The sequence below is a fragment of the Bidens hawaiensis genome, unplaced genomic scaffold, assembly GCF_021521415.1.
Source record: "Bidens hawaiensis isolate Kalapana, Puna unplaced genomic scaffold, B.hawaiensis_p1.1 tig00039543_1, whole genome shotgun sequence".
Taxonomy (NCBI): domain Eukaryota; kingdom Viridiplantae; phylum Streptophyta; class Magnoliopsida; order Asterales; family Asteraceae; genus Bidens; species Bidens hawaiensis.
In genome coordinates, this window is record NW_027505613.1 from 65,314 (window position 1) to 137,402 (window position 72,089).

Here is a 72,089-nt window from a genome sequence, read left to right on the forward strand (position 1 = left end):
TAAACGGTTCGGTGGTCTAGGTGTTGGTTCTCTCAAATCGATGAATTTGGATCTTCTCGCCAAATGGTGGTGGCGATGGAGAACCGAAAAAGATCAATTGTGGACGAGGTGCGTGAAATCAATTCATAATACTTGGTATCATGTTGATGGTCATTTGGCTAAACAGTCCATACGTGGACCTTGGCATAATATTTCTAAGATTGGAAAAAACTTTTTTACTCTGGGGATTGACTTGACGTTGAAGGGAGCTTTTGTTAGACATGTTGGAAAGGGCAATTCGACTCGTTTCTAAAGGTTTTATTTTCGGCTCTATATAAGCTAGAAGTAAACAAAAGTTGCTTGGTCATTGACAAGGTATCCTCAAATGAAAACGGGCCTGTGAATGTGGTTCTAGAGTGGTCTAAATCTAACCTTTCTCTGGAGGTGCGGTCGGATGTTGTTGATCTTAAGCAAATGATTGAATTGCTCTCTTTCAATGGATGTAAAGAGGATGGGTGGTTCTAGACGAGAGACTCTTTCGGGAAAGTTCAAAGTTAAAGGCACGAGACGAGTTATGGCGAATGGTATTTACGGCGACGGTGCTCCTTTGTGCGAGTGGGAAAATTGGGTTCCCATTAAGATTGATTGTTTCATATGGAGGCTGCTGCAAAATAGGATCCTGGTCGCACCTAATCTCATTGCTAGGGAAATGTCTTCTCTATCAAGTGATTGTCGGGCGTACGTTTCAGTTGCAGAATCAATGGAACATGTTTTCTTGGATTGTGACCGAGCGAAAGATATTTGGAGAGTTCTTTCTGTTTGGTGTGGTTGGGATTTGACTGGCTTAAGCACCTTCGATCACCTATTGGCTGTGGCGGAGGAATCGCATCTTCGTACAGATAGGCATTTATTAAAGGAGATTATCTATTCTTCTTTATGGTTTATTTGGAAGCCAAAGAACGAGTTGATTTTTAAAACTCGATCTCTCTCCACGGATTTCCTGGTTGAAGAAATTCAAAGGAATTTTTCGGTTGGTTAAAACTTAGGTCCATGCACAAGGAAATCAATTGGTTGGTTGGGTTCCCATTTTCGTGTATTGTGGCTTGAGAGACCGTGTTCTTTTCGTTGTCCTTTTACTTTTCATTTTCTGTTGTTGTTTGTAATTGTTTTCCAACTTTTCGCTGGTGGCATTCTCGCTGTTTTATTATGTTTATCCTGTTCTTGTTGTGCCAAAAAAAAAGGTAATTTTTATATAATTTAAATATTATTTTGATTATATGAAACTAGCTTTAGAGCCCGTGTAACACACGAGATAATCCAAATAATAAAGTTATAAATAAAACAAATAAGTGCACACTTTATAGAAAAATTATTACATCTATGCTTATATCTATACTATGTGTACATAAATTGATTTTATTTATATCAGAAAATGATTTTTTTAAATAAGCTTAATAAATAATAATAATAATAATAGTAGCAAAAATATACCTGAGAACGATCCATCTATTGGAATTTTATTCTCGGTATATATATATAAAAGGGTTCAAATAAGAATAAGAAGTTTGCTAGGAATGGTAAGAACCAATAGTTTTTTGACATGTGGCATTATAACCTATGGTGAAAAAATAATTCTAGAAAATTATGTCGATTATAATGGTGAAGGTGAAAGAGTAACTTTAGGAAACTATGTCAGTTTTTGGTAATTTTGAATCTTAATTAACATGATTCAATAGCTATGATTTATTTCTAGTCTTCCTAGAAAACTACTTCTTTTTAGTATAACCCTCCTCTATATATATATAATTGAAAGAATATTGGTTATGAACCAATTTCGAAAAAGACTTTTCATACAATAATAATTCTGAGCTATACCATAAAATGATTTTTATAATTTTGTGGGGGCTTCTCGACGTTGCCATAACGATAACACATAAATAACACGTTAGCCTGCTCAATTTTGTGAATGTTTTGCTTCACTTGAGCATAATTTTGTATGACATGTTTCGGACATCACATTTTAATCACCATTAAAGGAAAAATCAAGACATAAGTGTTTCAAATTTGATAAAAGTTAGAAGCATTGATAAGCCTGGAGGTAGGATGTCGAAAGTGTTTGCCGTCTTTTCTTAAATTTTAATAGTTGTGGGAACAACAGTCAATTAGCCAAATCCCGAATCTTTTCATTATTTCCAAAAATGTTGTTGAAAATAAATTCGAAACATAAATCACGTTTAAAATTCTAACTTTCATTTGTTTGACATTTTCAAGTCAAAACTTTGAACCCATAACAAATGTAATGATAAATTTATTTGCATTCTTAAACTTTTCAAAATACTCATATTACCATTTTTTGACATGTAACAAATTTTGAGCCAAATGTAGTTAACTTGTACCACACAATCTGTTTATCAACTTTTGACCCGTAACAATCAGCTTTAAGTTTCACAAAAAACCTGAAATAATCATTGATAAAAAAAAATCGAGAAATTGACTATGATAAACTTTATTATATATGAAAGTGAATGGTATATATTATTACATTTTAACATACATACATACATACATATATATATATATATATAGTTTAGTAAATTAACTAAAAAAATAAATAGATAGATTTAAAGCATATATTTATAATTTATAAAAATATTTATTTTTATATAGTATATATAATTAAATAGAGTTAAAAGGAAAGTGATTAATTTAATCATGTTGTAGATATAATATAAATGAAATGTAAAAGGAAAGTGAATAATTATTGATCTATGACATAGTTATTAGTTTAGAGGGAAAAAAGTTATAAGGTTTAACCACAAACTAACACGTGTCAACAATTATTTTATTTTATTATAATATGTAGAGGTAGATGAGTGGAATAATTACATACTTTTTTTAGTGGAATGTTTTTCACCCACTTAAACCCATTTGTGAAAGCTTAACGAAGAATGGGTATTGTTTGTTTTTTCAAAAGTAAAATGTTTGTAGTCTACGAATCACATCTGCAAACATTTGTTGAAAAAGAGACGGACCAAATCTCTACAGTCTGCAAGTAGGGGTGCAAATGAGCCAAGCTCGAGCTCGACTCGTTTAGCTTACACAGAGCTCGAGCTCGAGCTCGGCTTGTGTAACACCCCGACTAAAGCGAAAACGCCTGAATGTGACGTACAGATTGCTCAAACACATGTAACACTATTAGGTGACCATAATAACACTATTGGTAATGAATCTTGGTTTGTCATGGTCGGGATTGCGATGGTCGATCGCTTGATGATTTTGGTTGTCTTTTTGTGGGTTGAGTTTCAAGGGCAACATCGAGGAAAACGAGAAGACATGCTGCGAAGCGTGAAGAATTTACGTGACACGGAACGTAAATATGAAATTCGTATCAAAAGTCAAAAGAAACTTTGCATAAAAGATTCCTAAAATCGGAATCAATCTTTATAAATCATAAAAATGAAATCGCATGAGGCAAAATTTGAAATCAAAATTGAAATGCTCATGAGTTTTCGCATCTTGGAATAAACATATGAAAAATATATCAAATTTTGAAATAAAAACATGGAATTAGTACAAACCTATTATAAGTATGAAATTGAATTGAAAATCGAGTGTTTATGTACCACCATAACTTTTTGAATTTTCAATCAAAACCATAATAATAAACGAATTATATAAAGAAAACAAATTGAAAAAATTGACAATTCATGCATCACCATGACATTTTGAATTCTCAATTTTAAAACACACGAGAAAATGAGTATTGAAAATTGACTATTTATGTATCGCCATGACTTTTCAATTTTTCAATTTTAAACCGAAAACAGTAAATGAATATATAAATAAAGGAAATGAATTGAAATTCGACGATTCACGTATCACCATTACCTTTCGAATTATAATAAATAAAGGAAATGGGTTGAAACTCGAGAATTTGTGTAGTAACACAACTCTTAGAAATTTCTATGAATATATAAACTTAGAAAACGAATTAAAACTCGACTATTCGCATAACCCAATGACTTTTCAAAACCGCAATATAAACAATTGAGTATTCGGAATCACACGTTGTATGAATTATCATAACTTGTATGTTCCAATAAAATAAAAAAAATACGTAATCAAATTGAACCGAAAGTTGGGTATTCGTGTATCACCACGACTTGACAGACTTTCAGTTAAAACACGTAAGTCAAAATGCGTAATCAAATCAAACGACTTGTCAAACTTTTAGTTAAAATACATTGTAAAACATTGAGGGTCGGAGTCACACGTCGCATGAACCACCATGACTTGTGTGACATCCTAAGGAGTGCAATCATATCCTTATTACAAATGGGACATGGTCTTTAAGAAGATGAAATATCGGAACACCGAATTTGAAAATTGCTTGAAATTGCTTTTGAGAAAGCTTGTTTAGGCCTAAGCCTTGGACTTGTGTGTGTGTACTTGTGTTCATGAGGCGTAAACGAAATTAATAGTACAGTAATAGTAAGTGCATTCAAACAATCAAATATAGACCCACATAATTTTTTTCTAATCATGCAACCTTAACAATTAAACAATTAAGCTATAGCTACCTAGAACACTACGTCTAATGTCCTATCTTATAGCCACGGCTCTGATACCAATCTGTAACACCCCGGCTAAAGCGGAAACGCCTGAGTGTGACGTACAGATTGCTCAAACACACGTGACACTATTAGGTGATCATAATAACATTATTTCATTAATAATTTCATATAACACAAATTTATCAAATAATACAGGTTGTAAACAAATACATAAACAAAATGATAAGTTGTTCTTTGAATATCCTATAAGCTTACTATGTGTCATCTAACCTTCATCCTCGTATCTCTACAACTGTAGCATATGCATAAAATAAAGTCAGCTATGAACATAGCTGGTGAGAATTCCCACAGTTTGTATAAATACGTAAAAAACATACAATTCCATGAAACTTGTGAAATGAGCATATAAGGGTTCTTTACACTCGATGCAATGGACCTGAGTGTAAAGAATAAACGAAGGTCCTTTCCAGTTGGGGCTACCAATGTACTCGGATATGAGGTCCCTTTTCCACTCGATACAAATGGACCTGAGTGCAAAGGGGGGCGTATGATCATACTTATTGAGGCAACCACTTGAAATCCACGTATAAAACAAATAAGCAAGTAAGCACACAAGTCCATAATATGAACTGTAGTTTGAAAGCAAAATTTGTAATTCTTGAGGTTTGATATGATACATATACTACCCCCAAAATATGAAAACGTTTAAAAAAAAGGGTGTGAGAAACTCACCTTGAAATTGACGATAAACATTGCAATGAAACCGAAGGCATGATAACGAAACCGAAGCGGTCAAACGCCACGAACTATAAATAAAAATGCAAAGAAAATCAAGACTAACTACCGGGATTTAATTAACTTTGGTTTTGGATATGTTGTACTATTTTAATATCATAAGGCATTAATATTATTTTAAGTTTTTAACGGACTTTAACGGTTTATATTATTTTAATATATTTTATGGGGCTTTAAGACACTTTGATATGATATTGTTTTAACGGAATTTTAACGAGTTATATTGTTTTAATATTATTTAATTAATAACCTAATATTAGTACGAAGCATGGATTTTAATTAATAATGTTTATCTCGAACTAATAATTGTGTTAATGGATTAAAGCTAACGAATTTTACATCTAACGTATTATAAGCTATCTTTAATGGTTTAAATTATTTTAATATTATTTTTTTAACATTCATGTGAAATTTACGATAATTTCAAGGTATGGATTTTAAATTGAAAATTTATCTTGCAAAGTAATTTTATTAACGAAATTAAAGTTAACGATTTATAAAGCTAACTGGTTCAAAGTCAACGAATTAGAAGCTAACGTATTTAAGTTAAATGAATTAAAGAAAATAAATTAAAGTTTAACGATGAATTAATATTAACAGATTAAAACTTTATGAACTAATCTTATTTTAACGATGTAATGAATTATAAAGTTAATATAGTAACGGAAATATGTAAATTAATTTTTAATGGTTTAACGAGTTTGATAGTTTGGTTTTAGTTGGAAATAATAATCTATATTTTATAAAAAATTTATTTGAGTTAAAAATGATTTTAGTTGATTTATTATAATTTTTATTAATTAAGTTGATATGTAAATAATAAGTAAAGGCTAAAAAAATAAACAAAAATTGGGTCATGACCCGTCTCCACACCCTCACTGATGAGTTTGAACCAACTGATCTACTATGTGTGTTGTTTATAGGGTAAAAATAAGATTATATATACAATATTAAAGTTCTTCTTCAACCTTAGAAACTCTAGAATTTGAATCAAGAAATCTATTCCGTGTTTGACGAAATAAGTTTAGGGATTTTGTTAATCATAGGAAAAAGATTCAAAAACATGTAACTATTACCTGTTAGTGTTAAGGAATGACGGTGAACCATGGTCGCCGGAAAAACGAATCTTTAAATGATCAAATCGAATTGTTTAAAGATTGGTAGTGTAAACGGGTGTTGTGGTTATGTTTAGTTGTTGTTTAGGAACCTATTTATAGGTTTAATCGGAGTGTGTTGTGATTAATGCTCGAATTGACGTTTTGATTATAATCCGGCCGGTTCATCGGGATTAATATGCTTGAATTGGTACGTTATAAATCGTTATAATTGATGATTAATGCGCGATATTGGACTCTAAAGTAGTTACCATGTTTAGTTTGGTCAAAAACGCGAGATTGATGGCTGTTTAATGTTTTGCCGGAAAATCTAGCGTCGCCGGCGGTGATCAGTAGCCGGAAAAACGTGGCCAGGGGGGAGGATGGCCGGATATATTAAGTTTATTATTATTTAAATTACTTTTACACAGTGGCCCTTGGAGTTTCAATGTTTCTTTAAATCAATATTATAATAAAGTTACCAATTAGTCCTTTGAAATTTGAAATATATATAGAACTAGTAATAAGTTATAAACTTGGATACTTTTCGATTTATACCCAACTAGTTTGCAACGCATTTTAACATTAGTAAAAACTTAAATACTGGAGTTCCGTGAAACAATCAAAATGAATAAAAAAAATGGACAACCGATAGTTGTAAATTATTGAGAATATAATATTAACGATATATAATGAACAAGAATACATTGAATAACAAAATGGTCGGTTTAACGAGTCCAAATACAATTGCAAATAATAAACCTTGACGAATGTCAAATAAAACGAAACTTAAGATATATATAAACAAAACTGAAAATTTAAGACGGGTCGGATTTTCGGGTTTGAAAAGTAACAAATGTTACAGCTCGTTTCGAGCTCTATTTTCAAAGTCGAGCTTGGCTCGTAAGTAGATTTTCAAACTCGAGCTCGGCTCGGGCTCGGCTCGTTTATTATATATCAACTATTTTTTTATATAATTATGATTATATATATATATATATATATATATTTCATTATAACTTCATGTATAAAATAATACATATTATTTAGTTATTTTATTTATTTTTTCATAACATTATATATATCAATTAATAATTATTAAATATATATTTTTTAAAAAATTATATAAATGACAGGCTCGTTTAGGCTCGCGAGCAGGCTTGAGCTTGATAAGAGAAGCTCGGGCTAGGGCTCGTTTATTAAACGAGCTTATTTTTAGGCTCGAGCTCAATAAAAGCTCGGCTCGATCGAGCTTTTTAACGAGCCGATCTTGAATAGCTCCGCTCATTTGCACCCCTATCTGCAAGTAGAAAACTATTTTTTTCTTAACGTTTATAGACTGCTAAAATAAACCGGTGGTGTAAGAACGGTGGTAGTGGGTGGTGGTGCTGGACGGTGGTGGTAGTGGTGGACAACGGTGGTAGGTAGGCAGTGGACGGTGGTGGTGGCGAGCAGTGGTGTTTAACTCTATGCTGACTTTAGAAAATCTTAAAAGTGGATATGACAAGTCTACACCAAAAAGAGTTTACGCAAACATTTTTTAATTAAATGTGAAAAACAAACAGTCATGTCTGCGCTATAGACAAAGGACTTTTTTCTAGAAAAACAAACACCTGCCTAAAAATCAATATGTGAGGACAAAAACATTAGTAGAATGTGTCGGGGCGACCCGATATGAGATCCATACTTGGCCGGTTCGAATATTAATTTCAAAGCCTTTTGTATAAACCCTAGTTTCTATTCTAAAACCCCTATTGAACTACAGCTCAGTCGCACTAAACAGTGAGTGTAGTTAATATCATCGTCATCGTCATCGTCTAGCAGCCATGTACCGAGTCGCTGCAGCAGCACTGTCTTCCTCGATCAGGTCATCCACTCACTTCATCTTCGATTCCATATATTTACTTTACACTTTCATAATTACTATCTTATCTTTCATTCATTTCTTGTAGATCTTCGACTTCAAGGAAGCTGGTAACTAGATTAAACCTAAGGCTGCCTGCCAATAGATCAATAATTGATAACTTTTCTTAATCATTTCTATACTTTTTACTAGGCTGCTGTAGTCGAACAAGGCCTTATGTGTAATCTAACCAACACAAGCAATTTTGTAGTTGATTTCGCTAAACGAGAATGTTGTAATATTCGAATTCATATGCTAATTAAATTAATCACATAATACTCATATTTATGTAAACGTAAACAAATAAACGCACATAAACAGACACATTATCAAACGTTTATGAACACAATTGAACAAACATGGCTTCTGTTCGTGTTTGTTCATTTAGTTAATCGCAAGAAATTTCCTGTTCATGTTCATTCAGTTATTAAATGAACTATCCACGAAGTCCAAACTGTTCGTTGAGCATTCCGTTTGTTTACAGCCCTAGCGTTTACTGTCAATTTGTTATCGTTTCTTTCAAATAACAAGATATTCATTGGTTTCTTATTTAAAATCTTCCTTATCTGTAAATACTGGAAGGCATCTGGTACAGTTATTTGGAGCAGAAACTATGTTGCGAAAGATATCCAGTTTGGGACTAGGGCTCGGGCCGCCATGCTGCTTGGTGTCAACCAGCTTGCTGAAGCTGTAAAGGTCACAATGGGACCCAAGGTAATTAATTATCTTCATGATTATTAATTAAGAGTTATTTTATTCATTTTGTTGTTATTTTGTATGTTGCAATCAGGGGCGTAATGTTATTATCGAGCAAAGTTTTGGGAGTCCAAAAGTCACAAAAGATGGTGTGACTGTAGCCAAAAGCATCAACTTTGAGGAGAAGTTGAAAAATGTTGGTGCTAATTTGGTGAAGCAGGTTGCTAGTGCAACTAATTCTACTGCTGGAGATGGTATATACTTTACACGTCGTTGTATTTTTTATAATGTTGTATTGACATTTGGTTATGTGCTAAGATCTCTTTTAATGATATATATGATGTTATCACAGGTACAACGTGTGCTACTGTTCTGACTCAAGCAATATTCAATGAAGGTTGCAAATCTGTAGCTGCAGGTGTAAATGTCATGGATTTACGAAGCGGTATCAATATGGCAGTTAATGCTGTTATAAATGAATTGAAAAGTCAGGCGTTGATGATAAGTACACCAGAAGAAATTACACAGGTTTTGTATTTTTCTACTACTGTTTTGTGTTTTAGGTGGTGCTGGATTTGCGTTTTGGGACTTATTTACTGAATGCTATGACTTGAAGTTACAGTAATTGGTTTTTAGTGTTTGAATAAACATATTTGCTTCTGATTATCTGAACATCTATGATAATCATTTATGCTGAAATAAAGTTGATTTATCTTATAATAAGAAGATTACATATTTACCTCTTCTTATAGCTACATTATTAACTATTTACTAATTTCACATGATTTGTCTCTCCTATTTCATAAGAATGTATTTTTTTGGTCATTTAATCTATTGATTCTTCAATAATCAATGTTTCCCAGATGCCCAAACAACTTATTATCTGATTATTTATGGGTCAATTAATCAATTTTATACCAACCACAACAAAACTACTTATCAAATTTAATGTGTTCCTTAAATAATTAAACTTTTCCAAAGACTCAAAACAATAGATGAGATATTTAGTTTTATACGAGCTGCAAGAAAACTGATTATCTATTTAATAAAAGAATTACATGTTTCTTTTAAATTTAATTCGATGTTCATTTTACTCGCGTCTCACAAGATCCACCTCCCATTTCACAAGCATTTCGTTTTTTGTCGTCTTATACTCTTATATATGTTTAGGCTTTTAAGTAATGAGTTTTCGAAAAACTAAAAAATAATTGACCAGATGCTCAGTTTTGGATATTCAGTTTTATTGGCTAAAACCGAAGTGATTGTCTAATAATAATATAATTTTACATATTTAACTCTTTTCACCTAATTTGGTGGACATTTTACTTTAGTTTCACAACTCTTCTCGTATTTCATAAGAATACCTTTTTTGCCATTTTATTTGTTAGTTTATTAACTAATCTTAATTTGTTTAACATTTAAGCAACTGATCAGATAATCAGTTTTGCATAATAAGTTTTATACCGGCTGCAACAAAACTAATAGTGTAAAAATAAAATAATATTAAATATTTAACCTTTGAACCTAATTTAACCTTTGAACCTAATTTGATGGAAACTTACTCACAAAAATGTCGTCTTTAGTCATTTTATTTGTTAATTAATCTACCAATTTGTGTCGTATTTAAGTTATCTGGATATGTATTTGAATCAGGTGGCCACTATCTCTGCCAATGGAGAACGAGAAATTGGTGAACTGCTGGCAAGAGCTATGGAGAAAGTTGGTAAAGAAGGCGTTATTACCGTTGCTGTAAGAATTTATTTATCCTTTTACCATTCACCAGTTAATTATTTAAGAAAAAAAACTAATTAATCTAATAATCCTGCAGGATGGTAATACTTTGGATAATGAGCTAGAAGTTGTTGAGGGGATGAAGCTAGGCCGGGGTTACATCTCTCCTTATTTTGTTACTGACACAAAGACACAAAAATGTGTACGTGTTTTAAGTTATACGTTATAACTACTTTATTTTAAAATTTTGTTATATTATATAACAAGTTGAAACACCAAAAATATCATGTTTACTCATTTCAAAGTAAAGAACATACAATCCGTTTCTTATATTAGTGGTATGCGTTGAGATGATTCACAGTAATAATGCTTTGTTTTATTTACAACGGTGTATGGAATATGTGAGTAGGATATTTTGTATTTTGAAAGGATAAATAGTATATTCTGAAATTTAGAAGGATATATATGAAGTTTTGATCTTCTAGAAGGATACATGTATAGAATTTAACTCCATTGTAAAACATTTTGTTATAGTTTCTTATATAATGTGACCTTGTGTTTTGCATTTAGGCAGGAATTGGAGCATCCATTGATCTTTATTCATGACAAAAAAATTTCAGACATTAATGCACTTGTCAAAATATTGGAGATTGCTGTTGAGGTAACTTAGATAGAAATACTTTTTTCTCTTGGATTATTGTTATACCCTTTTTATTTTACTTTTTTTATTATTAATTGAATTATTGAAACAGAAATGTAGACCCTTGCTGATTGTGGCTGAAGATATTGAAAGTGAACCGCTGGCAATGCTGATCATTAACAAGCGTCAAGCTGGACTTAAGGTTTCAAAGCCATTTTTTGATTGTTTATTTAATGCCACTTCTACCCTTATCGTGTTTTTTTTTAAAATATAAATTCAAGAGAAAATATATATGATATCAACTTGTAGGTATGTGCAATTAAAGCTCCTGGTTTTGGAGATAACAGGAGAGCCAATTTAGAGGATCTGGCAGTGCTTACAGGAGGGGAGGTGAGATAAGCACCATTTTTTTTATCACAGTTAGGGGTGGGAAATTGGGCGGGTCGGGCAGCAGGTCAAAGCTGGTTGGGCCAACTTAAGTTTCTTTATGTCTGTTTTTAACTTTAAAAGCAATAATTTTTTTTAAAATGATCACAAAAACTGTATTATTACAATATTACTATACTGTTCCAAAATTTTTAATAAAATGATTTATAATGTTTTATGAGATTGGACACATTCTCGATACTTTCAAGCCACTGGATCTTTTTCTATGTTAACTTAACCTATCTGATATGTTTAAAATAAAGCATAGCCTGATTTGGCCCCTTTGCATGTATAAACGGTTTGAAATTGCTTAGAACTGGTTAATTTTTGTTGATGTGTCAATTTTGACCACAAGACTATATAGGGCTAGCTGCTTAGAATGGCACGATACTGATTGTTTTTTCTAACATGTTACTATAATTGGTAAAACACGTATAATATCTTTTTATTTTAAGCACTTGGGCCTATTATATTAATAATCTAAATGTTTTTCATTTGATAAAGTGATTTAAGAGGTTTTAGTTTGGATGTCTTTTAAACCGCTTGACCTGTTTCTTTTCTAGTTAATTTTTAGCTTAACCTATTTAATTTGTTAATATCAAAAGATAATCCAAATTAATCCATTTGTATGTAATCGTGTCGAAATTGCTACCTCTAATATTCTAATGTAACTGCATAACTTTGTATGTTCATGCACTTATGAGGCTTTCATGCAGGTTATAAGTGAGGAATGTGGATTAACGCTAAATGATGTTCGGCTTGAAAAACTTGGTACTGCAAAAAAGGTTTGCTCTTTTTTTCTTCTATGATTGTTATAAGTAAAAATTTTATGTTTTGCTGATTAGTGGTTGAAACATGTAATTACATATTAAACTAATAATTTAATTATAAAAATTAAAACTAATAATTATCTTGAAACAAATTACTTATTTAGAGTTTATGCGTACCAGGTTACTGTATCTCTTGATGATACTATAATTCTACATGGTGGTGGTGATAAGAAGCAAATTGAAGAAAGATGTGAAGAATTGCGGTCAACCATTGAGAATAGTACAGCCATGTTTGACAAAGAGAAAGCTCAAGAGAGGTTGTCAAAGTTGTCAGGTGGCGTTGCAGTCTTCAAGGTATATTTCTTGAATATAGTATTTTCTTTTATTTAACCTGCCTACTCTTACAACTGTTTTTTTTATCAATTTAATTATTGCAGGTTGGAGGAGCTAGTGAGGCTGAAGTTGGAGAAAGAAAGGATAGGGTAACAGATGCATTAAATGCCACAAGAGCAGCAGTGGAAGAGGGTATAGTTCCAGGTATGCAATTTCGTGTTTATTTTTTAATCTCATTATTTTCCTTTTCTTGAAATGTTTAGAAGACCTTTTAAATTATATATCTTTATTTGTAGGTGGTGGGGTTGCTCTTCTATATGCTACTAAGGTTCTTAAAAGTCTTCAAACTGCAAACGAGGATCAGAAGAGAGGAGTTGAAATAGTCGAAAACGCTCTTAAGGTTATCTCTCTGGATTTTATTTGGTCCAATAATCATCATTAAAAAAGTAAAACCTTTTTTTTCTTTTTATAATCATCTATCTTTCTTCTTTATAGGCGCCTACGTTTACAATAGTTTCAAATGCCGGTGGTGATGGTGCCACGGTTATTGGCAAACTATTGGAACAGGATGATCTTCATTATGGATTTGATGCAGCCCAAGGTTAGTAAAAACTAAACTACTAAAGTATTACTCGTTTGCACAAATTGGGTTCATTAATAAGGGGGTGTTTGTGTTAGCATTATGCAACGAATAATATAAGTCATAATATTGTCTGATTTTAACAGCATCAAAAGGTAGAAGCTTATCCAAAAACTATCTTCTACCTCATGTATAATATGACACCTGGTTTTCTGATTCTATTATTAAATATGACACATCACTTATAGAATGTGTATTCGAAACCCCAAAAGTCTTTCTTTCAGTCTTTTGTACCTGCAGAAACTGAATTATTTGATGGAGAATACTTCTAACTGGTAAAGTTGGTTTTTGTGTTATTAGGCAAATATGTTAACATGGTGAAGGCTGGGATTATAGATCCACTAAAAGTTGTGAGAACGGCCTTAGTAGATGCTGCCAGGTAATTGATTACAAATATGCGTTTTGGCCCATGAAAATCAAATTACAATAGTTTTATTTATATCAAGTTATAAAGCTTAAACTGCTTTGTTTGTCCATCTTCACTGATATAACGGGAAAACGGGTATCACTTGTTGGTGATGGGTCAAAATGGGTTTGGGTAAATTTTAAGACGGGCCAAGAGTCAAGACTAGCTGAGTTGACCCACCATCGCTTGCCCCTTGTGCGGTTATGCTCAACCTTCGTGTTGAGACGGTCTAATATTGGATAGAATAGTATTCCTCTTTCTTTTTTTTATTTTGAATGATTCTTTTCGGAAGATTTTTAAATATCTATATAATTAGATATTTTTTAAATGCAGTAGAGTAGACTCTTAGTGGGCTAATTAATAAGAGCTTGAATACCACTTGTAAATAATCCATGATATATCTGATCCATGCATAATATCATGAAAAATGGATACAAATTTTTGGCTGCTATTTAGTATCGGCCTTTGGCGGCTAATCCTCTTGATAGTACGGTAGTAGCATCTAAATGTGGATTAAATGAAATCCATGATTCAGTATATTAATTATTAAAGTTAATTCAACATTACCCTGATGATATAAGATAATAAAAGGTTTCTCTCTTTTTCATGATGAGGGGAAGACTGCATCTTTGATGCACTGCTAGTACTAGTACATCTGAGAATTCTTAATTGGATAGTTGTAAATAGCCATGTAAAACATCGAATAAAACAAATAGCGAAAAGCCGACTATCGGAATCGAACCGCTAGCCGTTCAATCCAATCTTCCCTTCGCATGACCTAGAAAGAAAAAGAACCGCGCTAGTCGGAAACAGGTTCATCTTCGAAGTATTTTGAAATTTAGATTTAGATATGTCAAAGATCGGTGAAAATTTTATAAAAAATGACTCAAAATAACAAAATTTCATGGGCCTGATTTCCAACATGCATCTTAAATAGTAAATATAGGAGGTATTAGATGGTTTACTATGATTTTGGTGGCTACTGTGGCTTTTAAAACATTTGGCTGGTTTTCGATGTAGCTATCTCTTATAATCAACACTTGTTTAATGGTCAAATGTTGCAATTATGTCACTAGCGCAATTTATCCTTCATGTGTTGACAAATGCTGTGCATACTTGCAGCGTCTCGCTATTGTTGACTACCACAGAGTCAACCATTGTGGATCGCCAAGGAGAGAAAAACCCACTTGCGAATAGGATGCCAAACATGGATGATATGGGAATGGGATATTGATTTTAACTCACGAAAATCAACTGCCAGTTTTTTATGTGTTAAAAGACACCTTTCATCCTTAATATACATTTTATTAAGTTTCTTTTAGAAGATGTAAAAGATGAAAGTTTATTAAGGCCAAGTGAAGCTCAACCATTAATGATGCAAGGTTGAGCTCAGCTCGAGGAAGGATCTTAATTTAAAGACTCGAAAGAGTATGCATAACCATGTTTTTGAAGCATGCTTGATTTGAAAGCTTGATATAGTCAACATATGAGTTTGGGTTGAGTTTTAGTTTAAATGGCTTGAAAAAAGTTCAATTGGTGGCATTTTTAATGCTTGCATTTATGTGTGGTTGAAAGAAATTTCCATTCTGATTTTGTAATGACGATTCATGTTTATACTTCATGCATACAGTTGCGCTTTTCCAAAAGTGAATAAAACATGTAAATAATAAAAATTGGATGGCCGGTTTAGTTTACACAACTAGTTTCAAGTTTCAAATAAAGTCATAACATTAAACAAGCCAACTGTAAAAACCAAACAGTGATTGATTGGATCTCAAGCTGGTTGATTTGCTTTGGTTTAGACGGTTTGGATATTTTACAAAGTGTATATATAGAACCCTACATGGCTTATATAGATAGAATGATGAAATTATCCCTAAAATAAATGTGTTTAATTTAATTGAACCAAGTCAAAGTCAATGGGCCAAGCCTGACCCGTGCCATTTGATCAAAGAGTTGTCAAAAATGAGTAAAATACCCCCAAATTATACATGTTTAGTTTGTTTGACCAAATTCAAAGTTACTTGCATAATCAAGACCGCCTAAAGTTGAATGAAAATGATCATATAATCATCGCCAAGTCTAAAAAGAAGTAGCCGATACAAACATAACAAAAAGATACATCTAACACTTTTTAGACTTATTTAAAAAAAATAAAAAATTAAAGCATTGCATATGATTATAAGAAAAAAGAAAACATTACAACAATAACATAAATCTTTGAAAAGAACAGTTTAGGAAGTTGTATGCATTAAAAATACACTTCAAGCAAGTTTCACCCCGTTCAATTTATATGTCCTATTTGGCATCTATTTTTTTTTTATTTAATCCAAATTGCATTTAAAAGTACATAAATACGTAATTGATTGTTAACAACACTGATGCTGAAGGAAGACTTACACATGGTGATGCGATGGTGTAGACAAGGAAGACTTAACATGGACACAAGCAAGAGAAAATGCGAGTCTCATTTTAGCAAGTGACGGTTTGAGGGATAATTTTTCAAATAAACAAGTACAAAGGTTGCACTTTCAGGCAATTTATTTGTTAAATCATCCCACGAACCATTCACATACTCTTTTACTTTACTAGGCTGCTTTTGTTACTTTCACTTTATGTAAAGACATCCCACGTACCTTCACATGCTCTTTTCCATAAAGGATATACAAAAAACATAAGATGTGAATTATTTATTAGAGCTAAATAGATTGGTCTAACGCAGTTCAAAAAAAAAAAAGAAAAAAAGGTTGTTTAATCTTCTATCAAATAGAATGGAGGGTTAGCAATCAGTGGAATGAAATTGAAAAGGAATGGAGGGTAATATGATATAATAGATTACCATGTCAGTGGCGGGTAGGGAACGAGAACGACCGTGAGAAGAGCACGCTAATAATGATTTTGAGAATTGGAGAAGAATAGATGATAAAGAAGCAACAGATGGGTTTTTGATATTTATTTATAGATAAAAATAAAAATTCGGAATTATTAGCAGGGTTTAATTTGATTTTCAAATCCCAAATTATTTGGTTAAGATTTTGAAAAGTAAAAAACAATTTATTTAAAAAATTCTCTAAAAAAAATATAATATGTTTGCTGATCTTTCAAAAATAAGAATGATTTTGATTTGAGTTATTTTGATTGGATTTTCTTTTTATATCTAGTAATAATAATCGATCATTATTTTGTGAATAAGTAACTAGTTTGTTTTATACCCTCTAGTGAATGGCCGTTTATAATGACAGAACTAACTGGGAAACAATATTTGTTGAAAATAAAAGTACAATGTTTATTAGAAGATACACAAAGCAATGAAAATCAGAACAGCCATAAATTTCAAATTGAATATAAAAGTCAAAGATATTGATCAAAAACTCAGAAACAATTTCGGAATCGACAAAAAGAAAAACCCATCAACAATTTTGAACCTCGAATTGAGTAATTATAAGTTAAAAGTAGCATAGAATGATCGAACGTGTAATGGGTTACCTTTAAGAAGAGAAGAAGAAGAAGAAATTGAAGTTAAAGGCTGAGGAATTAATTGGGTGAACCTGCAACGAGTATTGATGAATCGGATATATGGGAGAAGATGAGACTATTCTATTTCTATTATTCCTTTTGTAAAATGTTTTTTTTCACCTAATTTCTAAGATTTTTGATTTTTATTAAATTTGGGTTGTATAATCCAAAATTTAAATATTTATAATCATCTAAAGTCTATCTGTAGTTTGAATTTTAAACATGGAAATTTTAAGGAAGTTAATATCCATCTTACAATACTAATAAAAGAAAATGTTAAAGCTTAGGTGTCAAGTCCACATTTCACTTAATTCCTAATCTCTTATATCATTTATTCTAGCTATTTATGGGTCAAAACCATTTTGTCAAATGGGTTATAACATAGTGTTGATTATATTTATCATTGAATCAGGTGTCATTTTCATACCTAAGGTTTGACCAACTACATAACTTTAGTACTTTTTAAATTTCTTGCAAATCAACACCTGGTGTTTCAAAATCATGCTATTTTAGTACATTTCATTAACACTGTTTGTTTTTTCCATTAAATCTACATTAAATTAATTCACAAGTATTTTGAGAATAACAAATGAAATAACAAACCTTATTTATCTTTATCATTTGACAAACCCGTGTAATACACGGGTTCAAAAGCTAGTAATCTATATATCTTAAACATATATAAACGAAACTTTCCTACATTTTCTTAAGTCACAAGATTGTTTTATTTATAAATGGAGGCTTTTCATTCGTTTGACCCGAATTCACGGCTCACCAATATATTATTAACTTTCTTATAATAAATAAAACTAAAATCCAAAAAATAAATAAATATTATAAATGAATAATATAAAACAACCCCGTAATAAAATTCCACGTGTCGCGATGTCCCCCCCCCCCATGGAAGCTACCGGATTGCTTTATTTTTAAATGGTGTCTCTCATTGATTTAGCCCGGTTTGACCCAAATAGCTCTCAGACGGGCTATAATTTCTCAAAAACTTAATTCCTAACGGATTTTCTCCGCCTCTCTCGTTTATAAAAACCCCACGGGTCGTAACAACTTGCCTTCCGTCGTTTCAAACCATAACCTTCAATCTTCAATCATCCCATCTCCGCCTCTCCCTTCCTCTTCTCCCATCACCACTTCACCTTCTACCCAACGATAATCATTTGGTGTGGCTTCTGATCTACACAATTGCCTCATCACACTCAGCCGCATACTAATGGCCAGATCGAATAATGGGTTTTGTTTCTAATTGTACTGAATTAGAGTTTGTTATCTTAATTGATAATCAAATACTTTAAAATTTTGGTTGAAAATACTGGAATCTAATACATTGTTTTTTCAAGGTTTAACATTTAATCAAAACTGTTGAAATAGAATGACATTCCAGCTACAGGAAAGTTTTATTTATTTATGTGTTATGGTATAATATTTACACGCGATATATGTTTGATATTGAAGGGTGCTTTTAGATCCAACAATTGTGATGGTTTGGTTGGATATTGTGCAGGATGTTTGAGCATTATGCAGAGTGTTTTTGGCTATTGAAAATAGACCAAACGATAGGCACTTTAGTGCTGATATTGCTATTGATGTTAAAATATCTGTTAGTTTTGGGCCAAAAACAATTTCAACCCAAGAACTTGTAGTGAGTCGGGTTATGCTTTCTCGTAGGGTAACGGTGTGATAGATATAGATAGAACACGATTGAAATCAATGGTTTTTAAGGGTGTGGGTGGGTTGGTTTATGATTTTGAAACCAGCTCGATTGTGTTTTTTTCCATTTTTTGGTACGTATAAAAATGAAATCAAGCCAGGAGTTTGGTTTTAACAATACATAAAACCAAACCGTTGGTTATGGGTTGGGTTTGGTTATATTGGTTACGGGTCGGTTATTTTGGTTTTATAGAACCAACCGTCGTTTTTGGTTGAGCTCAAACCAATAACCAAAAATTTGGTTAGGTTTCGGTTTGGGTTTTTCGGTTTTGCCATTTGAGTTAGAAATATGCATAAAATTTCAGGCTATACTATGTATTAATACTTTATAAATTACTTGTCATTTAGAAATTATTTTTTTGTTTTTGTTTTTAATTTATTTTTTATATTAAATAAAATGGAATGGCGATGAATGATGGAGAATGAGGGGAATAAACAATAACATATGTTGAAGGGCGAGGCTGAATGACGGAGGAAAAGCGTGTTGACACTTAGGTGGCGCAGACGTGACGAATGAGAAGAAATGAGGGAAATGAGGTATACCCTTTAGCCTAATTACCAACTTCATATATTATATTAATAAATTTGTGTTAATTGATTTTGTTGTTGATTTTGGGCGAAGAACAAGAAAAGCTTATTAAGTTGCTTCAGTCGCTGTGTGAAGGCATGATGGTTGAAAGAGCTAAGTTTTTTTAACTGTTTCTCTTTGTCGGTTTCCACTTGTTTACGACACGTGATGCGTTGTTTGCATTGCATTGGTTTGTTAATACAGTAATTTTAGAGTGTATCACCATTTTCTCTTTATTATTATTGCATTCATGTTTGGAACCTTTGTAGATAAATATGATTATTTATAAAAGATGATTAGCAACATGCTACTAATTTCCATTTTGTGAGAGATGATTGTTGCTATTTAAAATATTCAATTATTAAAAAGAAGAAATCAAATAATATGGGGGCATTTACATATATCCCTTCCGTAATTTCCTTTATTACATATTTTCTCAATGCTAAACCTTAAATTACATATTTCCCCTCCCTAAACCACATATATAACATATCTTTCCATTTCATTTAAATTAACTAACTAAATGACCATTTTATCTTTAATGAACTAATATACATATATCCCCTTCTTAATATTAACAATTACAATATTTAAACTCAAATCAAGTTGGTTTTAAGACGAACATATCGAGGCTACTAAATTCAATTGGGGTTGATTTTTTTAATCGCTAGCGAACATAAAAATAAAAAAGAAACAAAAAGTTTACATGGTTTATAGGTTCAACATTTTTAACATGAGAAATCGACAAACTATATCACATAATATTGTATAAATGGATTTTTACATATATCCCTTCTCTAAATTATATCAAATAATTACGTAGTGGTTATTTATAAAATGCTCTAATATGGTTATATAATATATTAAATTTCAACTGCTTTTATATATGTAGGTTACGAAATAAATTTATTTAAATTTATTTTGTTAATTACAATAACAAAACATTATAAAAAAAGTATCAAAGTCAAAATTTCAAATTACGCAAAATTCACTTGAGCTCAAATAAATATAGGGGCATTTTCATATAGTTGTAAAAGGGTAAACTGGTAAATAAAGACTATAAAGGGAAATATGTAATTTAAGTTTTAGCATTTGAGAAATATATAATAAAGAAAGTTAGGGAGGGAATATAGCTAAAAATCTCAAATAATTTTAATATGCTTTACACCTTCCACTTTCTTCTTTTTATTCCTCTTTTTTTTCAATCTTCTTTATGATGATTCCATTTTGGAATTCTTAAATATGAATTATTATCTACTAATTAATAAGATAGTAATATTTATATGATTTAAAAGTAAAGGTATATTCATCTTTTATTCTAAAACAAATTCAAAATCTTTTTAATGAGTTGTAATACCATATTCTTTAGACCTGCATGTTTTCATTTTGATACAGAAGACGGAGATATGTCATTCCATTACGTTGACTGTAAAGAGCTCTTATATAGAGAAAATATATTCACAATAATAAAACATATTCACAATAATAAAACGACAAATGTACAATAAACCCCTGTAATACGGGGGCTAAAAGCTAGTTAGAAAGTATATTAGTAAAGAAACTTGTGTAATTAGGGATGAGCATAAACCGGATAAGACCCATGCATCCCGCGGACCAGAAACTTTCATACCTGATTATTTATAATAAGGCCGGTTTTTGAATCCCAAGGATACTACTAAACGGGTCCGGATCAAGCGTCACATGTCTGACTACTTACCCTACATGTAATACTGGGTATATATGTAGAAAACTTTATTTGAATAAGGAAAATTGGATTTTAATAATCCAAAATATTAACCATTACGCTAATATTAATCCAAACTATCATTTTGACGGTGGCAATCCTAACTATAATAACAATACTCGTCTAAAACATTGTTAAATCCGTTAGTTTTGTTCTTTTAAGTTAATATGAAATAACCAAACTACCCTCACTAACAAATATATACCAATACAACAAAAAGAACAAACCAACCTCATAAGTAGACCTAACTTCTTCAGAAAATTGGGAACTCCGGTAACCACCACTGACCTAATAAAAAAGCGTTAGATAAAAAGAAAAGAAAAAAAAAATTGATTAGTGGACGGGGCAACACCTCTTCAAACATCCATACACAGTGAAACTTGATTTTCTAAACAAATAAAGTCATGTAGAAATAGGTAGGAGTTATCAAACAGGTCGTATCCATGGCCCACGAGACCTGACCCAAATCCTATATTGACCCGTTTCGTGTATTATCTAGATATGCGAACCAACCCTATTGTAAATAACCTCTTATAGGTTCAGGTCTTGCCATGTTCATGTAAGGAGCAAATGGATCACACCCAGGAGACATGATCCAAAAAGAAGTAGACGATTGACATCTACAAACATAACAAAAAGATACATCAACACTTTTCAGACTATTTAAAAAAAAAAAATCAAAGAATTGCGTATGATTATAAGAAAAGAGAAAACATTACAATAATAACATAAATCTATGAAAATAACAATTTAGGAAATTGTATGCATTAAAAATACATTTCAAGTAACTTTCAAGCCGTTCAACTTATATGTCCTATCGGCATTCCCATTTTCAATATTTTTATTTAACCCAAATTAACCCATTTAAAAGTACATAAATACGTATTTGAGTACAAATAAAAAAAAAAAAGACATACGGCAACTAAGGTGTTGGATGCTGCAGATAATTGGTTAATAATTTGCTCCTGTTTTGCATCCTCATGAAAAAGATTTGTACAGACCAAAAGTGCATAGAACCAATGGCTGCAAAAAGTTAGTGGAAGGTAGAAATGCCCCTACAATAAAAATTAACTAGCTTTAACTTGAATTCTATAATGCCAGGTAAAATTTGTTATTTTTTTTTAAATATTTTTGTACCGTAATTTGATAGTAGTTTAAACAATTCTTTTTGATTTTTAATTTTTATTTAAGCTCCTTCCATGGTGTGATGTCGAGTTTATGAGGGCAGCTAATGTCGACGGCTTGACACATCATCTTCGATTGACGAGTAAGCAAAAACAAACCAATCTGTTGGTCATACAAGGGAGCATTTTCTATCAACCAGTTCTTAAATCTTGAAGGTACTTTCTGTCGTTAAATCATTAGTTATTTGCTTAATTGCGTATTAGTATTTGTTAATATCAAGTTATATCCAATGCAATACATTTAAACTCTAAAATATAACAGTATTTGTTAATATCAAGTTATATCCAATGCAATACATTTAAACTCTAAAAAAATATAACAAAAAGAAAATGCGATGGTGTATGCATGTAATGAAATCAAGGTGTAGACAAGGAAGACTTACCATGGACACAAGCAAGAGAAAATGCGAGTCTCATTTTAGCAAGTGACGGTTTAAGGGATGCCTTTACAAATAAACAAGTACAAAAGTTGCATTTTCAGGCAATTTATTTATTTGTTAAAGCATCCCACGAACCCTTCACCTGCTCTTTTACTTTACTAGGCTGCTTTTGTTACTTTCACTATGTAAAGACATCCCTTGTACCCTTCACATGCACAAACTGGGGCAATTCAAGAGCCGACCTATGTTTATGATGACAAGCTATAGTTTCTTATATGACGACACCGTCAGCAGACTCTAAGGAATGAAATTGAAAAGGAATGGAGGCCGATGGGGTAGGGAATGAGAACGAACTGCTAATAATGATTTGATTTGAGAATTGGAGAAGATAAAATAAACAAGCATAGATTGTTTTTGATATTTATAGATAAAAATAAAAATTGGGAATTAGTTGGCATGGTATAATTTGATTTTCAAATCCCAAATTATTTGGTTAAGATTCTCTGAAAAAACTCAAAAAAGGTTAACATAATTCCTATATGTTTGCGATCTTTAAATTATTTCAAAAAATAATAATGATTTTGATTTGATTTATTTGTTTGGCACATCTTGCTCAGCTGAGCTGATGATTTAGAGCAACTTCATTTACGTCACCCTTTCTGTCCAAAACTTTTATTTAATGTAACAAACTATAGCATGACAAATAGAGGTGTTATTAGGGTTGTACATTTGAGTTTCAGGTTTCTCGGGTTTGAGAAATTTATTTCGAGAACTCATACCCGACCCTAATCTCCCTCGGGTTGTTCGGTTTCGGGTTTTATGAGCACAGGTTGATCAGGTTTCGAGCATTTGAATTACAAAACTAAAAAATTATATATATGCTAAAATTCAAGCAAACATATCATCTTCAAATTTTAACTGACATAGGCAAATAACAAACCACATAATCCAATTGAAAGAGTCTGAAGAACAGTTCGATTGACAGATGAACAACTAGTCAACTGATGACTTAAAGAAAGAATTTTATACGTAGCGATATTCATTGAATAGACTAAGGCAGGAGATACGGTAATTGAATAGAATATTTAGTCAAACGAGTTATTCGAGTTTTTTCGGGTTTACTCGAAACTCATTAAAAAGTACTCGGTACCAGACTCGTATTAGTTCCGATTGTACTCGGGTTCGTTAGATTCGGGTTCGGGTTTCATGAGTAAGAGTAATTTCGAGTTCGGTCAATAGTTATTCGGGTCGGGTTTCAGGTTGTGGTTAAAAATGACAGTCCTGGTGACAAATATAATTAGAAAGATGTATTACTTGCCAACAAAATACAAACAAAGCATAATATTAAACAGAATTACAAAGATTGTCATTTATGTATGTATTAAATTTAAGTGATTGTCCTTTATCTTTAGAATTGACATGATTTGTACTCTACGTTTCCAAACATTACACAGTTTGTCCTTTAGCCCTAACCAGTTAAATTTTTTTATTAGGTTAGGCCATTTGCATTGCACACGAGGGCAGATTGATCAATTTACCATCTTAATTAAAAAAATCTAATATTAAAAAGAAGAAATAATTAAAATTGAAAGACACTCTTTTTATCTTCCCTTTTCTCTGTCTTTCTTTCGTCCACTACCATCCAACCTTATCTCCTAATAAAACCCAAAATTTTAATCGACGGATAAAAAATATCATCAAAACCCAAATTATATATCATTTATCTTACAAATCTGGTTCGGACTATCTACTTAAAGAAGCAAGAGTATTAAGTATAGCATAACAATAAGTATCAAGAGGAAAAGGGAGGGGGGGGGGGGTGGTTTGATGGTGGTGGTTACAGGGTGTTAGCTTTATTTGTTTTTTTTATTTATTTGAATATTTTTAATTAAAAAGATAAATTGACCAATGTGCCCTTGTGTACAATGCGTGTGACCTAACTTAACAAAAAAAACTAACTAGCTTAGGGCTAAAGTACAAACGATGCAGCGTTTGAAAACGTAAAGTATAAATCATGTCATCAATTGTAAAGATAAAGGACACTCACTGAAATTTAATACATAAATAAAGGACAATCATTGTAATTCTTTATATATATAATGATTTCAGGTTTTAAGTTATTTTAGGGTGGTCTTGAGATGTTGAAAAGGTGGTATGTTGGAGCTTTTAGGGTTCTTCAATGCATTCTCTTAAACCACACCATTGTCTTATGCAAGAACATACCCATAATTTCTCTATATAAACATGCCAATTTCAACATAACCTGTTAAGCTAACTTCAAGTGGCTAAAAATTGTACTGGAAACAAAATTTAAACCCAAAACACTAAGGCCAAAAACACTCGTCTTGCAACAAACTCGGAAGAAAACCAAAACATAAAGAGTGTTCGTTGGCTATTTAAAAAAATAAAAATAAATAGAAAGTGTTACCAAAATGTCTACCCGAGCGCATCTTCATCTTAACTTCCTAACCAATATCTCTGGTCAGATCTGTTTATTTTTCGTACCATGAAACATCATACATACCTGGATCTTCCAATTTCCATGGCTTATTTTCTGTAAAAATTCATCTTTTTCATCATTTCATTTCATCACTTTTGCGTGCCTCCATACCCTTTTACTGTTGTTCATTTTCGTCGCGATCACGAAATCTGCTTCTTTTATCTTCAAGATTTCCAAACATAAGAAAAGGAGCCAGACCCACTTCCCATTCTTACATGTATCTCTTTTTTTTTATTTTGTGCATATATATATATATATGTGTGTGTGTGTTTTTGTATCTATATATGCTAATGACATGAAGCAAGAACATAGTCAAGAAAACTATGAATTCTTGTTGGTTACTAAAACTACTATATATATTAGTAGCTGCTACAATTTGTGAGGGTGAATAAAGTAGCAGCACTCTTGAGATCATTGTCTTCATTTTGTTGTTGGTAAGGTCCATTATCTTCTTTTGTGAAGAATGTAGCATTCTCTTCTTTTGTCAAGGCTTTGTGATTTCCATCATTAAATAGTGTTTCTTCACTGCATGCAAAAAATCAAATGAGATCAAAAGTTTGAAAAATGATCATTTGAAATAATAATAATAATAATAATAATAATAATAATAATAATAAGTAGGTGTTTCCCCAAGCTCTACTCTACGCGTGGGATATTATTGTGTACGTTTGTTTGTTATATATATATGGACTTCCTATCCAGAACCAAGTTAAAAGTGAGATGACACTTGTATAATCATATATTTAACGCTGAAATAATTATGTGCATAGCAATATTGCATGATCTGTTCTTTTGTCATTCATGCAACGGTATCTACTAAAAGATAAGAGATCAAATAACTAGACTAAGGGGTTGTTTGGTAGCCTCTTAAAGTTTTTAATGATTAGTCTACCTCTGAATGTCGGAGTGTGTTTGGTTGCACTTTATAATGGCACATGGAGCCTCTTCATGATTAATCAAACCTCTATACTGAATCAACACTTAATTGCCAAACAACCTAAGACCCTTCGCTACGGGCGTGTTGGGTGGGCGGCCAAGGGGCGCCTTCGGGCATCCACACAGCCAAGGGGCGCTCAAAAAGGGGAGGGGGGCGCCCTCACCAAGACCGGCCCATAGTGTGGGGGGGGGGGGATTGTGGGCCCTCTCTCTCCCACTCATACACACACACACACACATATATATAATGGGATGTTAAAAGAGGCTTTAAACCACATGGGACGTTATGAAGAAGAGATTCAAAACCTGGTTTCCTATGTGGTGATGACGTGAAGGGGCTTCAAAACCTCCATAGTGAACAACCTAAGTGGTAAAAAATGTATTTTAACCATTTATTATTAGCCACCTTTAGGTGGTTCTATATTCATGCAAGCATATACATGTAAGGGGAGAATAAATAAACCAAAATTTTGATCGATAACTATTTATTGAGGGCAACGAAGGCAAAAACACACCTGGCTTCATTTATTTCATCGAATTCAAACTTAAACTCATGTCTTTCTCCAGCAGGAATCTCATTAATCAAAAGCCCTTTAAACTGCTCACATTCATCCACTGGCGGCTTCACCTCCAAGCAAACGGCAGAAGATGCGGGCGAATTACTCATATTAGCCCATGAATTCATCTCCTGAACCCGCACCTCATCCTGCTCGTTCAAATTCTGTTCCACCAAAATATACTCTCCATCATGATATTCATGATCTTTTTGTTGTCCCATTTGACCTAAATCAAGGTCAAAATCAACACCCTCAATTAATAACTGATCATTCTGATGATTATTATCATGATTATTATTATTAACGTTTTGGGCGTGTGCTCGACAAAACGCGAGCTGGTGCAAGACGATCTCAAGCTCCGCGCGCGAGAATTCAATCTGGCGCTGGAGTTCTCTTATGATCCGGTAACATCCACCGACCGGGTCGTGAGCCCGGACGTCCGACTGGTAAATAATCGTCCGCATTGCTTCGTCCTTTTGCGGCTTATCGAGATCACGAATAATTTTGGTAATGTTGCTGACTCCAAACAGTTTATGCGCGTTTTGAAACTGGCGTTGGCGGTCGTGTGGGAAATAAGGCGCGAGAATGCAATCCGGCGCGCATTTTCGACGTTGGTAGCGGCACGCGGCGCAGGCTTGCGTGGTGGAGTTGGATCGGGTGGTGGTGGTGGTGGATGATGGTGGTAGCAGCCGGTGACGGTGGTGGTGGTTGATGGGTCGATTATGATTAATATTATTATTATTATTATTATTATTATTATTATTATTATTATTATTATTGTGGTGGTTAGACATAATTGGGTATAAATGAATGAATGAATGAATGCGAGTGCGGCTCCTGAGGGATTGGAGGTTTCCGGGCAAGGAGACAATGACGGCAGCTTTCGGGGATGGCGTACGTAGTAGTAGGTTGGTTATTATTTTTGAAGACAACGAGGTGGGGGTACTAGGTAACGGTTTTCTCGTACCACGTGGGAATAACGGTTTTCTGACACGTGTGGTGGGTTTTGTTTTTATTTTTTGGTTTTGTTTTGTGACGTGTGACACATGTACATAGAGCCGAGGGTCTCTCTGGAAGCCACCTTTTCATTCTTTTGGATGGAGGTATGGTGTGCCTACATCCCACCCTCCCCAGACCCTACTTATAGCTTTGCTGTCGGTGGGATTTTACTGGGCATGATTGATTGATTGATTGTTTTGTGACGTGTGTGGCTAAAATGAATGGTGGAATGGTTCTCCTGTGTTATCGGCAACTTCTTTTACTCTTTCTTTTTGTATCCAACTACTTGTTTTTGTTTAAGATTGTTAATAATAAAATGGTTTTGACTAAAGTACGGAATTGATATTGTTTTGTTTAATTAATAACAATGGTTACAAAATATTGAGGGCAAAAGACTCTTATATAGTTGTGTTTTACAACTAACGTTTTGTGGTAGTGTATTGGTTTACATGTGTGCTTAAAATAAACTGATTTCATTTGTGTTCGAGCCTCGGTGTATTAGTTGATAATTAAAGAGGTGACAGAGAATTATAGAAGAAATTAATGAAAGTATGCGTAATATGTTCGGGGATTAATTAACTAACTCGGGGGGTTATTGTTGCCTCATAATAATGTAGGGGGACTAAAGGAGACAAGTTAATGCGCATATATCTTATTTGTCACACAAAATTAATTTGACGAGTCATTTGAATGCTAGACATGTATTTGTGACCTAGCGAGCTGTTGGTGATTCATCACTAAAGAATGTAATGTATGCACAAGTCCTCTAATAAATATGAATCACTTTTTGAGAGAAAATTTGATGAACCAAATGCGAATTATGTGATATGAATAGGAGGGAGCCAATACATTGTAATATCAGTCCTCTTTTTATCATCAAGCTTTAGTTTGAGTATTCTTTATTTTTAATTTTTATCTAATCTCAAAGATTATGATGACGTTAGTAAGATATAGTGTTTATGCTCAAAATTGGAAGAATTGTGGTGTAGTTTGTTAATAGATACAAGTTTTAGTGGCTATCAACACACCAAAATCGAGTCTTTCATGGAATTGAGGTAAAAACGTGCAAATTTGTCAAAAATCTACGTTTGTAGGCATCACTATGGGCATCTATATTGTGTAAACAACCATACAAGAGTTTTGAACGAGTTATGTAGATGTTAAATGGGTGCCACTAAAAAAATGTTAAATGGGTCGTATACTTGTTAAACATGGTGTATACCTTGTTAAACGGTCATATAATGGAATGCTCACACCATGGAACTTTGTTAAATGATTGTACAATTTGCTAAATATATTGAATGAGATGTTAGCTTGTCGAAAAACAAGTTCTATCGCTTTTTATTAACCTCAAACTCGCTACAACCCAAAGATCTCTGAAACAACTCGAATCCGAGAAGAACAAACCAAAAACAATACAACTAAATATCTCTAACAACTAGTAGATTAAAAAGAAGCCCTTATTTGGGTATGAGAGAAAATGAAATAAGCAAAAACAACGGTCAAATACTTTTGGATATTTTGGATAATATGCTTCTAAATCTTGTCTATCTTCGATAAAAAAATATGCAGCTAGTTGCCTGGTTGCTTCCATACGGGCCTTTAAAGACCATGAGCCCAACATACCCAAATAGCCTCCAAGAGTAGAGGTGCACAAATCGGGTTTTTTAAATACCCGGGTTCGGGTATGACCAGGTATTGGAAAATCGGGTATTGGCAATACCCGGTTCGGGTCCGGGTATTCTCTCTTAAAACCATACCCTGGGCATCGGGTTCGGGTCGGGTATCGAACCGGGTATTCTAAAATCGGGCATTTGAATACCCTATTTTCGGGTATTGAAAAAACCCTATTTTTGGGTGTTTTTTGGGACTTTTTCGGGTTTTTTTCAGGTATAGATTGGCTTTTTTTAAGAGGTTACAATTTTTAGGGGTATTTTTGGGTATTTTTCAGGTAATTTCGGGTATAGATCGGGTATTTGAAAAACCCAGTTTCGGGTATTGGAAAAACCCGGTTCCGGGTATAGAACTGGTTCCGGTTTTTGGGTATTACCGGGCATAAATCGGGTACGGTTCCGGGTACGGGTTTTGGTACTAAAATGCATACCCTATCCGTACCCTACGGATAGGGTTGGGTACGGGTTCGGGTATTAAAAACCTAGGTATAAAAAAAAACCGGTTCCGGGTATTTTTTTCGGGTCCGGTTTCGAGTTCGGGTTTTTTGTGCACCTCTATCCAAAAGTTCAAACTCCAAGCCCATGATAAAACCCAAAAACAAGAAAGACAAAATATAGACGTTTAAATGACTTAGAATTGACACAACCAAAGTCCAAAACACATTATATTTTTGACATAACTAAAGGGTTTAAGCGTATAGAAAGTCAAACGATTGATGCTAGAGAACTACGGACTTCCCAAGATAAATGTAAGTATTGTAACTCCCTTATCTATCAAAAGTATATGATCAATAATCCATAACTATGACTTGTTTTCAATAAAAATGATTATTTGTAAATATGATTTGTGCATAATATGTGATAGCGTGATTGAATTGTGGAATAAAATAGAGTTAAAAAAATGCATTAGAAAACACCAAGTTGGTGTTATTAATCTTAAAGAATAAAAAGGTTGATGTATGTGAGGTTAAGAATCTCAAATAAATAAAAAGACTCAAATAAATACAAGACTCAAAGGATGCAAATGATATAACTTTGAGTTTACGAGCCTCAAGATATAAATACATGATGCTTTGAGATTACAAATGAATGGGTTAACAAAAATCAAATAAGTTGTATGAAAGTATCTATATTATATTATTAAGAAAGATTGATGGGCATCATGGTCATTTCATAATTAGAGGTTAGAAATAAAACTGACAATTGACAATTGGGCAGAAAAAGTAATTTGCCAACCCCTCGATTCGTTCTTCAAGCGTTCGGTGCAAATTTCTAATGCAAGGATTTAAGGGCAAAATTGGAATATGAATATATTATATTGAATTCGTAGACAAGTGAAAGGTTTTGGGTTGATTTTGTTATTATTCAAAACATCAATTGTGCTGATGATTCATATACAATGCAGCCGTTCAAACACAATTGAAGAGTTACAACATTCTCATCCCATTTCCTATCTCCAAACTAAAAATTACATTAAAACTCACTTTATTTTCTCTCTCCATTTCAATTAGATAATACTTTTTATACCTTTTTATCATTACCTTTTCTCTTTCCTTCACCCATAACCACTTTCAAAATATATTAAAAAATTATAGGGGATGAACAGTAACTTTTCAAATATACAGAAAAATCACTACTTTTTCTAAAATATAAAAACTTTTCACTCACAACACCCTAAATCACTCTCTAAATTATAAAAACACCCCTCACGATGAGGTTGAGGAACCGGTTAGGGTGAGAGGTAACAGGTGGAGGAACAGGAATCTTGATCGAGGTGGTATAGGAAGATATCGGGAGGAACAGAGACAGCCGATTCAGGTTAACCGGGGAGGTTTTGAGGAACCGATGGCCAGATGAAGGAATTATGGGCTCCCAGCTCAGGGTGTTAACAGTCGGTTCAGATGGTATCTTGGTGGTGGGACAAGACATAGTGACCATATGGTCATAGGTTCGAATCTCATAAGAGGGGTTTTTTCTCAAATATTGAGTTTCCTCCTGAATTGGTGGCTTTGTGGTGGATATGATTGCGTGGTACCACTGGTGGCACGATGACACTCCAGTGGTCAGTGAGTGATCCAAATTAGTTGTTCAAAAAAAACATAATATGAGGGGTTGGATGAGAATGCCCTATTGAATTCCATATTGATTTCGGTATTCAATGATTCATTTTCAATCCATCTGTTTCAATTAATATGTCTCTCCAGTCCCATTCATTCCCTTCAATTGCAATACATCATCAAAACCCATTAATCATTGTGCAATCAAAAGGGTTCGGCAGTTTTTCTTCTATGGTATAAGTATGGCCGATGTTTGCCCTCACAATTCCTCATCGCCTCTTAGTCTCTACAATTGAGGTAAGTGTTCATCATATATTTTTGGGAAATTGGAAATAAATAATCTTACCTTTTGTGTATTGGCCGATAATAATCTCACCTTTAAAAATCACTAGCAATGGTCCCACCTTTTAACTATTTTTTTCTCACTGGTCCTCCATTAAAAAATACTTAACGTCGTTATGTTTTTTCCCTAGTTTCAAGCCGATGTTTTAGGGCTTTTGATCGGAAGAACGATACGAGTCGGCCGATGTAAAACTTATCTCGAAATGGCGATCCAAACGATGAAACAATGTTTCAATTCGGGTGCTTGAATTTCCAATTAACAAAAATCAAGCCATTTGAATCACCGTTTCGAAATAAGTTTTACATCAGTCGACTCATATCGTTCTTCCGACCAAAAGCCCTAAAACATCGGTTTGAAACTAGGGAAAAAATATAACGACGTTAAGTATTTTTTAACGGAGGACTAGTGAGACAAAAATAGTTAAAAGGTGGGACCATTGCTAGTGATTTTTAAAGGTGGGATTATAATCGGCCAATACACAAAAGGTTGGATTATTTATTTCCAATTTTCCTATATTTTTCTTTTCATATGTTTGTATGTACACATTGCTACTGTCAGGCGTTATGTTCTCCGGCTCCCGACGGACGTGTCAACGGAAGAAATAGGTTGAACAATTGGTTTTTGTATAACCCAAAAGATGCACTTCTAAGAGTCGTTAGGTGGTTGAAAAATCATTTGTTTTTCTATTTTCATCGTTCTATATAATAATCTGACAGTTGAATAATAGGTATCAGTATAGCTTCTTTAGTAACCAATGTGACAAACCTGTAAAACTTCATAGATAAATAGTAAGCCTGCTTTACATTCATCTTTTCATACATATTGTAAGTTGCATTCTAATTGATAATGAGTGAATTACGTATGCTTTGTGCAGTGGTAATACCACCCTTTTCTAATTAAAAGATATAGAACAATAATTCAACTTTATATAGATAATACTATCAAAAGGCTACCATAGTTCCTTGAGATTTCCGTTGTGAATGAACTCGTAAACAAGGATATCACTCCCTTGTTCTTGACAAAATCCTGTTACGTATAGGAAAGTATAAGGGTTTAAGTGTAAACAAATAGTAATAGAGGGACCAGTTTGCAATACTTGTAATTGTTAGGGATGCACTTGTAATCTAGCTAACGAACTGTTAGTTAAGAATTTGTTGTGCTTAACTGTGAGTAACGATAATAAACGCAGCGATTAGTTGGAATACTTCTTCTCTGTTTTCTCTATTCTATCTTTTTGCTATCAAGTGGTATCAGAGCACCAATCCGTCGGAGCTCCGGTGACCTAATTCCGATTACATAATTCCAGTGACCTAATTCTTCCATCATTGCTACTCACTTCTGATTACTTTCCAATTCGTTTCATTTCTTGAAATTGATCTTTGATTCGATCAATTTCCTTCAATTCATTCAACAAATTCAATTCGTTCAGTCCCAATTGATCATTAGTTCGATCAATTCTTCCCTAAATTTCGTCAATTCTAAACCCTAATTTCGTTCAGACCTAATTCACGTCAGCAATGGCTGCCAACGTTAACACTCGTCAACAAGAGGTCGATAAGACTTTGAAAGAACACGAACGCATGATCTTGCGTATGGAGACAAATTCACAAGCAGCAATGGCTGATTTACAGTCGAATATGGAAAAGATGATGGAGCGTATGCTTGCCCCAATTCAAGAACAGCTCCGTAATCAACATAATCAACATCCTACTACCAGTGGTGCTGCATCATCATCATCCAGGATCTCAATATGGGGTGATCAACGATTAAGCCGTTATGGTCGTATTGATTTCCCTAAGTTTAATGGTGAAGATGTTGAGGGTTGGTTATACAAATGTGATCATTTCTTTGAAATGGATCGCACGCCGGATTCATCGAAGCTAAGGATTGCAGTAGTCAATTTGGAAGGTCCTGCTTTTCAATGGCACCAAGCGTATATGAGATCTTGTGGTAGGACAGTTGATACCCTACCTTGGGAATCATATGTGGGTGCAATAACTACAAGGTTTTCTAAATCTCTCCTTGAGGATGCCATGGAAGAACTCAAGGTACTGTATCAGACTGGATCACTCAAAGAATACTGTTTAGCTTTTGATGCTTTATTGAATAAAGTTGTAATATGTGAAGAATATGCTGTGAGCTTGTTTGTGGGAGGTCTGAAACCGGAGTTAAAGTGTATGGTTAAGATATTTAGGCCTAGGACTTTAAGAGAAACATATGCAATTGCTAAACAGCAAGATATTGCTCACCATACTCTGTTCACTACCAAGAAAACTACTTCCAACTATTTCAATCCTACTCCTATCAATACCTATAACCCCAAGATTGCAGGCCCCACTAATGCAACTAAACTTCCTTTGTTACCCACTCCTACCCAAAAACCTTTGACTTCTAGGAGATTAACCACCAAAGAGTTAGAAGTTAAGAGAGCCAAAGGAGAATGCTTCTGGTGTTCTGAGAAGTTTTCTCCTGGTCATAAATGCCCAAACAGACAACTGTTTGTCATAGAGCTAGCTGATGATGATTCAGATGAAACTTTTGTCCAAGAAGAGGTGCAAGAAGTAGAAGAACCTAGTATTTCCATTCATGCTTTGACTGGAATTACCTCTTATTCTACTATGAAAATTATTGGCTCTATGGAAACAAGAACTTTACACATCTTGGTTGATTCAGGATCAACTCACAACTTCATTGATCAAAACTTAGCTACCAAACTCAGAATTACCACTCAAGAAGTCAAGTCCATGAAAGTAACTGTAGCTAATGGCAACCAGTTAACTTGTCAGAATATGTGTAAGGATTTTAAATGGATGATGCAGGGTACATGGTTTAGTGCAGATGTTTTAGTGATTCCTTCGGAAAGTTATGATATGGTATTAGGAATCCAGTGGTTTAACACCTTTGGGGGATATTGCATGGAATTTTGGTAAAATGACTATGGAGTTTCAAGTGTAGGGTGTTCCTTATAAACTGAAAGGAATTGAAACTAACAAGATTAGTTTGTGTTATGTTGAGAAGATGTCCAACATGCTACAGTCTCCTAGAAAAATTATTCCGTCTCAGTTGTATGGTCTGCAGTTGATTCCTTCAACCTATACAGAAGGGCCTGGATCCAAGGTTGGTAATACCATTGAAGATAAAGCTTTACAAGATCTGTTGGTACTATATGTAGATGTTTTTACAATTCCTAAAAACTTACCACCTAATAGACAATATTACCACAAAATTGTCTTGAAGGATGACACTAAACCCATTAATCTGAAACCTTGTAGATATCAATCAGTACAAAAAGATGTAATTGAAAGAATGATTCAGGAATTATTGGATTCTGGAGTTGTCAGGAACAGTAACAGTTCCTTTGCCTCACCAGTTGTCCTTGTCAAGAAAAAAGATGCTACATGGCGAATGTGTGTGGATTATAGGCAACTAAATGATGCAACAATAAAAAACAGGTTTCCAATACCTTTAATTGATGAATTGCTAGAAGAAATGGGAGGGGCCACTATATTTTCTAAGTTAGATCTTGGGTCTGGTTACCATCAGATTCGGATGTTTGAATCTGACATCTCAAAGACTTCTTTTCGAATGCATCAGGGATTATTTGAATTTCTTGTGATGCCATTTGGGCTAACTAATGCTCCAGCTACCTTCCAGTCTTTAATGAATCAAACCTTATTTATTAAGGACATGTGTGTTCGTGTTCTTTGATGATATCCTTGTTTATAGCAAGGATATACAACAACATTTGATTCATTTACAAACTGTATTGGAGATCTTGAGGAATAATCAATTATATGCTAAGCAATCTAAATGCACTTTTGGTGGTCGGTCAGTGGAGTATTTGGGGAACATAATCAATAAAGAAGGAGTTTCCACTGATCCATCAAAATTAGATGCTGTGGTACAATGGCCAACACCAGTAACTGTTAAACAGTTAAGGGGATTCTTAGGTTTAGCAGGGTACTATAAGAGATACATCAGGAATTTTGGGTAATTGCTAAACCATTGAACGAGTTATTAAAGAAAGATGGATTCAAGTGGTCTATGGATGCACAAGATTCTTTTGAACAACTCAAAGCTACACTAAGTTCTGCACCAGTATTAGCACTTCCTAACCTTAATCAACCTTTTTTAGTGGAGACTGATGCGTCCAACAAAGGTATTGGTGTTGTTTTGATGCAAGGAAAGCACCCATTGGCTTTCATTAGCAGAGCTCTGTCTCCTTAACAGCAGACCTTGTCTGTTTATGAGAAAGAACTTTTGGCTATTATTTTAGCAACTAAGCAATGACATTATTATCTCATAAGTGGTTATTTCATTATTAAAACTGATCAAAAAATCTTGAAATATTTGATTGACCAGAAGATCACCACTCCTTTACACCATTCTTGGTTAGTGAAACTTATGGGCTATGACTATGAGATACGGTATAAAAAGGGTAGTGAAAATGTGGCTGCTGATGCTATTTCTAGAGTACAAGGAGTGTCCTTGTTCCAATTAACACTTATTTCTTTCCAACCACTGTTTTTGGAAAGAATTAAGAACTCTTGGACTACTGACCTTGAAGTTCAAAAACAGATCTCAGATCTGCAACTGCAACAAGGTCAATCATCAACCCATTTTACATGGCAAGATGAGCTTTTCAGGAGAAAAAATAAATTGGTGGTGGGTCAAGATTCAATTTTGAGAAAAGATATACTTAAAGAATGCCATTCTACTGCTATGGGTGGTCACTCGGGTGTTCATCCTACCCACTAGAGGTTAAAAAGCATGTTTTATTAGAAGGGGCAGTTGAAAGAAGTTAGAGAATTTGTTAGAAAATGCACTGTTTGCCAACAAGTAAAGTCTGAAACTGTGGTATACCCTGGTCTATTGCAGCCATTACCTGTACCAGCTTTTGTTTTCTCCGACATTAGTATGGATTTCATTGCAGGATTACCTAGATCCAGGGGTAAAGAAGTAATTTTTGTGGTTGTTGACAGACTTACTAAATATTCTCATTTCATAGCCTTGGCTCATCCATATACTGCAAGCACTGTAGCGCAAGCTTTTGTGGATAATATCTACAAGCTACACGGATGGCCATCCACAATTGTATCAGACAGGAATACCATTTTTCTGAGTGCTTTTTGGAAAGAATTCACTAGAATTCAAGGCATTTCAGTCAACATGTCAACTGCTTACCATCCACAAACAGATGGTCAAATGGAGGTGGTAAATAGATGTGTAGAGGCTTATCTTCGATTTATGGTCTTACAAAAACCTACATCTTGGGATAGGTGGTTATCATTAGCTAAGTATTGGTACAACACAAACTTCCATACTTCTATTCAGACAACACCCTTTCAGGCTTTATATGGATATGCTCCACCTTTGCATGTTCCTTACATCCATAGAGACTCTAATGTGGCTGAAGTAGATGATATGATGTGTGATAAAGAAGGGACTGTAAGGCTGCTCAAAGAAGCTTTACACAAGGCTCAAAATCGAATGAGGCAATATGCTAACAAGAAAAGAAGTGAAAGAAGTTTTGATATAGGAACTTGGGTGTATGTTAAGCTGCAGCCATATGTGCAGACTTCTGCAAGACTTGGTGGCTATAGTAAACTATCTCCTAAGTTTTTTGAGCCTTATTTGATCATTGAGAAAATAGGAATTGTGGCATACAGATTGGATCTTCCGAAAGAAGCTCAAATCCATCATGTTTTCCACGTGTCATTATTGAAGAAAGCAAACGGGCCTCCAACAGAAGTTTCAGTCATACCTGCTGTTGCTCCAAGGTTCTCCCTGCAGCCCCTAAAGATCTTAGATAACAGAGTTACTAGGAGAAGGAATAGAGTTGCAGGTCAAGTCTTAGTACAATGGAAAGATTTACCTATCTGTGATGCTACGTAGTTTAGAGATGAGTTCTAGTATCGATTCCCTGATTTTCAGTTGTAAAATCCTTGGGTCAAGGATTCTAAATAAGGAGAAGGTATTGTTACGTATAGGAAAGTATAAAGGTTTAAGTGTAAACAAATAGTAATAGAGGGACCAGTTTGTAATACTTGTAATTGTTAGGGATGCACTTGTAATCTAGCTAACGAACTGTTAGTTAAGAAGTTGTTGTACTTAACTGTGAGTAACGATAATAAACGCAGCGATTAGTTGGAATACTTCTTCTTTGTTTTCTCTATTCTATCTTTTTGCTATCAAATCCATAAAATTTCACCATGTTTCAATGGTGTATTCTTGATAGAAGACCCACCTTCATTAAATCATTTATATAAATTGATAAATTTGAATCTTTTCTTTTAATAGTTTATCTTTTATTATGTTATATATACGTTTTAGTTGGATGTTTGAGTGTTTGGATTTAATTTTCAATTTCATTTGCATACTGAACTTATTTTAAAAGTTATAAATCTCTTGTTTGAATGTTTCTATATTTTTGCAAATAGAGTGAAATTAGTTCAAACTGAAACTTTATACAAATGAAGAAAGCAGTTACAAGTAGAGAGCCCACTGTTCGTGTGGCACGGCTCGAGCTGCTGCTAGCCAGTCATCAAGTTCAGTACCATCAAAACTGCATAAAACCGCTAAAAGATCAGTGCAGGATGAGAATAAAAACAGTGCCACTACAACGGGTGGTGTTCAAAAAAAGAGGAGAGCAGTACTTAAAGATGTCACAAACATGTGTTGTGATAACTCTTATAAAAACTGCATCATTCCTACTAAAATTCCGGTTTGTAAACAATATATTACTTTTCGCATAACTTATATTAATTTTTATCAGTGTGACTTAATTCCTTTTCGTTTCCACTTTGTTGTCAATTGTTATCAGAGAAAGAATAGCATGTTGACTAAAAAGAATCCGGTCAAAAGTCAACAAGTTTCGGTTAATTCTAAGTCAATGAAATGTGATGATACTGAAAGGGAAGATAAGAAAACAATATCTAGCAACCAAGGTACATCGATATAGATTATGATAAAAAGGATCCTCAAAAATGCAGTCTATATGTATGTGAAATATATAGCAATTTACGCGTAGCAGAGGTTTGTATCGAGGCCAAAACACGATTCTTGTATATTACCTAAAACTAAATATTAACTATTATTTCCGTTTGGTAATGTATATTAACGCCCTGCTTGCGGTGCGCGCATATAATGTATATATGTGTGAACCCTCGGGTAGGCAAAAGTAAAATTGCACTAATTTTGACGTTATTTTACTAATCTCGTGAAAATAACGTTAAAAGTGGCGGAAGGTTAATCAGGCATCATGTGGTGGCGTTGATAGCCGAAAGACAAGGGCACATGCACCGATCAGCCGGTGTCCCGATGATTGAGTGCTATGTGCCTTATGTCCAAGGCTTGATGCAAAACTACTATCGAGCCGGGGGTCTCACCGGAAGCAGCCTCTCTATCCCTATGGGATAGAGGTAAGGCTGTCTACATCTTACCCTCCTCAGACCCTACCATAGCATTGCTATTGGTGGGATATACTGAGTACGATGATGATGATGATGATGATGATGATGATGATGATGATGGTAATGTAGCTTTTTCATTGTCCACTTTTTGATTTCATGGAGACGGTACAAAAAGATGTGACTCAGAGTATGAGGGGAGTTTTAGTTGATTGGCTCGTAGAGGTTAGTTTTTCTTAGTTTTGACACATTTAATTATCAATAGTCGTTTTTCACATATTGTTTTGAAGGAAATATGAAGAAACCATTGCACCAAGTGTTGCCGAATTTTGTTTCATCACAGACAATACTTACACAAAATCAGAGGTTTGACTTATATATATAAGTTTTGCAGGTTATTAAAATGGAAAGCCAAGTTCTGAATGATATAAATTTTCACTTTTCAGCACCAACAACACAAAAATTTCTTAGATATATATATATATATAAGTTATATTTTGTTTATATTTCTTGTGATGATTGCACCTTTATGAATCTTTATTGTTTACAGGAGATTTATAAGAGCTGCACAGGCTTCGCACCAGGTAAATATTGTACATTTACTTGTAATTTTGGTTAAATTTTCATCATTTGTACACCGTGCTTATTATTGTTTTCTACATTTTGTTAGTGTTGAATTGGATTGTTTGGCAACTTATCTAGCTGAGTTGACTTTGATTGACTATAATTTCTTGGTATTTGTTCCATCAAATATCGCTGCAGCGGCTGTGTTTCTTGCCAGATGGATGCAAGATCAGTTGTCACACCCTTCGGTAAATTTCTTTTAACTTCATGTTAAAAATACCAAAGTAGACACGTCGGGGGATAGGTCAAAACAGGTCGGGCTGGTTTGGCCCAAAACAATTATTTTGTAACTAATTTGTGTTAAAGATGAATACAAAAGGTATATCACAAGAGCAATATATTATTTTGACCAAAAGGATTAGTAGTTTATACTTTGTAGCCATTAAAATTTCACTTTTAGTGATTTTCAACCTGTTCATACGTTAACAAATGGATTTAAGTTCTTGAATTTTATGGCAGAATTATACATTGGAGCACTACACAAGTTACAGGCCATTGGATCTAAAGAACACAGTTTGTGCACTACATGGTTTACATTTGAGTGATACTAATTCACCTTTGACTGTTATCCGATCAAAGTACAAGCAAGATAAGGTAGTTAACAAGTAGCTTTTGATGTTCATTTTGTTTGAATTAATCAATTTTTGATTGCAGGATCAGGCCAACGAAGTCTGAAGTCAAGCAAAGAAAGGTTGTTGTGCAAAGAAAGCGGTCAGAATGTTTAAGTTTGGTTTAGTTCGTTTCGTTAACAGTTTGCTTTATGATGTTTTTGCTTTAACTTACAACTAATCTAATTTGTGCTTCGTTGACATTATCATGATAAAACCGCCAATTGGGTGATGATTATGTTCATGATTATTATTAGCTCAAGTGTTTAACTTTATATTTAATTAAGGTGAGATTATGTCTACTGCTTTGGATGTTGTTTTTTTTTCTTAAATAGTTCGAGAACATGTTCAATTCCTTAACGAACGAACACGAACAAGATAAGCACTTTTCTTGTGAAAGTCTTTTTTAGTATTTAGATGACAAATTGGGTGAAGGGTCATAATAGGTAACTTGTAGGTACTGGTCAAAATCTTTTTTTCTTCAAAATTTTGTATAATTGTCACAAGCTATACTATTTTAAAAGACCCGATTCTTTCTCTTATAAAATGAGCGATTCATCCTTCCCGAATGCAACATACAACTCTCCGTTATACTACGCTCTCCATGTGTGCCTGTTCCCATCTTCTTCCTTACCATGGCAAGTCTTTGTGAAAGAACTCCGATGAGAAGAAAAAAGATGTTAAGAGACCCTCCTGACCCAACCCTAGAAACTCTAAGATCCTTTTTCAAAGCTTCTCCCATTTCGAGTCAAGAGATAGATAAATAGACGCATCCATTTGATTTCAGCTTTCTCCAGACCTCAGGGAAAGCATGAAAAAAAAGGCTCGAATGGTATGATCCCTTCGTCACCCCAGAATGAAAAAGGTGATCTCATAGTTCTTGGTCTGTGAAAATGCGTTGTTAGGTACTCCATTTTCTTTTCCCACACCTTAAAACTCGAATAACACATATTTAACCAACAAATATGGATGGTTGATTATTGCTATCTTACTACCTTTAATAGGTCAAAATTAAAAACTTTCTTCTCTCTATTTATTTCTTTTTTTTTCTTGCTTCACCAGACTTAACTAACAACATAAAATAACCATTTTAAGTGTCTTACCCTTACCACCTCCTTTTAAAATAAATGTAATTTATCAGTTCATGATTTAGCAATGCAGCATCTTAAGGTAGCTCGTAATGTAACCCATAGTGTAAGCAAATTTGGTGCAAGATAATAGACGATTGCATATCATCAACAATCAGATTTCTATAGTTCAATACTTTTGCCCTTTTGATGGATTGTAGTTGTTTTTTTTTAATAGAAATTTCGATTAATATTTTTAAGGGATAAAGATTTGGATGTGTGGGTGAAAGCTTAACTCGCGCAAACCCATAGCAACGCGCGAGCAAACAATTATTGGCTTAAGACACTTTATGATAACTAAAGATGATAACTGAACAAAAGGTTCCCAGAACAAAATTCTAATAAATTCATGCTTAATAAAAAATTAAAGAACTAAATAACCATGTAACTCTATTGATACTTGATAAAGGAAAATAAGTGTATATATAACATAATAAAAGATAAACTATTAAAATAAAAGATTCCAATTAAATGTAAGGGGCATTTACATATTTCCCCTTCCTAACATCACTTATTACATATTTCTCCGACTCAAAAACACAATTACATATTTCTCCTCTCTAACACATACATATTACATATTGACCCATTTCATTAAAATTGATTTATTAAATGACAATTTTACCCTTATACATTATTTTTTACTAAAGGATTTTACATTAGTTAACTACAAACCATTTTGTGTCATTATCTTTTTGTTAAATTGATCGATTTCTAATAAATTATTATAGCTACAGGAAACCCAAAGGGGTAAAACCCTTTTTCAAACCTGCTTATTCTTTCATTGTATCCTCTCTATTCTTCATTCACACCTACACCTAAAGTGAATATATTTCAGATACTTTTTAGCAACAAACATTTTCACAAACCATTTCAAAGCTTTTAATCTTCATTTCTTCAAGAGTTTAATGTTATTTACAATTCTAAAACATGTTAAAATCATATTTGGTTTCATGTTTTATTGCTCAATAACATTGTATGCTAGCAACCTAACACTACCTGCTATATTATAGCATATCATGAACGGATTAATTCAAAACCCATGCCAGAATCGAACCACAGAGAAGTCGGCGTCGAAGAGGCAGCCAATCGTGTGAAGAAAGAACACGCGGCGTCAATTGCCGATAGGCATGAAGAAAGAAGCCGGCAGCAATGGAGCAAAGAAGCAGACATCTGAATTTTAATTTTGACCTTTTTCAATCAATGGTTATGGGTAAATTAATGCAGAATGGGGAAATATGTAATTTGATATTTTAGTTGGGGAAATAAGTAATTGATGACTTTAGTAGGGGGATATATGTAAAAAAACCTAAATGTAATGCTTCTCTATCAATTTATATAAATGATTTAATGAAGGTGGGTCTTCTATCAAGAACACACCATTGATACATGATGAAATTTATTGATTTTGTCAAGAACAAGGGAGCGATATCCTTGTTTACGAATTCACTCACAACGGAAATCTTATGGTAGCCTTTTGATAGTATTACCTATATAAATTTGAATTATTGTTCTATATCTTTTAATTAGCAAAGGGTGGGACATTTAGAAAATTGAACATAGACTCAAATGGATCAAATGAAATGGTTTGATATCGCTGAAAAGTTTGCCAAAGGTACGTGCAACCATTTTCTTACAAATTTCCACCATCATGCTTCATATTTAATATTAAATATCATAATGGGATTGTGATTGTTTTAGGAATCGAGTACCTTCACACTTGTTGTCTCCCTTCTATTATTCGTAGACTTCAAAACAGACAACATTCTTCTTGATAATAACATGAAAGCCAAAGTTTCATAGTTTGGCCTCTTGATACTCGTGGTTGATGGAATTTCGCACATGCCATGTATAGTTTGAAGCATTGTCGACTATATTTATCACGACTAAGTCATTGTTTGACACGTTTTTCTTCTCATATTAACAACTAATGTGAAGCTAATTTTGCAAATATTATATATCCAATCATTTGAACAAAAAAAAAAGGATATCTAGAGTTTTGGATCATTCTTTTCAATTGATATTTGGTAAAGAAGCAATTTCAAACGAAAGTTTTGTTATAAATTGTGTAACATCGACCTTTGGGTATGTCTAGTTGGGCCGGGCGGGCCTAATGTATTGTCGTCAAGTTTTGATGGTTGTGTGTGTATGTGTGTTTTTAGTTGAAATTGCATATAAAGAGTGGAGGCATTCAAATGATAATTGATCTGGCTTTATGAGACGAGTAAGACATTTGGTCAAATGGTAAATGTGGAAAGTAATGGAAATTTGTTACCAGCAGCATAAAATAATCAGAAAAATTTATTAAGTGTTAAATTTCTTTGGAATTGAATTTGACATGCACAAGGAAATTATGAATACATGTACTAATTATGAATAATAGTAACTATTTATCGGTCGCAGCAAGTTTGCCATCAAGACTTTAAACTAAAAACCACATTTATAGATCTAAGCCCTGCTCCCGGATTTAAGGTATGTCATTTTGGTTACTCGAAGGTAACCCATATGTGACATTTGAGCCAAAACAAGGTACACCTCAATACGTATTTACCGATTAAGCAAATAAACGCTTTTTTGAGTAACAAACGAACGATTAACCGAACGGGTCGGGTTATGACCCAGAAATCCCGGGGGGCCACCTATAAGTGTTATACGTTTAATACAAGCTAAAATATTAGTAATATGGCCTTAGTTTGATAGCAAACAAGTTAAACTAAAACATGCTCGTTTAAGTACCCGCTATAGATTTAAACGCGAAAGATAGTTACAAACCAAGCACTGTATCATCCGTTAAGCCGAAAAAGACTTACCAAACACTTAATTGAAATGTTTTAAGCGATCCGTGAAAATATTTTTGATTTTCACAAACGTATAGTATGTTTTTATAATTTTACACAAAACTAGCCGAAAAACACTCGTTTTCGCGCTGTTTAACGCACCCGATAAGTTTTTCGCGCCAAAAACCAAACCCGAACTAAATTTGGACGGGGCTTTTCGTATTTGGGCTTGAAAAATTAGAAACTTGGGCCAAAATGGGCCCATGAAGCTTCCGGTCGCAATCCATACCCCACCCCCATTTTTTTTATAAAACTTACTCCTTAAGCTTGTTTATTCATTCTATTTGATAAAGAGTTGAGGTCCAAGCAGCTGCAAGCAAAAACTCCAGATTTTTTCCAAAACCCTAAGGTAACAACTTAAATAAGCAACTTTTATACTTGTTTAAACTTTATTAATACCATAAAAACATGTCTTAATTGCTAAAAATCATTCCTAACCATGTAAAAATCCTAAAAATAGTCCATAAACATGTTTTGATCATACACATGGTAAGAAACCTGGTTTGATAGTTTTTTTGGCCATAAACACGGATTAAAGGGTTGAAACGGCATTTTTACGGTTCAAAAGTTCGTTTTTGTGCACTAGCTGAAACCCTAAGTTAAAGGGCTGTTCTATTGATGAAACTTGCTTGGTTTGTGATATAGGACTTGTATCTAGCCTACATAGGAGCACAAGAGCTTGAAAAGTTGATTAGAAAGGCGGAAACGAACCAAAACCACTAAGGAAATGCCGAAACACTCGCTTACGGGCTGTTTAGGTTAAGGTTGTGATGTGCATATTATTAGGCCTTGAAATTTTTCAGGGACATCAGGGACCATGGAATTGAGTCCCTGTTCAAATTTGGTAATTTTTCGACCATCCGAGAATATTTTGCGAGTTTATTACCGAATTAGGACGTTTAATGGGGAAAAATAGTTAAAATGCTCCAAAAATTATGAAATTTTTCTGGGAACTCATATTTAAAGTATTTTGATCACATATGAATTTTGGGATCATTTGGAGAAGTCTAAAGATGTTTTGTGTATATGCGTTCATGTGAATTTTTATAGCCGAATTTGAGCCGAAAAGAATATTGCACGAGCTTTTTACATTCTAGAATTGATACAGGTTGTTTTGAGACATAATTTGAATATTCAGGAATTTTGGTGGAATTTTTTTGAAATTTTTTGGAATAAACGGACGATTTTCAAGCGAAATATAGCTGATAAAATGAATTTTTATAAATTAATAAATCAGTAAATAATTCCAGAGAATATTTTTATTAAAATCTACATATTTTAATTGATAAGTGGCTAAATTTTCATAATTTAATGATTAACGGTTAATTAATTATGCTAATTTGAAAATTAAACAAATTTAGTTTTCATAAAAACCGGCAAGTTCGCGATTAACGAACATGCGGGAATATCAAAACACCAAGAGTGATAAAAAATCATATTTTTGGACTAATTAAGTAAAAACGAACTTTTCTATGAGAAACCTGGACAATCCGGATGGATTGTGCGCGTTTCTTCTTAAATCAAACTGAATAAACGGAAACGAGCCCCGTGGCTAATCCGGGACCCCAGTACGTGATCCTTCTTTATAACTTAATCATTTTATTAACCAATACATTTACCCAAGCTTATTTTCCCATAACTGTTTTCTGAACGCGTAAACGAACAACTTGGCCCAGCTGGGAAAACGGGAATCTGAGCCAAGTTCGGTTTTAAGTATTAGACATTGAATAACATCACAACCTAAGCCTATTGCCACTTTCTAGGCGTTCCAGCTATACCCAGACTAGTTATACAGCCCAGTTTAGTATTGAGATTATAATAATATTAAAATTTAATATTATTATAATATTGATTATAGGAAACCGTGATTGCAAGTTATACAAACCTCGAACCGACGTGCTACTGAATATCTACTAAACAGTGAGTTTTCTGACCCCACTTCAAAACTGTTTTACGAACTTTTGGGGTGAAAAGCGTGTTTGATTACATATACATACCTGAAACATGTATTGATGTGAATTATCTAAGTCCTAACACACGAAAGTCCCCACGATCACAGTGATTAATTTCGAGCCGGTGGCTTGTGAATAGTACTATTGGTTTGACAAACCCAAACGGAATCGGCCTAGTTTCCGTGTCACATAGCGCTGTTTGCACATGACCATATTTATATATACAGGCTATGTAGTGTTAGACATAGCTACCGGGGCATGTTGTGGGCGGAAGGGGAGCCACAGTAGTTAATTGAGCGTGGGAAATGGCAGCACATACAGTCAAGGCTTCACTGTAGCTTAGCATAATTACATCATTTACATACATACATGCTTATTTCATGATTACAAGTGTTAACTTGTGAATACTCATAACTGTTTTCTTGAAACTCGTGAAACTCACCAACTCTAGTGGTTGACCCGTTTTAAACTGCTTTTCAGGTGTACCTAAATCAGAATGATTTGGTGATCTGTTACTTGTCCAAGGTGTGTGGTTGATGCTATGTGAATAAGAGCAAGAGAGTTAGTAGTAAGATCGTATAGTTAACGTACTAGTTTGGTTTTTATCACCTAGACTGTAAAACGATGACAAAACAAGGAAATGTAATATATTGTAAATTAGTTTGTAATGTTTCTTTATAAACAATGTGTGGATACCAGAGGTGTCTGTTACATTCCCGTTTTACGCTTCCGCATTGTGCTAGTCGGGGTGTGACACATATACCTACTTTATTAACAAATATTTCACAAAACATAATGTATACAATATATATGCATACGTTAGTATTTTTGTGCCCACACCCCCCAAATAAAATATCCAACAAACCATATCTACATACATCGGCGCGCTCACACTGATGAACCATCACACACCACACCAAACGCTACAAACCATTGAACCAATACGAGAAGATAACTTGCGGGTACCCGCAGCAACGCGCGAGCACTTTTGCTAGTAAAATAAAGAGGATAATTTACAAATTGCTTACCTAATAAGGATTACTTATTTATCAATGGCTATTGGCTAATAAAATGATATGTATACTTTTAGGAAAAAAAACACCACAGTTTGAATATATAAAATATAAGAATAAAAAAGACTTAGGTTGGGCAGAGCAAACCCTCTTTTTGCAAAAATAAAATCATATGAATGCATGATAACACATCAAATAGTAGCATTATATGTTTTTTTGTCAAACATGTTATTATAAATTACAAATACTGAAACTCACTTAAAATGACATAATATAAAATTTTGTTACATATACTTTGATAATAGATAAAATAAAATTGAAAGTTTTAGTATAGCAAAGCAACACCAGCAAAATTTTAAATTATTTGGCCGGTTTGATTTGATTTCCAAAACACTAGTTAAAACGTCGGAAGTTATAATCACATTAGCCATGACCATATATCTCATATTGAAGCGAAACTTTCATAAATGCTATATAAAATTCTTGTTTGTAGGATTGGTTTTATGAAACTTTTCCAAATGTTATATGAAATTAGTGTTTGTGGAATGTATGAAGAGCATTCGGTGTGAGAAGCATAATGTTTGAGTCTTTGAGAGTGTTTGATATGTAAACGTAAACCTACGATAATTTTGTAAAATGTATGAATAGCATTCAGTGTGAAAAACAGAATGTATGAGAACGTTCAATATGAAAACCCAAGCGTCGAATTAGCGTGCTACACTGAGATAGTGTTTTAATAGTGTTTTGGTGTGGTAACAGTAACACGTTCGAGTTTAAAAAAAAAACGGTGACCGTAAATACAAGTTGTACAAAAACTACGGGATCTTATGGGTATATCCTTAGAAAATAGTAGGATATATTTTTATATTTTTAGGACACGTATAATTGCGTAAATTCTAATAACATAATTTGGGGCATACGCAGTTGCAGGGTGGCCGCAAAATTGATAGAGAAAATTAGGGGTTCGTTTCTTCTTCATATAAATAATAAATAATCCTTTCGTTTTATATTTATATTATCCGGTCAACGCAATCTCAAATTTATTTGAATCATTTCGAGGTTAGTTTTTAGGTTTGATTTCTTTGTTCTTCATTTTCCTTTTTAATTCGTGTTCGTATATTCAATATTATATAAATTTATCTAATTGATTACACCTATTTATTTGATTATTGGTTGCTTTGATTGATTTGTATGCAGCTCCGATTAGTTTTAGGGTTCATAGATTTGTTCCTTTTTTTTATTATGCTTATTTTGGTGTGAATCAAGTAGTTTCCAATAAACAGTTTGAAATTGCTTTGTTCGGTTTCTAGCTTCTTGCTAGCTGTTTTAGTGAAATTCGCCGTTCGAAAAAAAAAAAAAAGTTTGAAATTGCATATTTCAACTTTGTGTTGCTGACCGCTTACCTGCCCCTTTATTGTAATTGGGTTCTTTTTTTCGGGAAAAAGAAAATAGAGACAACTTTAGGTGAAATAAGTTTGTTCAGTAAGTTGATTATCTAATTTTGTGCGTAAGCCGTTTAAACAAGCAATCCCAAACGCCCACAATAGCGGGATAAATGTTTACGTTTATCCCAATAATCACATTTTCTAAAGCAATATGTAATTTGATTTTTCAACTCTTACTATAGCTCACCTTTATCTCTTGGGATTCTATTGTTGTTTTGGTTATCCGACTGATAGAACCCTTTGAGCAGGTTAGACTCTAAGAACATAGAGATGGGCTCTTCCTGCAAATTTTTTAGTCATTATAATATTGAACTAACAATGCCTTTAATAATAGGCTTACAAATTAAAAAGAAACATAAGGGAAAACCTATGCAGTCGATATCGCCGATATATCACCATATATCACTGGTATATCGGTTATCGGTCCCTTGGCGATATATAAGTCAGAATATCGGTTCAGAATTTCGGTACCGATAATATCAACGATATTGACCGATATTGGACTAATATTTGACCGATATATCATCGATATTCCCGATATCAGTGTTTTAAGTCTTAAGTATCAACTTTTAGTGTTCAATGTTATTGTTTTAAGTCTTAATCAATTCTTACTTGCTACGATTGTTAGTGTTTTGCAATTTGCAAAAGGTTAATTTGTTAATGGTAGGAGACTATACTGAATTATAAGTGTTAAATTGCTATATATATGAATTTTACATGATATTAAAATTACCGATATTCCATCGATATCTCACCGCGATAACCGATATCCGATATTTTTCCACATTAGCTGTTTAGGGGAAAACCACCATGTGAAAAAATAAAAATAAAAACATAGGATGAAAGTAATAATAGCTAAGTTGCACGAAACTGTGTTGATTCTGTAGCACGTATCATTGAGTGTTCAAGACATTGGTTTATTCATTTATGTATCCGTTCGCGTTACCATTTGTGGTATTTGTATAGAATAAAGACATCATTTTGTTAAGACATACAAGTAAAACTGCATTTTTTGTAACATGTATCAAAATGCTTTCATTCTTGTTCTGAAAATATGAGTGTAAAACCAACAGTTGCCTTGAGGGCTATACTGGTCGGGGGTATAGCCGCCTTTGCTAAGGTAGCAGGAGCGGCTAAAGCTGCTGGCGGTGTTAAACTGGGTGCCGCTGCAGCTGCTGTGACAGCCGCCGCTGGTGCCACAATGGCGGGGTCAAAACAAGATGCTAACCAGTCACCCAAATGAAGGTTTTATACAAGTAGATAGGGTGTTTTGTGTTCTAATAGTTTGTGAACTTTTGAGGGTATTAATCCTAGCATAAAGTTTCTGAATGGTTTTTGCTCAGATGAAATGATGATTTAATTTCATGTTCTTGATTTTGCAGACCTCGTGAACGTTGTATTTCCGAGTTCTATTTTGAGTAGAAACAACGAACAAGAATATTAGAAAAATGTATGTTTTCAATTCTTCTAGTTGTAGCCAGGACCAGTGGCGGATCTAGGATAAAATTTGAGGGGTAACCCAATTTTTTACTATACATTGATATAGGGCCGCCATCGAGAATTCAAGAGCCATCAGGGGCCCGCCCTATACGAGTAGAAAAGTGGGCCGCTAAATTTTAATTTTTAATGAATTCACTTTCTAACGACTCTAGTTGTTTGTAACAACATATTGACCCGACTCATTTTGAATAAAATTTATGCTGGAACGTAGAACTAATTATTTTTAATAAAATTTTTATCAAAACGTATACAAAAATAAACGCATTGTAACAACTTATTTCAGAGACGGAAAACATCATATTTTAAAGTTACAAAAGAATAACAATAAAAATGTGTCAAAACTATGGCTAAAACAAAAACATAATACATATTTATTTATATTTTACATGTGAATTAAAAATATATTTAACATATAAATAAAACAATAAAGTAAAAAATTAAATGAAATACAGTTAATTAAATAAACTATACCAACAAATGTATAAATAAATAATACTTAAGAAATCTAAATTATAGATGAATCGATGAACTTTATGCCTCCTGCTATTAGTATTAAATGCTTAACCTTTTTAATGTAATAAACAAGTAAAAGATGAAAGGACACTAAAAGACAAATGACATTACAAGACCTTGGACACTACAAAACAAAACATATTTATATCTTATGTCATTTATTCATCTTCAACCTCTTGCAAGTTGCAGCTGGACATGGCTGCTGGAAAAAAAGTAAAATCCGACGAAAACCTCCTCACTTTCTCTTTTTATAGTTTCTCAGGGGTATCCTAATATTTGTCCAGGGGTATCCTAATACACAAAAAGAAGAAGAAAAACAAAATTTTTCACTGATTTTACACTTCACCGAGAAAGTTGAGGGGTAACCCGGACATCCCCTGGATAACCCATAGGTCCGCCACTGGCCAGGACACAAGAAAAAACTGGATGGAAGTTTTGGTTAATTTTTATCCACTTATATTTTCAATTTATATATTTTATCAGTTAATTGATTTTTTAATACACCCTTTTTATTTATAAAGGAATAATACCAAATCCCTGATTCCACGTGAATCATCATGTCAGTAATCACACAGGTCCTATGAATAAGAAACTGAGAAGTGACTATCAGGTGAGTAATGACATATGCATGATATAGCAAAGATTGAAAATAACTGATATTATATATATATTACATTTATAGGAGTTTCGCTGCTTCTATATTTGTAACTCATGCTTTACCAATTGTACCAAGGTCTTTTACTTCCACGTGTCCACCTTTCTTCTTCTTCCACTATACTATTAGACTTTTCCTTCTTTCATCAGCTCAAATTGAAAACCGCAAATCTCAGGTAAAGGTTGAACTACATAAACTCTCTTTCTCTTTGGCTCAAATTATTTTCGTTTATTTAAATGCACTGGGTTTTTTCGTTGCAGGAGATTGCTGCCGTCATTGGGTCTTTCGTTTGACATTTCGTTGGACAGGTATGTTTGTTGTCTGTCGTATGGTGTATTTGCATTATGTTTTCTTTTGTTTGTTCTACATTCTTTGTTTTTCAGTTGCGCATACCAGGTGTTTGATGAAATGCCTGGCCTTTTAAGTTTTTTGTATGCAAGGTGTTTGATTTTATTCTTGAGTTTTTAGTTTTGCTTTTCACCTGTGCATGCCAGGTGTTTGATGAAATGTCTGGCCGATAAGTATTTATGATTGACCTCATACTATTCGGTTTTTAGTTATGCATGCGAGGTATCTTTTTAGTCTGTCAAAAACAAAGAACGTCTTGCCTTTCGGGTGTCGGGCTTGCCCGTAATGTATCCGCCAAACCCACGGGTTTTGCGCGTATAACCGTTCTAAAACCAATCATGTGTTTATCCGGTTTTGACGAAATATAATTAATCGAAAACCCAAAAGATTTAAAAGGGTTGGCTGCCATACAATATTGATAGGTTAAAATGCATTGAACTATTATTAGTTTTGTATGTCAAAATATTATTAATGTATCGAAATATTTTGTTCAACGTTTATTTTAGGTTAAAAAACATGTAGCCCTTTTTTAAGTAAACCCAAATAAACTTGGGTGCTAGCATCTATAACTTAAAATTTTTGTATATTCTCTTGCGAAGCTATGAACTAAGCCTAAAACGTTTGCATCCCAACAACTGCACAGCCTAAATACGCCGCAGCGCGGCGGGTACACCACCTTGTTTTTTAATAATTAGCGGTGTGAATGTGTGAAATGTGATATACCAATAGATTTGGTGAACCATCTACTTTGATGGTGATTTTTTATAATAATATCATATATCTCTTTCTTTATGTTGAAAATTATCAAAGACAACATAACAAATCATAACAATATGACAACATAACAAATCATAACCACACCATTGAAATTCAAAACTATACATGTTGTACGGCTATAATTTAATTTTTATTTTTATAACTTATCATTTACCTTTATTAATATTTTATTTATAATCTGGAACTGCTTTTTTGATTAATTAAACATTATTTTTGTATTTATAAAAGTTGTATTCTATCAAAGATGGTTTATGATATTTAATAAAGAATCTTGTTGAGTCGTGACATAAAGGTTGAGAGTTGAGACTAATAGATTTGCCCCCTAGTGCGATCTTAATAGAACATTAGATATTTAACAAACGCTTAATAGAATTTGACACTCATTATGTCTCTCTCCCTCTCAGGGTAAGACCCAAATTTTAAAAACATTATGGATTTAAAACAACATTTTTAAACACACGTAATGATATTTTTTTTATAGGATACACACACTCATTTATCCCTACACATATTCTTAAATTGTCCCTATGTTTTGAATGATGGTCTTCATTCTTAAAGACAAATGCCTTTACCACCTAACCAAAGCTGGAATGACAGTGTAAATATGTTTATTTGTTCCATTTGAGATGGGGTAATATCACATATATAAATTAGGTGGCGGAGGAAAAACATGTAAGGTTAGGCAAAATCAATTCGAAAAATGAATACATCAAATCTAAATCAGTTCTAAGTGATTATTATGCTACTAGGATTGCCATTAAAAAAATCGTCAGAGTCGGCGGGATTAATTAGGCGTCCAGTGAGATTTTTTGGACAAAAGGCAAAATTTGTTTGGTTAAAAACCATGCTGAGTAATGGTTCTAAAGTGATTGGTTCAACGAGGTTTAAAGAAAATATTATGGAATTTGGTTGGTTAAATGAACATTTTGATCATTTCCCTTAAAATAAAAAGAAAAAAAAACTAGAGGGAGAGATAGCGAGCCCTTTAAATTGTAGTCAAGCACAAATTATGATGTTTTCTTTTTAATAGCTATCGAATCATTCAAATGCGCTACTGTCGATATTCACCATATTAGAAAACACTAACCTCCGAACCATGGAAAATCCTCACCTAGGGCCGACGCCCATGAACACCCACCCGAAGGCACGACAGTGCGGTGAGATAAAACTCGCTCAGTTCAAGGATCGAACTAGTGATCGCCGCCTACTCGCCTAGTCTCCTATCATCACTTGGTGCCGCCGAAACTAAATGGTGAAGGCAAGAATCGAACCACCCGGGTCACATGAAACACCGGGTCTCTCCCAACCATCCACCACCAGCTCATTGGCTCACACGTTATGATGTTAATAATTATATTTTTTTTAGATGTTAATGTTGTTTATATTGATTATTAAATTAAATACCTAGAGGAAATATTCGATGCTTTAGCCCAAATTATTTTATGTTTCACTTCAGCCTAGACCCAATAGATTATTGCAGCCCACATTACTAGCTCAGCAGAATCCAATATTCAAAATCGCTTTGGTCCTATCTAAGCCTAGCTGCCAACACAACCTAACCCAGCCAGCCCAAAAAAGAAACCTGAACCAACACCTCTTAATCACCCAGTCCTCATTCCACTTATCAAAAGAAGAGTAAAACTTAGTAACTAACTCGAACCATAATCGTCTTTGATCAGACGTGATTTGGCTGTTCTATTACGATTGCTATTGGTAATAAACGGAAAACAAAAATTAACAATAAACAATCGATCCATAATGGTTGGAATAACAACAGTCGATTAAGCTCAAATTCTGATAACTTTAGTGATTAAGACTAGTCATATTATACCTAAAAATATATTTAATTTCAAAACTAAAAGTTTATTCGGATTTTTCAGGTTGACCCGAAACTTATTAAACAAACCCGAGAACCAACCCGAATTACTTCGGTTCGGGTTCGGGTTTTTCGAGTCGAGTTAGTTTGGGTTCGGGTACGGGTTTTTCGGGTTGGGTTTCAGGTTTCGGGTAAAAGTGACAGCCCCTACGTATAGGTGCATGTTGTACTGGGCTGGGGCTGGCCTGGCATTTCAGATCCAAAAACTTAGATTTAGGTTGAATTGGAGTTTTTGGGCTGACCCGATAAACAAGATGAGCCGGGTGAGGGAAGAACAGTTATCTGTATTTGTTTGTGGTAGACCCACCACTTGAATCACCGGCAATCCCTGGAATCATCTTCATCTCATCTCTGTCGTGAATCAGGTTAGGGTTTCTCCTAGGTACAGCTCTCAAATCATTACTGTAGCCTCACTTTTTGAGATAATAAGATTATTATACCAGATAGAACTTATTCATTTCTTCAATTAAAACTGAAGATTTTAGAAATTTGGCATCGGGATTCTTCAATTTTAAAATTGAATGAAAACCCATCACTCAGATTAATGTTAATTGTTAAATTGTTTCTTGTGAAGTTTGAATAATCACTTTTGTGATCATGCTAGCTGTGTGTATGCACTTGATTGATTTTGTGATATACAACCTTGTTATTGCTTGCTTATAATCTTCCACCCTCATCTGAATCTACATACATCATATGTGTCAAACTGTCAATTATTCGATATAATTACTACAGTTATTGCCGTTTAAAAAGAATGTTACTGCAAATATTCATCAACAAGCAACAGAAAATACTTGTTGCCAGATGGTGTGCAAGGTGTAATAGGACCGCAAAGTTCAACATGTATTAGTTCAAGATTCAATAGTCATACCATCAGATTCATGTATACCCACATGAATCTGCTAAAATCATCAACAAGCAACAGAAAATACTTGTTGCCAGACGATGTGCAAGGTGTAATAGGACCGCAAAGATCAACATGTATTAGTTCAAGAGGCCGTTTTGCTTGATACGAGGCATGAGACGGAAATGGGAGCCTTCGTTGCTTCCCGACCAGGCAACTTTCACAAAGTTGTGACTTGTGGTTTATGCTTGGAACCCCAATCACCAACTTTTCTTGTGTCATCATTCTCATGGCATCAAAGTTTAAATGCCCGAGACGAGCATGCCAAATCCAAGCAATCTCGTTCATTTTAGAAAATAAATAGGTTGGTAAAACAACATGAAGACACACTTTATAGAGCCGGTTTGGAGACCTCTTGACCTTCATTAGCGCTGCACCCGATCGATCATAGAGTGAGAGATAAACCGTTCTCAATATTTGTCTTGCATCCAACCTCATCAAATTGCCCGAGACTCAATATGTTATTACATAAATCTGGAATGTAATAAACATTAGTAATGAGTCTTTGATCGCCATTTTTACATTGAAGAAGAATCGACCCCTTGCCTCTGATTTCAACTGTCGAACCATCTCCAAACTTTACACACCCTATCGTTTTTTCATCGAGTTCACTAAAGTAAATCCGTTCACCGGTCATGTGATTGCTTGCACCATTATCTAAGTACCAAACGCCTTTCTCGGTACTGTCTTTAGCATATTCACTAGGAAACACCTTTTCTTCATTCAACATTACCAAATCTTGTGGAGACTTTACCATTAGTAAAGTAGCATCATCATCCTCCCTTGCCAAATTAGCTTCGTCTTCAGTTCTTCTCGGAACCCGACAATTGGCTACAAAGTGACCGAGCCTGTCACAGTTGTAACACCTTTTGCCATTTTGATCAGCCTGTTCTGGCCTTTGATTATTATTCGAGGGATGTCTATCTCCTCGTCCGCGGCTGCCAAGTCTACCGCGACCTCGACCACGACCACGGTGAGTGATCGGAGCTGATCCTCAACCTCTACCGACTTGTTTCGTCTCAGATCTGTGCTTCTCTTGCCACTCAGATTTGGTTAGTAATAACTGACCTGAAGAGTCTTTGGCTGCTCCAACGGGTTTGATACGTTCTTCGTATGCTTTGAGTCGTCCGACGATCTCTTCAAATGGCATAGTATTCAGGTTGGAATATTGTTCTATTGTAGCAACAATAGGAAGAAATCTGGTTGGTGCAGAAGTCAGCAACTTCTTTACTAGCACCTTTTCTTCAATTGTCGTTCCAAGTGTTTGGAACTTGGACATGATCCCACCAATCTTGCTAGCATAATCATCAATGCTATCAGCCTCCTTCATGCTCAATAATTCAAACTCTCGGTTAAGAGTTTGAATCCGAGCCTGTTGTACCCTTTCAGCACCAAGATACCGAACTTTAAGGGCGTTCCACACGTCCTTAGCCTCCTTGTGACATGCAACTTGCAACAAGATGTCTTCCGGCAGCGCCTGGAAGATGAAAGCCCTTGCTTTCTTCCTGACTTTGACATCCACGTCATCTCCTTCAGGTGGTTCTATGGCATCCCATATTCCTTGGGCATCCATGAACGACTCCATCTTGACAGCCCAAGAGGTATAGTTCATTGTACTTAGTAACGGACATTGGTACGATGTTGTTCCCCCGACTTCTCTGATAGTAACATCTGCTGAAACAGAGTTTCGATTTGCAGTGGTACTGCTACTGCTGCTTGAATCAGCCATACGGACTGCTGGTCAGATTCGTTTTTTATCAGATTCTGGGCTGGAACAGGGGTTATGGCTGGTGAACAGGCGTCGTACCTTCGACCTATGTGATTGGCGGTGGCTGTAGTGTTTTTCTGGACTAGTTTTACAGCTGGTTGGATCAATGAGCAAGACTCTGATACCAATTGTTGGTCACAATTGGATCTTGAACTAGAAAAACAAAACAGAAAATATGGACCAGATTTCTACTAACTTTTGTAGTTGATTTCTTATAAAAACTGATTTGTAGTAGTGGTAGTGGTAGTACATAATCAAAGAAACAAACCCCTCTATTTATAGAGTGGGAAACACAAAACTACTTGACACCTACTTGACACACAAGTTGGTCTTACACCTTATCCTACCCACTTGTTATCTTCTGCAGATTTACTTAAAGCAAGCAACCTGAATTTTCAATCCACTTGGCTTGCAACTTGTTTTATCTTTTCTACTAAGCTTTAACCCAAAGTTAAATATGAAAACTGTTTTTACCGGCTGGTAAAAACCGAACTGAACAGTAACAGGGAATCAACTAACATTTCTAGTCATTGATATCCGTTTCAACCTGGACCCATTTAAACTTGACCCGGATTGGTACTTTTCTAAAATGGCCCTTTTGACCCATTTTGCGAGGTTTGCACGCATTACACTGTTAGGATTTTGATCGAGTGTTAAAAGAACGAGCTCGATATAATTTGAATTTGATTGCAGTTTTTGAAGACATTGACGATGACATCCTTGGGTACATCTAAAGGCGTTTTGGAAATCGCAAAGTTTGCCGTGTACGTTACGGTTCCAATCGGGCTTATGTATTTCTTCGCCAATGACACTAAGAATCTTCACAAAGTCATGGGCGGCGTAAGTATATATTATTATTATTATTGTTGTTACATTTCATCATTTTAATCTTTGTATTAGTGCTATGAGTCATTTGTGTTTGTTTTGAAGCGACAATATGTTGTGTACCCTCCGGAGGGACCGAGACCGCAATCACCAGAGGAACTAAGAGAAATGGCCCGTGAAATAGCTCGCAAACGAGGCACACAGTCATGAGCGGTAAAGTTTATATCGTTTGCATAATCTATATGTTCCATCATGAACATGTGCTTTTAGGTCATGTTATGTGCTGTCAAATTTCAATAAAAATGTATCAAGTTACTTACATGTAATTCTGTTATCTTAAAGAATGTGGTTGTAAACTTGTAATTGACATTTATGGCATTGACATAATACGTGATGAACTGTTTTTGGGCCGAGCTTTTAAGGGTCGATTTGTGATTTGTAAGTCAAGGTCAAGCAATTAATGTGGTCCAGTTGCTGACCCATAAGACAAGATGGGTGGAACCGTGGAAGCACAAAATCCATTCAGTTGCATATGAATACATGTGAAGACTTCAACGAAAGTATATGCTGTAGATTTGATGGATTTCAACGGATTTTGTCAAGCGTCTGGAAAACTCGGGTGTGAAGACTAGACCAAGTTGGCTATGTGTGGTTTGATCCTTAGATAATCCTAATTTGCAAGTAGTTATGATTTTGAGTCAAACCGAACCAAATAGAATGCCAACTTTCTAAACAATCTTAGAACCAAAAATGACATCTTCAAACGCTTGATGTCTTTCTAAAATCTCTCTTGGTTCGTTTCACGTTTTTTTTCCCTCTACTGGCTTAGTGTGACCACTCGTTCTAAATATACTTAGATCAGTAATATAAATAAAATGACAATTGCATCACGGGGAGGGATCTTTTGAGAACCATGTTGAGTTTTAATAACTTAAGAACTCCATTTTAGGTCACACATTTAATTAAATAGATTGGAATATGTGGTTCAGATTAAATCTAACAAAAAAAGTCAAAATAGGAGAGAAAATAAAGATGTAAATGGTTACACTAATTTTTTACGTTCGTTACACATATGTAAAAAGTTGATTTGGTGTGTAAAAAATTATGTACTTTTTTTTACGTGTATGTAATTTACATATATTTCGCATGTGTAAAAAATATTCTAAAAAAAAATTGTTACACTGAGTATGATGATACATGTATGCAATCTAATACATATGACCGATACATGCGAGCATGTGATGTACTACTAAATGCAGGCGTTGCTATATCAAACCAGTACCACCACAGCATTTGGTGTCATGCCTTTGATCCTTCACATCGCAGTAAGGGTTGCAGAGGCAACCAAATAAGGATTTAAAGTTCATTTCTCAAATGTTGAGCGCAAGTCAAGGCTGTACGAGTTTGAATTGGGAAAATGCCACCACCAATATAAAACTAGCTTCCGCTCATATAATAATCGCTTCCGCCTATATAACATCAGCTTCAGCCAATATCAAATCCCCCCCCCCCCAAAAAAAAATTCCCGACTTTCAAGATTTCAATCTACACTAAGACTTTACATGCCATCGATCCTACCGTCTTCCTCCAATCATGTGAATGGTGTATTTTATAACTGCGCGCCAAGTGTTCCATGAAATGTCTTTTTAAGTTTTAGCACGTTTTGCCATATTTTATGACAACTAATTCTTCTACTTTGAACGGCTCATGGCCGTGCCCGTTCCGTGCGTTTCATTGTTGTTAGAATGGTGGAGCGGGAAATAAGGGGATTTCTCGCTTGATCTCTCATCTCAAGAGTGTGCACCTTACTAAAGAAGAACGTAAAAGTGTGTTGCGAGAGGCGATCCCTACAGACCATGGCTTGTTTTTGAAAGTGGATGAAACATTAAAGGTTTTGGATCAATGGTTGTGTGGGGATTGCATGAACCTTCAGAGCTTGAAACGTGCTTGTCATCACCCTGATGGCATTGTGAAGTTTAATGATCGTGCAATTGACTCAAATACACACATTATTGGGATTTCGAAACCTTCTATCAATGGCCCTGAGACAACTGTTCATGAGTCCTTCGTGTTGGATGTCTCCATCCTTGATCGTGTACTTAAGGCACCTATCGTTACCGTCAAGAGTATCCCTCATACTTGTCGGTTGGCCTTTTCGCAAGCTTTGAAAACAGCACTCTATAAAGTGGTTGCTCAACCAGATTCTGTTGATTCGTGGGTTAGGCTGTTACTTCTTCCTCGTTGCACTTTACAAGTGTTCAGACCCAAAAATAGGCACGAAAGCATGTCCGGGAATAAGAAAGCCATGCAACACCATTCAATAAGGAGTTCTTTAGCCACATGGGGGAAAGTTGACGGTATCACCATGTTAATTAAAAATCTGTTAAATGGTTCTAGTTCAGGGTCATTAGGCCAAGGTGACATGGATATTCAAAATGAGGGGGATCTTGTCAACAATAACATTAAACAGTGTCTTCGAAAAGTTGCGGATGATCACTTTACTGCTGCAGTAAAACTTTTATGCTCATCCGGTGTTGCACCATACAATTCTGATACCACAAAGGCTTTAGAGGCTAAACACCCGTACAAGAAACCGTCAACTATGCCGAACATGACTTATTCTGAGCCTCCTCTTGTGGCAGAGGTTGATAGTGTCCTTGGTTGCATTAAATCGTTTCCTAAAGGAACTTCGTGTGGGAGGGACAGTTTGAGGGTGCAACATATTTTGGATGCTCTTTGTGGAGAAGGGTCGGCTATTGCCACTGACCTCATATGTGCTATCATTGTAGTGGTTAATTTATGGTTAGGAGGGAGATGTCTGTCTATTTTGGCAGAGTTTGTCGCGTCTGCTCCTCTTACACCGCTTTTAAAACCCGACAACGGGATTCGACCTATTGCAATGGGTACTATATGGAGGCGTTTGGTTTCTGAGGTTGCTATGAAAGGTGTTGGCAAAGAAATGACCAAATACCTTAATGATTTCCAGTTTGGAGTTGGTGTGTCGGGTGGTGCGGAGGCCATATTACATAGCGCCAACAGGGTATTGAGTAAGCGCCACACTGATGGGTCTCTTGCAATGCTTACAGTTGATTTTTCTAATGCATTTAATATGGTGGATAGATCAGCTTTACTTCATGAGGTAAGGATCAGATGCCCTTCTATTTCCTTGTGGGTGGAATTTTTATATGGGCAGCCAACAAGACTATATCTTGGGGATGATCATATTTGGTCCGCCACGGGGGGTTCAACAAGGAGACCCATTGGGACCACTTCTTTTTTCCCTTGTTTTACACCTACTTGTGCATCATATTCGAGACAATTGCAAGCTTCTTCTACATGCTTGATATCTTGATGATGGGACAGTCATTGGAGATTCAATGGAGGTGGCTAAAGTGTTGGATATCATTAAGTTGACGGGTCCAACTTTGGGTCTTGAACTGAATATTAAGAAAACTGAGCTATTTGGCCTTCTTGTGATGGTACGAAGTCTTGTGACGGTTTATTCCCTACTGACATCGGAAGACCATTATTAGGGGTGAAGCTTCTTGGGGGAGCTGTTAGTAAAGACACAGGGTTTAATATGGTGTTGGCAAAGAAGAGAGCTACTAATGCTATTGATTTGATGTGTCTTCTCCCAAAACTTGGTGAGCCGCAGAGTGAGTTACTTTTGCTTCGATCATGTATGGGTATTGCTAAACTTTTATTTGGTTTGAGAACATGCCAACCTGTACACATGATGGAGGTAGCGGTGTTTTTTGACAAGGGATTGTGTAAGGCGATCGAGGACATTGTAGTTTGTGGAGGTCCTTTCTTTGGAGACCTCCAATGGCGACTTGCTTCCTTACCCATTAAGAATGGGGGTTTGGGGTTGTATTCGGCAGTAGAGGCTTCCTCCTATGCGTTTGTGGCCTCGAGAGCCCATTCGTGGGTGCTTCAGGATCACATTTTGCGAGATAGTGGTATATGTGGGATGGATTCTGATTATTCTTGTGCCCTGGCTTGTCTTCGTGATATGATTCTAAGTGTCGATTTTAGCAGGTTCACTAACAAAGAGACCGCCCCCTCTAAAGCCCAGCATGCATTGACGAGCACTCTTTTTAGTAAAATTGTTCACGACATGGTGTCACACTTTGATGACAAGTAGAGAAAAAGCCATTTTTGAGTGTCTACGAGCACCACTTTCTTCTGGCTATCTCTATAGATGGGTTAGGCCAGCATATGTCTCCAGTAGAGTATCGTACTATTCTTAAGTATCGCTTCATGATTCCTCTCTTCCCGGTTGATGAGATATGTGTTGTTTGTCGTAAGGCGTGTTTAGACTCATATGGGGAGCACGCGGTGCACTGTAAAGAGCTCCCGGGGTTCAAGTACCGACACGATCTGGTTAGGGATGTGCTCTTTGATATATTCAGGAGGGCTGGAATTTCTGTTAAGAAAGAAGCACCTGTGAATTTCCTGACTGACACGTCGGAGGGAAGATCATCTTTTCGACCGGCTGACATTTTGGTGTTTGGATGGATAGGGGGAAAACAAGTGTGTGTGGATTTAACAGGGGTTTCCCCTTTGGTGGGCTTAGGGATTAGTGGTTTCGCAGTCAGTCAAGCCGTATTAAAAGCTGCTTCAGGCAAAGTGGCAAAACATGAGAAGGTGTGTCTTGACAACCAACATGTATTTATTCCTTTTGCTTTTGACACTTTTGGTTTCCTCGCGCCTGAAGCTGTGGAGTTACTTACCCGTGTTCAGCAGGTCATGCATAGTAATGTTATGACTTCAAGATCAGCAAATGTAGTTTTAAAAGATTGGGTTTTGCAATTCAAAAGGGGGTAGCGGCGCAGCTTGTTGCCCGCTTGTCTTCTGTTTCGATGTAATCTAAACATTTATATAAATTTGAAATCCAATAACAACGAAATTGTCGGGTTAATAGTTAAAAAGTAACCGGATGACAATTTGGATGGAATGGACATATTTGGAAAATCTTGGTCAAATACATAAATTATTGATTCTCAACTCTTGTGGAATAGTTGGGTTCCTAAAAAGATCAACATTCTTGTTTGGAAGGTGGAAATGGATAGACTCTCGAGTCTTGTGGGGTTATCCAAAAGAAACATTGATGTGGGCCCGATAAATTGCAAGCTATGTGGAAATTATGAGGAAACTAGTGAACATTTGTTCACGTCTTGCTACTTCGCCACCTTGGTTTGGCAATTTGTTTGCAATTGGTGTCATATTCCTTATATTTATGCTTTTCCGGTCCGAGACTTGCTTGAGTATCAAGGCTCTAGCATTACAGACTATTAGAAAAATGTGTTATATGGGATCATTCTCATACGTTGTTGGGTATTTGGAAGACGCGAAACAAAACTATTTTCTCACACAAACCGGCATGCCTTGACAAAAAGGTGGAAGATATCAAGTCTTTAACTTTTCGTTGGATAAAAAATTATTCAACTTTTAAAAGGATTGCTAGCGTCTCGCTAGTTGTTTAAATGAAATTTGTTGTTTCCAAAAAAAAAAGATAAATTGTTGATTTAATTTTAGATTAATCAAATTGACAATCGACTGGGCCCAACTTCGTGTTAGGACATAGTTTTATATCCCAACTGGTTTTCATATGCACGTCTAGTAGCTTATGCCTGGACTTAGAGGTGCAACAAAAACGTGTTTGTATTCACCGACCGGGTTTATAACCCAGCCCACTTCACAAAAAGAACCAGTTTGGGTCAAACTGGTTTGGAACCGACCCAACTTGTCGTTTCGTATACCGGTTCGATAGTCTCATTCTCGAACCCGAACCCGAACCCGAATCGGTTTGGGTTTAGAAACTGATCCGTACACGTCTTCTTGGACTTAACCAAACATGCGTTTAGTCGGCAAAACACTAGAGTTTGAAAAATAATGGAAATCGAAAGCAAAAATGGCTCCAAAATCCGGCTTCAAACACCCTCTGAACCCATCGATTTCGGTAGACGAGGACTAGGGTTTACCCCCACAGACCATACAGTTTCCCGCCATCACATATCCTTCAACCTCCACGAAAACAGAGCCATCATCCACTTCCAAGTCAAGGGCAAAAACCCAATTTGGGTACGCCATTGCACAGAAGGTGAAATTAGGGTTTACAGAAGATCCGAACGAGGTGAACTGAAGCCCGGAGACTCGTTCTGCGTGTCTTCGAAGACTCCTGTTTGGTTTAATTTGAAGAGAATTGTATCTGAAGATGAAGATGGTAATGATTTGGATAGTGAAGTTGGATTTGATGAAGTGTTAGCGGAGGTATCGGGGATTGATCATGATGAAATTGAGACTGGTGATTTATCAGATATCGATCCTGTTAAAGGTTTGTTATTATATAAAAAATTTGATTTAGGGTTTAAGGATGTAAAATCATGTTGTTAAGATTGTTACTCATTTAGGGTTTAATTGCCTGAGTATATAATAATAATAATATCTTTTGAGAGATCAGGCATCAATAGAACTGAACATTCCCAAAAGTGTGCGATTTATGTTGTTTCTGCACCATTCGTTTTGGTCGGTTTTGGGCGAAAACCGAAACTTTCAGTTTTTTTTTTTAATTTTGAAAGTTGTTCGGTTTCGGTTTTGCCACTTGAGCTAAAAAAAATTGGGGTGGATATTTTTTTGGCCCAAAATAATGAGTTTGGGTCTAAATTATTTTGTTTATCACTAGCTAATTGAGATTATACGTTTGGGCTAAAATATTTGAGATACATATTTATTAAATTCTTAAAAATTACTTTTAAAAAAATTGAAAAATTTATAAATTTGGTTCAGTTTGGTTTTTTCGGGTTCGGATATGCTTTTTTTGGTTTCATGCACACCCCTTTATTGGTGTTTGCAGAGTTCAATTTTGTTGTTATGGGACACGAGTTTGATTGCTACACAAAGAAGTTGATTCGTGACATAAGGAACTGGAATTGGTTTCTTGAAGAACCTAACAAGGATAGCGATGATGAAGATGAGGAAAAATCGAGAAAAGGTGCAAGAAAGAAGAGGAAAAAGAGCGGAAAGAGGGATGATGATGAAGATGATGTTTGGACGGGTGAGAGTGAAGAGGATGTTGAGGTGATGAAGAAAATGAGGAATGACCCGAAACCTAAGTATTCTACTAGATCGAAAGATAAAAGCAAAAAGGGTGCGGGTGCAAGTAAAAGAGATAAAGATGATGTGAAGATGAAGGCAGCGCGTGACGATGATGAAGAGGAAGACGAGGATGATGAAGATGAAGGTGATGAAACTTTGGGCGGGTTCATAGTTGATGATGAGGATGTAGGAGAAGGAGATGAGGATGATGATGATGAAGAGGAAGAGTTTGAAGAAGATGAAGATGATGAGTAAGTAGTTGTTGGTTGTTTAGAGTCATTTAGGATGTTTTGTCTTTTTATGTTGTTATATGATTGTATGCTAGTAGTATCATGTATAAGTACCTAGTACTTTACAAAGAATCTCAAATCAGATCTATAATACAGTCATATGTTTAGTTATTGTTTTTCACCACAAACTGATTTAACATTGGATCCTAAATTCCTAAGTAAATAATGAAATTATGACGGTGAATGTCTCAAGGTACAACATCAGAGAACTGATTATTTGGTTGACCAACATTATTCAAAAATCAAACTCATACTGTTCATCTCAATTGGCTCAAATTGCAGCATCAGATGATTTGGATCCCAATTTTGACCAAGAATTAAATCAAAATTCTCCAATGCATGATGATCAAGAAGTGAATCACCCGTGAATGATGGTGGAAGCGGAGGAAGATCAACATCAGTTTCGCTGTGACTCTCACTTGGCTGGAATTGCATCATTAGATAATCTGGATTCCAGTTTTGACCAAGAATAAAGTCAAAGTCAAGGTTTTGATTACCAAAACCCTTTTGAGAATCATAGCTTGGGATAATATCAATCTTTTTGTTTATTGGATTAGTGTCAAGAAGCTTCTTCTTTATGTTGGAGTTGCAGAAGTTTTTAATGGCACTATCTGTTCTTCCTGGTAAGTATTTTGCTATTTCTGCCCACCTGTTCTCAAACATATAACAAATATATCAAGATTTTTATAAATAATAATAACTAAAACATACCAAGCATCAGTGTCATATACTTGTTTCCCAAGTTATTGTGTAGATTGATTATGAGCATGGCTTCTTCAGAAGAAAAGTTTCCTTGTCTTAAACCCGGTCTTAAATAATTAGTCCATCTTAATCTACAACTCTTGCCACTTCTTCGTAGCCCTGCTTTAATAAAAATAAAAATAAAATAAAAAAATAACCAATAAATATGTCAATAAAGATCATGAAGGCGGTCGTTGTGTAGCACATATAGTTATGTCAAAAGATAAATCATTCATTTAGCCTAGCTACTTTTATCATATCAGACTTTTCCCATTAGTAATGACTTAAACTAATGTGATAACAACGGTCCCACATAGCATACAGATTTGTGCATGCATTTGTTATCCACGAATATACGTTGGCATATGCATTATACTACTGCTATTATTATTCGTGTGTAAACTGAAAATTTCTAGGGTTTAAGCTAGTAAAAGCACATATGCAAGTAACGTAGATACGTGACCACATATTCATCTCTCTCATGCTATATGCATGCTTGATATTGTTTCGATGTTACCGTATAAATGCAAATATAATATATAAATAAAAATAATTGGTTACAAGTGTAGAGAAAAAGAAGACCTGCAAATTTAGGAACAACCCTCCAACAAGAACCATGGAGACCATGGGCAGACATGTAATTAACTAGTTTCTCATCCTCTTCTGGTGACCACAATCCTCTTTTCAGTGAGTTCATTTTTCTCTAATGATGAGTGAGTGACCATTGGCAAGCAAATAATGCAATATATATGAATGAACGTGCGCGTGCACGCGTACATAAGCACGCACGTTTATAAGCGCTTACGCGCGCACGCGTGCATATGTGAGGATGATATTGAATGTCTACAATCAAAATGGAAAAGGCTTTATGTATGGTGCATAGAAAGGGGTCCTTGTAGTCCTTTATGGGTCCCTACCTTAGTCAAAGTAGTAAAGTTCAGATTAAGGTTTGCTTGTTTTAATGTTTGAAAGACATGTCTCTAGGACTTCACCTGTAGTAGAGTGCAGTAGTAGTTCATTCTATTTTAATATAGTTTTTAAAAGATTGGGTTTTGCGATTCAAAAAGGGGTAGCGGCGCAGCTTGTTGCCCACTTGCCTTCTGTTTCGATGTAATCCAATAAACAATTTATAATATTATAAAAAAATTAGTTCGGTTAAAAAAAAAATTTTAATAAAAGCACAGGATGATGCTTTTATTTTAAGATAGAATAAGATTCTTTATATTTAATGACATTTGGTAACATATTGACATCAAAGGAACTATAACATTCTGAATCGTTGTTATCGAACACAAAAGTAGGAATCTAAGTCATGTCCGTGGACAAAGATAGTACACTTTTGGTAATGTGTTGTGTTTAATAAACGTTGTTACAAACCATACACATCTTGATGGCTGTAAGCCTATTAGTAAACCCCAAATTGAATTTTTTTTATAAAATCATAGTCATTTATAGGGTTTGACAAGGATTCATTTATTAAAATTGTTTATTTGCTTATTAAAACTGAGGAAGTCGAAATCACAATTAAAACCAGTACGAATGATTCTTAGTATATAGTCCCCCACCAATCCATCATGTTCAATGCAATCTAATTAGAAAGGTTACATCACTATACAAGATTGAAAATAGAACATTTTTAGGGACATCGTGTTCGACTTCAATCGATTCAATGCACACTGGCATGTTTTTTAGAAAACCAACCCCACAAATTTGATAGCTTCTTTAGCATTAGAATTTGTGTTCGAATGGCTTGTGAATCCGACTAATGATGTATTTCTAGGGACGTGTGATCAGTAAACGACTATTAGTCTGGAAAAAAAAAACCTCTCATAGTTGGTCTTAGTAATATTCATGATTTTGTGTGTTTATCAAACACGTGTCACCAAAACGAACAAAGTATGTCACTTTCGTTTTCATTTTATTAACAATAAACACATAAACCAGACTGAGCTCAATGTACCATTTGTTACACTAACCAATCATTAAGATTACTCGTCTCAGATAACAAAAAAAATTTAAGTGTGAAACTGCAATTAAAATGTAAACTTGTGTTAAATTGCGATTAGAAGGCGGGTTGTAGTCGTGCACATCAATGTTTTGTTTTTTAATATCAAAATAAATATTACACCTTTAATGTTAACAAGGGTAACAAAACTAACCGAGTAAGTGTATTGATTTTATTTATGATTTATAAATTATAATGCTTGATCATAGAAATATCAATAAATAATAAAGTTAAAATTATACTATATATAATTAAAAACCCACAGCTACAGTACTACAGTAGAAAGATTGTGATTAGTTTCTTTTTTTTTATTATTTTCTAAATCTATTTTAGAATTTATTAATTTGAAACTAAATGAAGTAACATAAAAAAAATGGCTGGTGTGGTGGTTTTGTTGTGTCGTTTGAAGTTATAGGACCCGAGTTTGAGCCTCCTGGAGGCGTTTTTTATTATTATTCCTTTTAGCATTTGTTCATTTGAAAGTAATAAAAGTAATAAAAAAGGAAGCTGTTGATGTGGTATTGTTTTGTTGTTGCAACTTGCAAGTCCCGAGTTCGAACCTTCTTGAAACCATTTTTTTTTTGTTTTTTTTAAACAGAAATAGATCTTTGTATTTATAGATTTCATACTTGATCAAGCAATAAAAAAGTAAGGTGGTGTGGTGTTTTGTTTTTTAATTTGTTTTAAATACGTTAGTTTGAGAAATTATTTTTTGGGTTTGGTTTTGATACCGTAAAGAACGTTGCCGATACCAACCGAATTCGCGTCAACTTACGAAAACAACGCCCGGGTGCAACCACCACAGAACTGCCTAGCGTGTCCCGGCGCAACGCGCCGGGTAACAACCTAGTTAAATCTTGGGTCCTGCTAGGGACACCCCACACCCCTTTAATACGCCGCGTATAGACCTATACGCGGCGTATATGGTACGATCTGACATCCTAGCCTGTACGCCAGTCATAGGCTTGTCGTATCGTACCCTATACGCCGCGTATAGATCTATACGCGGCGTATTGGGTTTGTATATTATTGGAGCCCGGCTCCCTCCCCTCCATGTCCATCCTTTTTTTTTCTACCTTACCCTCACCCTCACCCTCACTCTCTCCATTCAACCAACAACAACCATTTATTTCCGGAGTCGGACGAGGAGGAGCCGGGGTACACCGCTAACGGTCATTCGGACTTAAACCAAGTTTCGTTTTATCTTTATTTAGTACATGTTAGGACGTAGTTGTACATGTTAGGACAAAGATTTGGTGACTGATTTAGTTTTTTTTATGTGACTTTTGAAAAAGAAAACCATATTTAGTTGTAATTTGGGTTCGGTTATGATAACGATTTGAAATTTGTCTAAGCATCGATCTTTATACTACACAATGCCTATTATATAGACACCACGTATATGAGCCTTAACTGTTTTACGGGTAACCCTAGTTCGTCGGGCCACTTAAACTAGGTTTCTCGTACTGTTACCGTTATTGTTTAATTTTTTATTATATTATTTCTATTAAAATATTAATATTATTATTAAAATGTTATTGGTATTAAAATTTTATTGTTAATAAAATAAAATATTGTTATTGTATTTATTAAAATATTATTATTATGATTATTAAAATAATATTATTCTAGACATATAATTATTATTAAAATAATAATTTTTATATTATTATTAGTATTAAGATATTATTATTATCAGGTACCTGATGTACGTCAAAGATTCAGATGCGGGTGTCAGGCGCCGGCGCAAGACGTTCGGAGGTACGTTGTTATAGTGTAATGTAGAATATAATATAATATAATAAAAATATGTTATTATTATATTATATTTTATTATATTATATTATATCATATTATATTATATTATGTTATATTATATTATTTTATGTTATATTATATTATATCAAACGGGTGCGGGTTATGTTGATTGGGTGTTGAGTTTTCTAAAAAAGCGCACCAGTTTTGTCTTATTATGGCTTTTTTTTCCTTTTTTTTTCTTTCTTTTCTTTTCTTTTCTTTTGTTATTATTAATGTTATTTATGTTTATTACTATTATTAATATTATTTACTTATGAATAATATATTATCATTCGAAATTCGACAAAGGGTGTTCAGTTGCATGACTTATTTGGGAAAATTGACAGTGCGAAACAAACTTTCAATTTCTGATTTCGTCATTGACATCTTGAAATTAGTTGTAGGGGCTTACTTGGGAAAACCGACATTTCCAAACGAACTTTCAATTTCTTGTCTGCTTTCGTTATCGACATCTCAAATCTGGTTCTTCGATTTTTTCGAACTCCAACTGTCTTAACCGTCGGTCACCACTGGCAACCGTAGTTGTGTCCACTCAAACACATATCAGTCGTCACTAAGCTTAACCTTAGGCTTATTATTACTTTAATGTTTAGTTGGGGGGTATTGTAAGTTGATTATCTTGCGTATGTTAAAAGAATTATTGGCTTATATATACACATACATATATATAGTAGATGTGTGGTATAAGAATTCATTGCTCGGACATAACCAGCACTAGATCGAGATATTAGTTTGATGAGTTTGAATATCTCGGATCCGCGGTATCCGCTAACGGCAACAATAACGGGAGCCCATACTTTGGAAAGAGAAGTGGAATTCGGTCATTGCTCCAACATAACGAGCACCGGATTGAGATATTAGTTCGGACTTACCTGAACAGGTTGGCACGTATGTTGACGTGGATTTAGGTTCGGTGTTGACGATGATATTAACACGTTTGCATAAAGCTTTTGTTATCGCCGGCATAATACACAATGAAAGCACAAACTCAAACAACAATCTGAGCCTAAATCCACGTTAGCTTCGGATTTAGGTTCGAATTGTTGTTTGAGTTTTTGCTTTCATTGTGTATTATGCCGGTGATAACGAAAGTTGTAAGAAAACGTGTTAATATCAGCGCCAACACCGAGCCTAAATCCACGTTAGCATACGTGCCAACCTGTTCAGGTAAGTCCGAACTAATATCTCAATCCGGTGCTCGTTATGTTGGAGTAATGAACGAATTTCCACTTCTCTGTCCAAAGTATGGGCTCCCGTTATCTCTGCCGTTAGCGGATACCGCGGATCCGATAGATTCAAACTCATCAAACCAATATCTCGATCTGGTGCTGGTTATGTCGGAGCAACGAATTCTTATACCGCACATCTACTATATATATGTATGTGTATATATAAGCCGATAATTCATTTAACATACGCAAGATGATCAACTTACAATACCCCAAACTAAACATTAAACTAATAATAAGCCTAAGCTTAATGTGACATTCGTCAATTTCGGGTCTTGTTTGTATTCGTTTTTGTATTTGTTTATTATGTAAACCGACCCGATTTGTAGACCGAAGCTTATGTTATAATCAAAATAATGGATTTATGTTACAATATTGTTTCACACTTGTTGGGTCTTGAAAACATCCTATTTTTATTTTTATTTATTTATTTATTATTTATTTATTTATTTTTTTTGTTGTTTTGTGTTTTTGTCTTGATCCATTTTGCATGAAAACTCTTGTGTCTCACACCCATATTTGACCACCAACATTACCCTATATATACACCACCTTTCCTCT

General features: G+C 34.5%; 6 protein-coding genes and 2 pseudogenes across 6 annotated transcripts; 5 read left to right on the forward strand and 3 right to left on the reverse strand.

Annotated features, from left to right (window-relative positions):
* The first annotated feature begins 475 nt into the window (after positions 1 to 475).
* LOC143614282 (uncharacterized) lies at positions 476 to 1,018 on the forward strand. The gene has a single exon (XM_077087769.1). The coding sequence runs from the start codon at positions 476 to 478 to the stop codon at positions 1,016 to 1,018; it is 543 nt and encodes a 180-aa protein (XP_076943884.1).
* Positions 1,019 to 8,268: 7,250 nt separating this feature from the next.
* On the forward strand, positions 8,269 to 15,226 carry LOC143614291 (chaperonin CPN60-like 2, mitochondrial). The gene is made up of 17 exons (XM_077087776.1): positions 8,269 to 8,309; positions 8,395 to 8,416; positions 8,928 to 9,059; positions 9,136 to 9,295; positions 9,394 to 9,569; positions 10,695 to 10,790; positions 10,870 to 10,974; positions 11,347 to 11,433; positions 11,525 to 11,614; positions 11,722 to 11,802; positions 12,555 to 12,623; positions 12,789 to 12,962; positions 13,046 to 13,145; positions 13,238 to 13,341; positions 13,437 to 13,542; positions 13,882 to 13,960; positions 15,110 to 15,226. Exons 1-17 carry the CDS (start codon positions 8,269 to 8,271, stop codon positions 15,219 to 15,221), a joined length of 1,734 nt encoding a protein of 577 aa, XP_076943891.1. The 3' UTR covers positions 15,222 to 15,226.
* A 10,734-nt stretch (positions 15,227 to 25,960) lies between these two features.
* On the reverse strand, positions 25,961 to 27,888 carry LOC143614283 (uncharacterized). The gene is made up of 2 exons (XM_077087770.1): positions 27,053 to 27,888; positions 25,961 to 26,126 (listed from the first exon to the last, which is right to left on the reverse strand). Exons 1-2 carry the CDS (start codon positions 27,886 to 27,888, stop codon positions 25,961 to 25,963), a joined length of 1,002 nt encoding a protein of 333 aa, XP_076943885.1.
* A 10,751-nt stretch (positions 27,889 to 38,639) lies between these two features.
* LOC143614284 (cyclin-A2-1-like) lies at positions 38,640 to 40,874 on the forward strand (annotated as a pseudogene).
* A 15,265-nt stretch (positions 40,875 to 56,139) lies between these two features.
* LOC143614285 (uncharacterized) lies at positions 56,140 to 57,483 on the reverse strand. Its single transcript, XM_077087771.1, has 2 exons — positions 56,823 to 57,483; positions 56,140 to 56,741 (listed from the first exon to the last, which is right to left on the reverse strand). Exons 1-2 carry the CDS (start codon positions 57,481 to 57,483, stop codon positions 56,140 to 56,142), a joined length of 1,263 nt encoding a protein of 420 aa, XP_076943886.1.
* A 702-nt stretch (positions 57,484 to 58,185) lies between these two features.
* Positions 58,186 to 58,745, forward strand: LOC143614288 (uncharacterized). The gene is made up of 2 exons (XM_077087772.1): positions 58,186 to 58,362; positions 58,453 to 58,745. The coding sequence occupies exons 1-2, from the start codon at positions 58,234 to 58,236 to the stop codon at positions 58,555 to 58,557; spliced, it is 234 nt and encodes a 77-aa protein (XP_076943887.1). The 5' UTR covers positions 58,186 to 58,233; the 3' UTR covers positions 58,558 to 58,745.
* A 5,497-nt stretch (positions 58,746 to 64,242) lies between these two features.
* On the forward strand, positions 64,243 to 65,700 carry LOC143614290 (uncharacterized). The gene is made up of 2 exons (XM_077087774.1): positions 64,243 to 64,684; positions 65,204 to 65,700. The coding sequence occupies exons 1-2, from the start codon at positions 64,243 to 64,245 to the stop codon at positions 65,698 to 65,700; spliced, it is 939 nt and encodes a 312-aa protein (XP_076943889.1).
* Positions 65,701 to 65,966: 266 nt separating this feature from the next.
* Positions 65,967 to 67,173, reverse strand: LOC143614286 (transcription factor MYB93 pseudogene; annotated as a pseudogene).
* Between the last annotated feature and the right edge of the window lie 4,916 nt (positions 67,174 to 72,089).

Excerpts from the sequence above, each read along its gene's own strand:
- LOC143614282 (XM_077087769.1), top strand. The coding sequence starts at position 476 with ATGGATGTAAAGAGGATGGGTGGTTCTAGACGAGAGACTCTTTCGGGA.
- LOC143614291 (XM_077087776.1), top strand. The coding sequence starts at position 8,269 with ATGTACCGAGTCGCTGCAGCAGCACTGTCTTCCTCGATCAG. Across the intron at positions 11,434-11,524 it reads TATTGGAGATTGCTGTTGAG|AAATGTAGACCCTTGCTGAT; the intron begins GTAACTTAGATA and ends TTATTGAAACAG. Across the intron at positions 13,961-15,109 it reads GCCTTAGTAGATGCTGCCAG|CGTCTCGCTATTGTTGACTA; the intron begins GTAATTGATTAC and ends GCATACTTGCAG.
- LOC143614283 (XM_077087770.1), bottom strand. The coding sequence starts at position 27,888 with ATGTCTAACCACCACAATAATAATAATAATAATAATAATAATAATAAT. Across the intron at positions 26,127-27,052 it reads GATGAAATAAATGAAGCCAG|TGAAGAAACACTATTTAATG; the intron begins GTGTGTTTTTGC and ends TTTTGCATGCAG.
- LOC143614285 (XM_077087771.1), bottom strand. The coding sequence starts at position 57,483 with ATGGCTGATTCAAGCAGCAGTAGCAGTACCACTGCAAATCGAAACTCT. Across the intron at positions 56,742-56,822 it reads AGCAGCCAAAGACTCTTCAG|CTCCGATCACTCACCGTGGT; the intron begins GTCAGTTATTAC and ends GTTGAGGATCAG.
- LOC143614288 (XM_077087772.1), top strand. The coding sequence starts at position 58,234 with ATGACATCCTTGGGTACATCTAAAGGCGTTTTGGAAATCGCAAAGTTT. Across the intron at positions 58,363-58,452 it reads TTCACAAAGTCATGGGCGGC|CGACAATATGTTGTGTACCC; the intron begins GTAAGTATATAT and ends TTTGTTTTGAAG.
- LOC143614290 (XM_077087774.1), top strand. The coding sequence starts at position 64,243 with ATGGAAATCGAAAGCAAAAATGGCTCCAAAATCCGGCTTCAAACACCC. Across the intron at positions 64,685-65,203 it reads AGATATCGATCCTGTTAAAG|AGTTCAATTTTGTTGTTATG; the intron begins GTTTGTTATTAT and ends TGGTGTTTGCAG.